The sequence below is a fragment of the Cryptomeria japonica genome, chromosome 10 (assembly GCF_030272615.1).
Source record: "Cryptomeria japonica chromosome 10, Sugi_1.0, whole genome shotgun sequence".
In the NCBI taxonomy this organism is placed as follows: domain Eukaryota; kingdom Viridiplantae; phylum Streptophyta; class Pinopsida; order Cupressales; family Cupressaceae; genus Cryptomeria; species Cryptomeria japonica.
In genome coordinates this window covers 284,164,936-284,237,024 of record NC_081414.1, presented here as the reverse complement: position 1 = coordinate 284,237,024, position 72,089 = coordinate 284,164,936, and the positions used below count along the sequence as shown (strand labels likewise).

Below are 72,089 nucleotides of genomic sequence, written 5' to 3'. Positions count from 1 at the left end.
GCTAGTATATTTTAATTTTTTCTAGGTTGATTTTCCTCTAATTCTGACACTATTGATATAATGCTTTCAGAAACTGACCAAAGAAACAGAAAACATTGAACTTAAAAAAAATAACTCCAACCTATTTTTGAATGATTAAGAGATTGGATTCGTTAATGGCTGTGTACTATTAAAAATACAAGTAAAGGGTATGATTTTGCACAATGATACGAATATAAATAATTAGTTCAATTTGTTCAACCAATGAATATAAATAATTCCACAAAAATTCAACAAAATTCTTATATTTTAAATAATTATCGGAGATCATTTTTCCTTATACTTATTGGATTGAGTAAGTGTAAAAATTTTTATTTATTTTTAAATATTACTCATTATTATTCACACATCATTCATTAATTCTATTTTTGGTACTAAACACATAATGAATTTGACATTCTCCATATCAGCATTGAACTGACTCTTCGTATCTTAACCACGTGTCTTTCCCTAAGGAAAAATCCATAGAAGGTGAATGATTTGCCGATAGGCAATTCCCTGTGGGGTTGCACCCCCACCAGAAATGTCTCACGCCGTTAAACTATGGTTGTTTTTTGGATATGGGGAAATTTCATCCGAACATGTTTCATTTTTAGTTTGGTGCTTTCCAGAAAGGTTTATAAAAAATAACATATTATTTTGGGGCTTTCCAAAGAGGCCTGCGGTGAGTAGTTGGCAAAGGCACCGGTCATGCAGATGGATATTGCTACTCCTTCCCATGTGTTTGTTGTGTTCCACGCGTTTATATCTACTCATCCAACAGCTCTTCTAGCTAACAATTGTCATGCATATGGTTCAGTATCGCCAGAAATGAGGGTTAATATTATTGTCAAAAGTGATGAAATTAAGACAGGAGAAAAACAAAAAACAATATCAAGCTTTTCCAAGTTTGTTTTTAGTTTATCTGGCTATTGTTTTTGAAACATTTTATGATTGGAATTATCAAGGAATTGTTTTTCAAGTTTGTATTGCATCCTTCACAGGCAGAGAGATTTGACAGTTTGTGCATTACAAACAAAATCAAATATGACACAGCACGGGGAAAAACAACAAAACCATGCTATTCCAGGTATTAGATCCCTCTGCATGGTCTTATCTTTTATTTATTTGGGTTGGAATTATTAACCTTTTGTTGATTCATCCATTAATATTAAGCGAGAGATTTCGCACCCACAAATGTGTTAATAACTTGTTTTCAACATAACCCATCGTATGTTTCTTATCTGAAATGAAATTTAATTATCTGGTCGTCTATACTGGAATGATATTTCATAAGACTTAATAATGTTTTTTTTATATATCCTTTAAATGGTTTATTTTAGAAATTATTTCATTTGACATTGGTATCACATTCTATATCAATTGCAATGGTTTCTATGTTTCTTTCCACGTTAGAAATATATTCATATTTTATTCTCACATTCTGTGCCTGTGGTTTACAAAATCTCCACTTAATCTCAATTTCCTGATCAATTGCAATTTTTGTATTTCCCTGTTCCTATCTGGGTTTTAATAGACAACTCTTCTAATTAAAAAAAATAGTTTCAATTGCAAATTTTTGTATTTCCTTGTTCCTTTCTAGATTTTAAAAAAAAAAAAACGTTTTTTGGTACCTAGTATATTTTAATTTTTTCTAGGTTGATTTTCCTCTAATTCTGACACTATTGATATAATGCTTTCAGAAACTGACCAATGAAATAGAAAACATTGAACTTAAAAAAAATAACTCCAACCTATTTTTGAATGATTAAGAGATTGGATTCGTTAATGGCTGATGGTCGCGCCCACAAAAGGATATCAAAATCACAGTAAAACATTTCCTAGGAATTGGGCATTCCAACAGGTGACCAATATCTCACTCTGTAGACGTTCATTTACTTGTCAAACTAGGAGACGTATACTTTAAATGGTGCAGCAAAATATATGCACTAGGAACTCATTTTGGTCAAATCTTAGCGGAAATACATATTGGAAAGAAATTCTACCTACGCTGCAGGAAAGTAATGCAAAGCTCTTTAAATCAACTATGATTTGATTAAAACAGAAATCATGATAACTACAATTGAAACACAAACTATGAACTAGCCTTATACTGCAGGAACAGGCACAGTGATGGATTCCTTATGCTGCAGGAGCAATGTAAAGTTGAGTTTGTATAAAAACTTTAAAGATGAAAGCAAACTAAAGCTTAATAGGAAAGAACAACTAACTAACTAGCTACAGATACCTACTAAGTGGGCCCCCTTAGCAAGCATCTCGTGATTACACAGATGCTAAACTCATAACTTCATTGAACTTTATTCATAAAAACATAATGATATACATTGTTTTGTTGATATGGAAACTAACAACAAACTCTTTCTTTGGTTAAACAGATTCTATCTTTCATTATCGTATTGATTCTTACATGACATCTACTACTCTGATTCTATCCTATTCTTTTCTTCTCACGCAGGAGGAGAAGCCTTATTTAAAAACAGGAGAGCAACTAACTAACTAACCCCATCAAAGAAAGACGTGGAAGTAAAACATATCCTCGAATCAAGGAACAAACTTTATAAATGAATTTATACGTTTAACCCGATCCAGAGAGAATCTAGCGCTCCACTCTTTGTCATTAAAATTCTTTCCCATGGTTTCGGTCAAAGAGTCTTCGACGGAGCTTCCTCGAAGTCATGCAGGAAATGGACTTTACTACAAGGCCGAGATCGGCTGCGCTTGACTTGATCATTCTTCAACAACCTACGAAACAAAAGGTAACAGGCAACAGAAAAGGCGCATGGCACATACACGATATCTATTTATTAATCACACATTTTAAATCTACTTCATCATTCAAAAACTGTATATGACATACCAGTCATTTTAGGGAGTCAACGGGGCAATAAATGCAATCAAGTCAACACAATGAGCTGTAGGAATATAAAAGTATCTTGCTACAGGATATCCCAAAAAGGTTTCAACAAAGTCTGAACATCCATGAAATAACAAAAGTAAAGGCATTTAAAAGTTTATCATAACATCCAAATTATGAGCATATTTTAAGCTCATCACTGCCCCCTACTTAGTCCAATGCTGGTCCTCTCGCATTAACTTTCCTGGTGGTTTTTCTGAAGTCGGTGGTTGCTACATGACTCTGAAATGGATTTTTAAACTTGTAATAAAACCCTCTGAAATCCTAGCATTTTTCATACCTTTGGTCTTCTAATTCATTGTTAAGATTTGTAGCCTGGTGAGGATAAAGTGGCCACATTAGCATAGGGGGTCTGAATGTCAACGGCAACCACAGTTCAAATCTTATTTGAAGTCCCAATTGAATATATCTGCTGGTTCGTTTGAGAGCTGCTGTGAAATTTAGGGGACCATGTGGTTCTAACTTTCTTAACCCAACAGTTAATCTCTCCCATGTTTTCTCACTTCTGGTGAATGTCAATTTCCAAAATGAATATTGTTGTGCCTGGAATTCATCATATACTTGTTTTCTGATATCAAATATTTTCTCTCTTGCTGAAACATTATTAATACAATATGTCAGAGTAAAGCAATCTTTCAACATTGCATGGGGGATTGAACTTTGAGAACGTAATGGAACAGGCTCTGTTTTCTCAGCTTCCTCATATGTTTCCCACTGCCTGCCATAATTCACCTCATTTGCTGCCCATGACATAAATGCTCTCAAATGAATATCACCAATATATAGAAGAGGATTCCATTCTGTTTCAAATGGTATTAAAAATCCATACAAATAGAATTCACAGAGAGAATTCCTTAACTAGTTAGGGGCTGTCTGGTATGCTTCATAGAATTTCTTGGCAGAATGAATTATATGATCTTGGTTTCTGAAAACTCTCATCAATTGGAACCATAAAAACTGTTCTTTAAGGCACAGAGCATAAACTTTGGGTGGTGGTCTACATTCCATAATCTAACCAGTTACTTTTAACATTTCGTCCATTTTTGCTTTCAACTCAACAATTTCCTGCTTCTGACTTTCAATTTTCTTTTTCAATTTCTTCTTTTCTATTTCCCATAGACTTTGTTGCATGTCAGTCTGGGCTATGTATCGGAAAGTCAGGGTTTGCAATGTAACTGTTTCCCAATTAGCTTTAACATATTCCCAAAACTCCATTAAAAACGTTCTCTTATACACAATAATGGCTTTACAAATTGCAGGATGAAATACAACTTCACTAGGCACATTCAATTGTTTAGTCTGTTCTTGCTCTTGCTGCAAAATAAATTCTTCTTGTTCCTGCAGTGGAGAAATCTGTGCTTCCTCTGAAAATTGCATAACAGCAGTAGCCAAATCATCAAGATTTGGTAACCCTTACTCATTATGCCCTGTTTCTTTTGTATCAACTTGTTCCTTTTCAGGAACGAACAAACTCTCGGCAGCATTTTCGGACACATTCTGGGAAACATTAAATTTGGACTCAACAGACCCTTCTGAAATTACAATCACCTCTGGTTGCGATGAAGTAGGGGAGGTCTTAAATTGTTTCCTTGCGGAAACCCTTCTTGGCACTGACGCGACTGCAGGAGGTGTTCCGGTAGCTTTCCTCTTCCTTGTTTGTTTAGAGGGCTTTTCCCTACCAAAGGATGATGGTGAACTAGTAATAGCAATAGGCATTGCTGAGAAGAAACAGCTACAGGGGAAGGTGCTGCAGGAGAAGGGCATTGCCTTTTTCGAGAACAAGGGTCAGATTCTAGGGACCCTTCTGCCTTTGTTTTTCCCTTCTCACTCCTAGTGGCAGACCTAGTTTGTACCCTAGTAGAGGATTTAGGTGCGAAAGCTGCAGGACCAGGTGCTACAGGAGTAGATGACCCTTGTCCTATTTTACTGGTAGATGCAATTTCTTTCTTCTTTTTCTGAGGCTGTGGGGTAAGTACCCTAGGGGGTTGTGGAATTTGCAAACTTTTTTGGGCAACAAATTGTTGCCAGGAGAGAGGTGAGACATCCCTCAAAGAGCACTCAATCAGTAATTTAATAAGGTCATGATGAGCGACAGAATTATCTTTCCCCTATTGAGTTTCGAGGGCATTGTGTTCGAAAAATTTTAACAAGAAATTCGAAACATTTATAACTAACCCATGCCTCATATGGCTCAATAATTTAAAATGATGAGAATGCAGATAGGAAAAATGGCCTTCACAGGTCAAATACCTGATTATGTAAGTAGCATACTCTAAATAAGGAGGAGGCAACGATACGCACTTGCATCCCTGCTTGGAGACTTCCAGGGGTCCATCAGTAGACATTGAAAACTCAGCCCTTGCAGCTGCAGTATCTGAAGAAAAATTGTCTCCAATGATTGGAAGCCCAGTTACTTCTGCAATTCTGTTTTCGGTTGCAACAACCGTTAGACCCCATACGGTGGCTTCCCCTTCAGAAAGGGTTCTCAAAAATTCTCCAGCAACCTCCTCATCAAAATCATTTAAGCTCAAGCAATAATTTAACCATCCATAGAGGCTGAATGTGTGGACTATTTGCGGATTTTGCAATAACATTTCATGAGCTATAGGCTCATGTCGCACCAACTGACCACCCATGTTTGTAGTTTTCCTTTAGCTGAACTCAATTCCTTGCTGAAGATTCAAATTCTCTACTTCCCTTTCTGCTCTGGTTTTTCCTCTTTCGTGCCATCACATTTCTTCGTTTCTTTTCCAAAAATAAACTTTTTGAACAAGCAGTCTTAATCGTGATTATGCAATAAAGAAAGACATGCGATCATAGTTGGAAAGTACTAGAAAAGTATTAAAGAAAGATTATTTTACAGTTATGGCAGCGGCAAAAAGACAGGTTTTAAAGAATGGATTACCCTGCCCCCTACTTAAAGTATGACATGTGTCCTCACATGTCGTAAAGAACAGGTAAAGATTCAAGTAATAATGACCGATACATGCATAGCAGTAAATAAATAGAATGAAATAAATCAAATATGCGATAAGAAAAGATATGGCGTACCTTTGATAATTGCACGTACGTGTGAAGAAAGATGACGACATTTGCATGGATTGACAAGTGGGAAAGATATCATAATTATGTCTGATGCGGATGGATGACGTAGATGGGTGAAATGGGTGGATGAAATGAACAGATGAAATGAATGGACGAAAGTTAAAGAAGTGAAATGGGGGTGATAAATGAGAATGGAGAAAAAGGGGTTTCTTTTTTTAAAAAAGAAAACCTTTATTATGGGCATGCTTTTTGAAAATTACGGTGATGCTGCAGGAGAAAGGCTAAAGTCTTCGGCTGCAGGAAGAGTAGCGGGAGGAACCTGAACGAACTGCTGCATGAATTCTTCCTTGAAGACTGGTTTGTGGTACAACTGGAGTCGGTGGCCATTCACTAGCAATTTGAAGCGGACTGGGTCTATTGTTACCAGCTGTACAGCTCCATTGTCGGACACATTTTCAACTTCATAGGGGCCAAGCCAGCGTGTTGTGATCTTACCTTGTTTTTCTTGATATCTGGAATCATATAACAGAGCCCAATCTCCAGTAGAAAATTTCCTGGTTTTGATGTGCTGATCATGCCATTTTTTCCTTTGCTATTGGATTGCTTCTGTATGCTGCAGTGCGGCTTTTTTCATTTTGTCCAAAGCATTTAGCTGCAGGAGACGGTTCTTCTGTGCTTCAGATATGTCTATATTGAGTTCAAGAGCTGTCCTCAAAGTTTTGTGTTTAAATTCTAAGGGTAACATGGTTGTTTTCCCATAAAGTGGCTCAAAAGGTGTAAACCCAGTTGTTGTTTTCCATGTAGTTCTGTAAACCCAAACTGCTTTAGGAAGTCTATTGCTCCAATCTTTTCTATGGATTTGCATTGTCTTTGTGAGGATCGCCTCAATTTCTCTGTTTGTTACCTCAGCTTGACCATTGGCTTGAGGGTGATAAGGGCTGGACTTCCTATGTTTGATTTTATAATCATTCATTAGTGCAGTGATCAAATTAGACGTAAACTGAGCTCCTTGATCGGTTACAAGCTCTCTAGGAACCCCAAATCTTGTGAAAAAAATTTCATACAGAAACTTAGCAACTTTGTTATCTCGAGCATGAGTCATAGCTGTCACCTCGACCCATTTTGTTACATAGTCTGTGAAAACTAAAATGTATGACTTTCCATTTGATGGTGGATCGATTGGCCCTACAAAATTCATCCCCCATTTATCAAAAGGGGTGACTATTATCTGCAGATATAGTGGCATTTCATCGGACTTAGTTGGTCTTCCCATACGCTGGCATTTGTCACATTTTCTTGTATAGGCCACAGCATCCTTATGTAATGTTGGTCAGTAGTACCCTATTGTAAGAACTTTCATTGATGTTCTTTTTGCTGCAAAATATCCTCCACATGGTTCATCATGGCAAGCATGCAATATGTCATAAGTTTCGTCTTCTCTTACACATCTTCGCATTACTTGATCAGGTCCAGTATAAAACAAACTATTTGCAATCCAGGATAAGTTAAAACTTTTCTCTATTAACAATTTCTTTTCTTTTGGATAAAAGTAGTCTGGTATTCTGTTTACTGCTACGTAATTGGCAATGTCTGCATACCAGGGTATATGTGTAGCGATGGAAAACAAGTGTTCATCTGGGAACCTATCATCAATGATCTCATTTTCAACAGGTGTAGCTAATTGAAGTCTTGATAAAAAGTCAGCTACAACATTAGCTCTCCCTAGTTTGTCAATTATGGAAATGTCAAATTCTTGTAACAACAGGAGCCAACGTGCCAACCTACCAAAAATGGCAGGTTTGTTCATCAGATACTTGATTGTTGCATGGTTAGTATGGATGAATATCTAATAACTTGTGACATAATGTCTAAATTTATTCAAAGCATATACTACTGCAAGCAACTCCTTTTCTGTGACAATATAGTTGAGCTCGGGACCTTGAAGGTTCTTGCTGATAAAGTAAATAGCATGTTCAACTGAATTTTCTTTTTGATTCAGAACTGCTCTTATGCCAAAGTCAGAAGCATCAGCATGTATATGAAATGGCAAATTCCATTTTGGACCTTGAAGAACAGGGGCTTTAGTAAGCAAGTCCTTTAATTGCAGGAAGGATTTTTCATAGGCCTCTGTCCACTCAAATTGGGAATCCTTTGTTAACAAAACATAAAGTGGACTGGCAATTTTACTGAAGTCTTTTATAAACCTTCTATAATACCCTGCATGACCAAGAAAACTTCTGACATCTTTCTGTTTTGCAGGAGTTTGTAAATTCTGAATTACTTCAATTTTAGCAGGGTCGACCTGAATTCCATTCTTTGAAACATGATGACCTAGAACAATACCTTCTTCCATCATTAGAAAACACTTCTCACTATTTAGAGACAAATTTTGCTCTCTACACCTTTTCAATACTTTTTCTAAATTTACCAGTGCTTCTTCAAATGTGACTCCATAGGCAGTGAAATCATCCATGTAAATCTTCATACATTCATGAGATATATCAGCAAAGATACTAATTACTGTTCTTTGAAATGTTGTTGGCGCATTGCATAGGCCAAAAGGCAAGACCGAATAAGAAAATGTTCCCCATGGACAGGTAAAAGTGATCTTATCTTGATCTTCAAGGGTGATTTTTATCTGATTGTACCCACTGTAACCATCCAAAAAAGAAAAATATCTTTTGTCAGATAGCGAGACTAGTACTTGATCTACAAAAGGTAGTGGAAAGTGATCTTTTTTAGTGGCACTATTTAATTCTCTGTAATCTACACATACTCTCTATTTTCCACCTTTCTTGGGAACAATGACTAAGGGAGAAACCCATTGACTGTCAGAGATTGGATAAATAAAACCAGCATCAAGCAACTTTTGAAACTCATTTTTAACTATTTCCCTAAGTGCTGGATTTACTCTTCTTTGAGGTTGTCTAATTGGTGAACAATCTTCTTTGATATATATCCTATGAGTACAAACTCGAAAATCTATTCCTTGCATGTCCCCATATTCCCATGCAAAATCTTTATGCTGTTCGTGTAGCATTTTTAATAGGTCAGCCTGTTGAGACTGTGACAGCTTGTTATTGATATTCAAACAATGACCTTGAGACAATTATATCCGCTCCGTGAGATTACTCATAGAGTCTACAGGTAATGTTTGTACCTCTTGTGGAAGCAAATTATGAAAAATTACTGGAAGTTTAGGCAGTGAACTTTCAAAATCTGGTTGCTGCAAGAAACATTGTAAATGAGTATCATTTGGACTAGATGAACTACCTTTATCAAAGTTGTTCTGTAGAATTTGAAACAGTACGGCATCTTCACTCTAAAGTTGTGAGAATGGGTCATTTTGAATCATCATTAATTGAGCCAAAGAATTGGCTTCGTCAATTTCCTCCCCCACATCTGGCCAAACAGGTTGTGACAAATCTAGCTGAGGTCTAGCAAGTGGATATAGAGCCAATTTTTTTGTGGACTGCCCATCAAAAATGGTCATATCTCCAGAACGGCATCCTATAAAAGCATCAGCAGTTGCTAACCATGGTCTACCAAGAATAACTAGATACCCTTCTAAAGTTGCCTTAACTGATAATATTGTGAAATCAGCAGGATACTCCCAAGATTCAAAAATGACAATTACATCTTCTACTATCCCATCAGGTTTAACTGTGGAGCTGTCTACAAGCTGCAGAACTGTGGGTGTAGACCTAATGTTTGAAATGTGCAGGGAGTCCATAGTATGCTTTGTCATGACATTAATGGCAGCACCTAAATCAATCAAAACATTTTTTACAACTTGGCCATTTACATTTATCTGCACTACAAAACTTCTAGGGTCAATATACTTTGGAATAACTACATTTCCTAACATTATATCAGCCAATTTCCCTAATACATGAATTGTTTGAGGGTCCTTTTTCTTTCGTCCAGGCTTCTTCAAACAAGCTTCTTTAATAGCTTTTCCAAAAATAGGAATATCTTTAATAGCCTGAAATAAAGGAATTTGAATCTGCACATTTTTGAGCTGATCCATAATGTCAAAAGTGGGTTGTTCCATGGGTTTATATGCAGTACTTTGCAACCTCTGAGGAAAAGGTAGGTTATCTTGATTTTGCAGAACAGGCTCTTTAGGAACAGTATCTGTTATGGGCATGTGCTCAGTAGGAACAACAGGTGCAATAGGTTCTTCATAGGGAGGATCTGATATTTCAGTAATCAGAGGCGGTTTTGGAGTAGGTAAAGTAGTTCCAGACCTCAAATGGATGTCATTAATTTTTAAGGCATAAGCTTGATATTGGTTGGCTTCGGCAAGATACGCAGGCTGTTGAGGCTTATTATTGGATTGGGCAATGGTTGGGCAGGCATAGGCGTTTGTTTTGGAGGTCCAAGATTTGTGGCAGTTACTGTAGGAGGCGGCATAAGGGCTTGTGGTTGTGGCTGTGGAAGCTGTAGGAATCTAAAGGACTAGTTTTGCCATTGCTGAGGGCCTCGCCATTGAGAATTTTGCTGCCAATTTCCTGAAGGTGGGGTCCATTGCCCCTGTGGCTACTGCCATCCTCCTTGAGGGGATTGCCATTGCTGGTTCTGATAATTAGGCCAATTTGGTTGAGGTGGATACCAAGATGGTGGTGGTCCATATGCATGTTGCCATTGATTATTATATCCAAAATAAGAATTACCAAAAGTTAAAGGGTCTTGAGGCATACCTTGTCTTTGGGCCCATGGTCTCCTTTGTGCAACAAAGAACACGTGATCATCATCTCTTTCTACTAGCTTAAAGTCAGTAGGTAGTTGTTTGGCTTCCAAATTAGCCACCATCTTGCATCTGCAGTCACGCTTTTTTTGTCTGCAGTATGGACAGAACTCGGCCAAAACTGCGTCAACTTCCTCATGTTTCTTTTGAACTTGCATAGTGTCCAGTTGCGTAGCCATATTATTAATAATGTCCTGCTTGAAGTCAGATAGCAAATTTTTTATCTCCATTCGGGAAACTCCACCAGAAGAAGACTTCCCTATTGTAGCATGATGACCTCGACCTTTCTTAACTATTGCTCGAGAGTAGTTAAGACATATCTTCTTTATATCATCCCAAGGCACCTGGGTTATATCACCTCCTCCTATCAGGTCCAAGGCGTCTGTATAAGCATCACTGATTCCCTTTAGAAATAGTAGTTTCTGAGAGTCCTCGTTGAGAGTATGGTTTGAGTTCCTCTATAGTGAAAACAAGAATCTGGAAATATAATCTTCCAGACTTTCATCGTCCTTCTGTTGAATTCGGAATATGTCATCACCTTTGTTGGCGCTCTTACAATATTCCTTATACTTTTCAAGGAATTTCGTCTGCATGACCTCCCAACTATCGACTACACCTCTTCCCAGACTCATGAACCATCAGAGAGATCCTTCCTTCAAGGTGGAAGGAAATAACTTCAGTTTATGAGCATCTGTGTTGTAGTCATAACTGCGACAGAGGACATCAAATTCAAACAAAAAGGTTTCTGGGTCTTCTGTGACCAGGCCATAAAAATTTGGAAGCAAAGAAGAGGGAATGTTTTTAAGATTGTTAGTATCTCCGTAGGGAAAAATGGGAAACTCAAATGTAGGAGGTGGATTATTAGGTGGATTGTTTGTCATGTTTGGTTGCTGGAATAACAGAGCGAATGGATTTTCCTCAGGTTCGTTGTCAGCTAGGTCAAATGGTAGTTCAATAAACAGATTTTCAGGGAGGAACCTTCCCAGGGCGTCTCTTCTTCTTCTATGCATGCAATATAATGAATAGTGGCTTGAAGGATCTAAAAAAATTTAGTAACAAGCTAAACTAATGCCAAAAATGACTTCTGATAAATTCCTAGCTAGACGTCATCCCCGGCAATGGCACCAAAAATGATGGTCGCGCCCACAAAAAGAAATGAAAATCATAGTAAAACCTTTCCTGGGAATTGGACATTCCAACAGGTGACTAATATCTCACTCTGTAGACGTTCATTTACTTGTCAAACCAGGAGATGTATACTTTAAATGGCGCAGCAAAATATATGCACTAGGAACTCATTTTGGTCAAATCTTAGCGGAAATACATACTGGAAAGAAATTCTACCTATGCTGCAGGAAGGTAATGCAAAGCTCTTTAACTCAACTATGACTTAATTAAAACAGAAATCATGATAACTACAACTGAAACACAAACTATGAACTAGCCTTATGCTGCAGGAAAAGGCACAGTGATGGATTCCTTGTGCTGCAGGAGCAATGTAAAGCTAAGTTTGTATAAAAACTTTAAAGATGAAAACAAACTAAAGCTTAACAACAAATAACAACTAACTAACTAGCTACAGATACTTACTAAGTGGGCCCCCTTAGCAAGCATCTCGTGATTACACAGATGCTAAACTCAGAACTTCATTGAACTTTATTCATAAAAACAGAATGATATACATTGTTTTGTTGATATGGAAACTAACAACAAACTCTGTCTTTGGTTAAACAGATTCTGTCTTTCATTATCATATTGATTCTTACATGACATCTACTACTCTGATTCTATCCTATTCTTTTCTTCTCGCGCAGGAGGAGAAGATTTATTTAAAAACAAGACAGTAACTAACTAACTAACCCCATCAAAGAAAGACGTAGAAGTAAAACATATCCTCGAATCAAGGAACAAACTTCATAAATGAATTTACGCGTTCAACCCGATCCAAAGAGAATCTAGCGCTTCACTCTTTGTCATTAAAATTCTTTCCCATGGTTTCGATCAAAGAGTCTTCGACGGAGCTTCCTCGAAGTCGTGCAGGAAATGGACTTTACTACAAGGCTGAGATCGGCTGCGCTTGACTTCATTGTTCTTCAACAACCTACGAAACAAAAGGTAACAAGCAATAGAAAAGGCGCATGGCACATACACGATATCTATTCATTAATCACACATTTTAAATCTACTTCATCATTCAAAAACTATATACGATATACCAGTCATTTTAGGGAGTCAACGGGGCAATAAATGCAATCAAGTCAGCACAATGAGCTGCAGGAATATAAAAGTATCTTGCTAAAGGATATCCCAAAAAGGTTTCAACAAAGACTGAACATCCATGAAATAACAAAAGTAAAGGCATTTAAAAGTTTATCATAACATCCAAATTATGAGCATATTTTAAGCTCATCAATGGCTGTGTAATATTAAAAATACAAGTAAAGGGCATGATTTTGCTCAATGATACGAATATAAATAATTAGTTCAATTAGATCAACCAATGAATATAAATAATTCCACAAAAATTCAACAAAATTCTTATATTTTAAATAATTATCAAAGATCATTTTTCCTTATTCTTATTGGATTGAGTAAGTGTAAAATTTTTTATTTATTTTTAAATATTACTCATTATTATTCACACATCATTCATTAATTCTATTTTTGGTACTAAACACATAATGAATTTGACATTCTCCATATCAGCATTGAACTAACTCTTCGTATCTTAACCACGTGTCTTTCCCTAAGGAAAAATCCATAGAAGGTGAATGATTTGTCGATAGGCAATACCTGTGGGGTTGCACCCCCACCAGAAATCTCTCACACCATTAAACTATGGTAGTTTTTTGGCTGTGGGGAAATTTTGTCCGAACATGTTTCATTTTTAGTTTTGGTGCTTTCAAGAAAGGTTTATAAAAAATAACATATTACTTTGGGGCATTCCAAAGAGGCCCGCGGTGAGTAGTTGGCAAAGGCACCGGTCATGCAGATGGATATTGCTACTCCTTCCCATGTGTTTGTTGTGTTCCACGCGTTTATATCTTGTCATCCAATAGCTCTACCAGCTAACAATTGTTGTGCATATGGTTCAGCATCGCCAGAAATCAGGGTTAATATTATTGTCAAAAGTGACGAAATTAAGATAGGAGAAAAACAAGAAACAATATCAAGCTTTTCCAGGTTTGTTTTTAGTTTATCTGGCTATTATTTTTGAAACATTTTATGATTGGAATTATCAAGGAATTGTTTTTTAAGTTTGTATTGCATCCTTCACAAGTAGAGAGATTTGATAGTTTGTGCATTACAGAAAAAATCAAATATGACACGGCACGGGGAAAAACAACAAAACCATGCTATTCCAGGTATTAGATCCCTCTGCATGGTCTTATCTTTTATTTATTTGGGTTCGAACTATTAACCTTTTGTTGATTCATCCATTAATATAAAGCGAGAGATTTCTCACCCACAAATGTGTTAATAACTTGTTTTCAACATAACCCATCGTATGTTTCTTATCTGAAATTAAATTAAATTATCTTGTCGTCTATACTGGAATGATATTTCATAAGACTTAATAATGTTTTTTTTATATATCCTTTAAATGGTTTATTTTAGAAATCCATTCATTTGACATTGGTATCACATTCTATATAAATTGCAATGGTTTCTATGTTTCTTTCCACGTTAGAAATATATTCATATTTTATTCTCACATTCTATGCCTGTGGTTTACAAAATCTCCACTTAATCTCAATTTCCTGATCAATTGCAATTTTTGTATTTCCCTGTTCCTCTCTGGATTTTAATAGACAACTCTTCTAATTAAAAAAAACAGTTTCAATTGCAAATTTTTGTATTTCCTTGTTCCTTTCTAGATTTTAAAAAAAAAATCCCGTTTTCTGGTAGCTAGTATATATTAATTTTTTCTAGGTTGATTTTCCTCTGATTCTGACACTATTGATATAATGCTTTCAGAAACTGACCAAAGAAATAGAAAACATTGAACTTAAAAAAAATAACTCCAACCTATTTTTGAATGATTAAGAGATTGGATTCGTTAATGGCTTTGTACTATTAAAAATACAAGTAAAGGGCATGATTTTGCTCAATGATATGAATATAAATAATTAGTTCAATTAGTTCAACCAATGAATATAAATAATTCCACAAAAATTCAACAAAATTCTTATATTTTAAATAATTATCAAAGATCATTTTTCCTTATTCTTATTGGATTGAGTAAGTGTAAAATTTTTTATTTATTTTTAAATATTACTCATGATTATTCACACATCATTCATTAATTCTATTTTTGGTACTAAACACATAATGAATTTGACATTCTCCATATCAGCATTGAACTGACTCTTCGTATCTTAACCACGTGTCTTTCCCTAAAGAAAAATCCATAGAAGGTGAATAATTTGCCGATAGGCAATTCCCTGTGGGGTTGCACCCCCACCAGAAATGTCTCACGCCATTAAACTATGGTTGTTTTTCGGCTGTGGGGAAATTTCATCCGAACATGTTTCATTTTTAGTTTGGTGCTTTCTAGAAAGGTTTATAAAAAATAACATATTACTTTGGGGCTTTCCAAAGAGGCCCGCAGTGAGTAGTTGGCAAAGGCACCGGTCATGCAGATGGATAATGCTACTCCTTCCCATGTGTTTGTTGTGTTCCATGCATTTATATCTTGTCATCCAATAGCTCTACCAGCTAACAATTGTCGTGCATATGGTTCAGCATCGCCAGAAATCAGGGTTAATATTATTGTCAAAAGTGACGAAATTAAGACAGGAGAAAAACGAAAAACAATATCAAGCTTTTCCAGGTTTGTTTTTAGTTTATCTGGCTATTATTTTTGAAACATTTTATGATTGGAATTATCAGGGAATTGTTTTTCAAGTTTGTATTGCATCCTTCACAGACAGAGAGATTTGATAGTTTGGGCATTACAGACAAAATCAAATATGACACGGCACGGGGAAAAACAACAAAACCATGCTATTCCAAGTATTAGATCCCTCTGCATGGTCTTATCTTTTATTTATTTGGGTTGGAACTATTAACCTTTTGTTGATTCATCCATTAATATTAAGCGAGAGATTTCTCACCCACAAATGTGTTAATAACTTGTTTTCAACATAACCCATCGTATGTTTCTTATCTGAAATGAAATTTAATTATCTTGTCCTCTATACTGGAATGATATTTCATAAGACTTAATAATGTTTTTTTTATATATACTTTAAATGGTTTATTTTAGAAATTCATTCATTTGACATTGGTATCACATTCTATATCAATTGCAATGGTTTCTATGTTTCTTTCCACATTAGAAATTTATTCATATTTTATTCTCACATTCTATGCCTGTGGTTTACAAAATCTCCACTTAATCTCAATTTCCTGATCAATTGCAATTTTTGTATTTCCCTGTTCCTATCTGGATTTTAATAGACAACTCTTCTAATTAAAAACAACAGTTTCAATTGCAATTTTTTGTATTTCCTTGTTCCTTTCTAGATTTTTTAAAAAAAAATGTTTTCTGGTAACTAGTATATTTTAATTTTTTCTAGGTTGATTTTCCTCTGATTCTGACACTATTGATATAATGCTTTCAGAAACTGACCAAAGAAATAGAAAACATTGAACTTAAAAAAAATAACTCCAACCTATTTTTGAATGATTAAGAGATTGGATTCGTTAATGGCTGTGTACTATTAAAAATATAGGTAAAGGGCATGATTTTGCTCAGTGATATGAATATAAATACTTAGTTCAATTAGTTCAACCAATGAATATAAATAATTCCACAAAAATTCAACAAAAATCTTATATTTTAAATAATTATTAAAGATCATTTTTCCTTATTCTTATTGGATTGAGTAAGTGTAAATTTTTTTATTTATTTTTAAATATTACTCATTATTATTCACACATCATTCATTAATTCTATTTTTGGTACTAAACACATAATGAATTTGACATTCTCCATATCAGCATTGAACTTACTCTTCACATATTAACCACGTGTCTTTCCCTAAGGAAAAATCCATAGAAGGTGAATAATTTGTCGATAGGCAATTCCCTGTGGGGTTGCACCCCCACAAGAAATGTCTCACGCCCTTAAACTATGGTTGTTTTTTGACTGTGGGGAAATTTTGTCCGAACATGTTTCATTTTTAGTTTGGTGCTTTCTAGAAAGGTTTATAAAAAATAACATATTACTTTGGGGCTTTCCAAAGAGGCCCGCGATGAGTAGTTGGCAAAGGAACTAGTCATGCAGATGGATATTGCTACTCCTTCCCATGTGTTTGTTGTGTTCCACGTGTTTCTATCTTGTCATCCAATAGCTCTACCAGCTAACAATTGTCGTGCATATGGTTCAGCATTGCCAGAAATCAGGGTTAATATTATTGTCAAAAGTGACGAAATTAAGACAGGAGAAAAACAAAAAACAATATCAAGCTTTTCCAGGTTTGTTTTTAGTTTATCTGGCTATTGTTTTTGAAACAATTTATGATTGGAATTATCAGGGAACCGTTTTTCAAGTTTGTATTGCATCCTTCACAGGCAGAGAGATTTGATAGTTTGTCCATTACAGACAAAATCAAATATGACATGGCACGGGGAAAAACAACAAAACCATGCTATTCCAGGTATTACATCCCTCGGCATGGTTTTATCTTTTATTTATTTGGGTTGGAACTATTAACCTTTTGTTAATTCATCCATTAATATTAAGCGAGAGATTTCTCACCCACAAATGTGTTAATAACTTATTTTCAACATAACCCATCGTATGTTTCTTATCTGAAATGAAATTTAATTATCTTGTCGTCTATACTGGACTGATATTTCATAAGACATAATCATGTTTTGTTTATATATCCTTTAAATGGTTTATTTTAGAAATTCATTCACTTGACATTGTTATCACATTCTACATCAATTGCAATGGTTTCTATGTTTCTTTCCACGTTAGAAATATATTCATATTTTATTCTCACATTCTATGCCTGTGGTTTACAAAATCTCCACTTAATCTCAATTTCCTCATTAATTGCAATTTTTGTATTTCCCTATTCCTATCTGGATTTTAATAAACAACTCTTCTAATTAAAAAAAACAGTTTCAATTGCAAATTTTTTTTATTTCCTTGTTCCTTTCTAGTATATTTTAATTTTTTCTAGGTTGATTTTCCTCTGATTCTGACACTATTGATATAATGCTTTCAGAAACTAACCAAAGAAATAGAAACCATTGAACTTAAAAAAAATAACTCCAACCTATTTTTGAATGATTAAGAGATTGGATTCATTAATCGCTGTGTACTATTAAAAATACAGGTAAAGGGCATGATTTTGCTCAACGATACGAATGTAAATAATTAGTTCAATTAGTTCAACCAATGAATATAAATAATTCCACAAAAATTCAACAAAAATCTTATATTTTAAGTAATTATTAAACATCATTTTTCCTTTTTCTTATTGGATTGAGTAAGTGTAAAATTTTTTATTTATTTTTAAATATTACTCATTATTATTCAAACATCATTCATTAATTCTATTTTTGGTACTAAACACATAATGAATTTGACATTCTCCATATAAGCATTGAATAGACTCTTCGTATCTTAAGCACGTGTCTTTCCCTAAGGAAAAATCCATAGAAGGTGATTAATTTGCCGATAAGCACTTTGCTATGGGGTTGCACCCCCACCAGAAATGTCTCACACCGTTAAACTATGGTTCGTTTTTGGTTGTCAAGAAATTTCATCCGAACATGTTTCATTTTTAGTTTGGTGCTTTCCTAAAAGTTTTATAAAAAATAACATATTACTTTGGGGCTTTCCAAAGAGGCCCGCAGTGAGTAGTTGGCAAAGGCACCGGTCATGCAAATGGATATTGCTACTCCTTCCCATGTGTTTGTTGTGTTCCACGCGTTTATATATTGTCATCCAATAGCTCTACCAGCTAACAATTGTCGTGCATATGGTTCAGCATCGCCAGAAATTAGGGTTAATATTATTGTCAAAAGTGACAAAATTAAGATAGGAGAAAAACAAAAAACAATATCAAGCTTTTCTAGGTTTTTTTTTAGTTTATCTGGCTATTGTTTTTGAAACATTTTATGATTGGAATTATCAGGGAATTATTTTTCAAGTTTGTATTGCATCCTTCACAGGCAGAGAGATTTGATAGTTTGTGCATTATAGACAAAATCAAATATGACACGGCATGGGGAAAAACAACAAAACCATGCTATTCTAGGTATTAGATCCCTCTGCATGGTCTTATCTTTTATTTATTTGGGTTGGAACTATTAACCTTTTGTTGATTCATCCATTAATATTAAGCGAGAGATTTCTCACCCACAAATGTGTTAATAACTTGTTTTCAACATAACCCATCGTATGTTTCTTATCTGAAATGAAATTTAATTATCTTGTCCTCTATACTGGAATGATATTTCATAAGACTTAATAATGTTTTTTTAATATATCCTTTAAATGGTTTATTTTAGAAATCCATTCATTTGACATTGGTATCACATTCTATGTCAATTGCAATGGTTTCTATGTTTCTTTCCACGTTAGAAATATATTCATATTTTATTCACACATTCTATGCGAGTTGTTTACAAAATCTCCACTTAATCTCAATTTCTTGATCAATTGCAATTTTTGTATTTCCCTGTTCCTCTCTGGATTTTAATAGACAACTCTTCTAATTAAAAAAAATAGTTTCAATTGCAATTTTTGTATTTCCTTGTTCCTTTCTAGATTTTTTAAAAAAAAACTGTTTTCTAGTAGCTAGTATATTTTAATTTTTTCTAGGTTGATTTTCCTCTGATTCTAACACTATTGATATAATGCTTTCAGAAACTGACCAAAGAAATAGAAAACATTGAACTTAAAAAAAATAACTCCAACCTATTTTTGAATGATTAAGAGATTGGATTCATTAATGGCTGTGTACTATTAAAAATACAGGTAAAGGGCATGATTTTGCTCAATGATACGAATATAAATAATTAGTTCAATTAGTTCAACCAATGAATATAAATAATTCCACAAAAATTCAACAAAAATCTTATATTTTAAGTAATTATTACTGATCATTTTTCCTTATTCTTATTGGATTGAGTAAGTGTAAAATTTTTTATTTATTTTTAAATATTACTCATTATTATTCACACATCATTCATTAATTCTATTTTTGGTACTAAACACATAATGAATTTAAAATTCTCCATATCAGCATTGAACTGACTCTTCGTATCTTAAGCATGTGTCTTTCCCTAAGGAAAAATCCATAGAAGGTGAATAATTTCCCGATACGCAATTCCCTGTGGGGTTGCAACCCCACCAGAAATGTCTCACGCCGTTAAACTATGTTTGTTTTTTGGCTATGGGGAAATTTCATCCGAACATGTTTCATTTTTAGTTTGGTGCTTTCCAGAAAGGTTTATAAAAAATAACATATTACTTTGGGGCTTTCCAAAGAGGCCCATGGTGAGTAGTTGGCAAAGGCACCGGTCATGCAAATGGATATTTCTACTCCTTGCCATGTGTTTGTTGTGTTCCACACGTTTATATCTTGTCATCCAATAGCTCTACCAGCTAACAATTGTCGTGCATATGGTTCAGCATCGCCAGAAATCAGGGTTAATATTATTGTCAAAAGTGACAAAATTAAGACAGGAGAAAAACAAAAAACAATATCAAGCTTTTCCAGGTTTGTTTTTAGTTTATCTGGCTATTGTTTTTGAAACATTTTATGATTGGAATTATCAGGGAATTGTTTTTCAAGTTTGTATTGCATCCTTCACAGGCAGAGAGATTTGATAGTTTGTGCATTACAGACAATATCAAATATGACACGGCACGGGGAAAAACAACAAAACCATGCTATTCCAGGTATTAGATCCCTCTGCATGGTCTTATCTTTTATTTATTTGGGTTGGAACTATTAACCATTTGTTGATTTATCCATTAATATTAAGCGAGAGATTTCTCACCCACAAATGTGTTAATAACTTGTTTTCAACATAACCCATCGTATGTTTCTTATCTGAAATGAAATTTAATTATCTTGTCGTCTATACTGGAATGATATTTCATAAGACTTAATAATGTTTTTTTTATATATCCTTTAAATGGTTTATTTTAGAAATTCATTCATTTGACATTGGTATCACATTCTATATCAGTTGCAATGGTTTCTATGTTTCTTTCCATGTTAGAAATATATTCATATTTTATTCTCACATTCTATGCCTGTGGTTTACAAAATGTCCACTTAATCTCAATTTCCTGATCAATTGCAATTTTTGTATTTCCCTGTTCCTATCTGGATTTTAATAGACAACTCTTCTAATTAAAAAAAACAGTTTCAATTGCAAATTTTTGTATTTCCTTCTTCCTTTCTAGATTTTTAAAAAAAAACCATTTTCTGGTAGCTAGTATATTTTAATTTTTTCTAGGTTGATTTTCCTCTGATTCTGACACTATTGATTTAATGCTTTCAGAAACTGACCAAAGAAATAGAAAGCATTGAACTTAAAAAAAATAACTCCAACCTATTTTTGAATGATTAAGAGATTGGATTCGTTAATGGCTGTGTACTATTAAAAATACAGGTAAAGGGCATGATTTTACATAATGATACGAATATAAATAATTAGTTCAATTAGTTCAACCAATGAATATAAATAATTCCACAAACATTCAACAAAAATCTTATATTTTAAATAATTATTAAAGATCATTTTTCCTTATTCTTATTGGATTGAGTACGTGTAAAAAAATTTATTTATTTTTATATATTACTCATTATTATTCACACATCATTCATTAATTCAATTTTTGGTACTAAACACATAATGAATTTGACATTCTCCATATTAGCATTGAACTAAGTCTTCATATCTTAACCACGTGTCTTTCCCTAAGGAAAAATCCATAAAAGGTGAATAATTTGCTGATAGGTAATTCCCTGTGGGGTTGCACCCCCACCAGAAATGTCTCACGCTATTAAACTATGTTTGTTTTTTGGCTATTGGGAAATTTCGTCCGAACATGTTTCATTTTTAGTTTGGTGCTTTCCAAAAAGTTTTATAAAAAATAACATATTACTTTGGGGCTTTCCAAAAAGGCCCGCGGTGAGTAGTTGGCAAAGGCACCGGTCATGCAGATGGATATTGCTACTCCTTCCCATGTGTTTGTTGTGTTCCACGCGTTTATATCTTTTCATCCAACAGCTCTACCAGCTAACAATTGTCATGCATATGGTTCAGCATTGCCAGAAATCAGGGTTAATATTATTGTCAAAAGTGACGAAATTAAGACAAGAGAAAAACGAAAAACAATATCAAGCTTTTCCAGGTTTGTTTTTAGTTTATCTGGCTATTGTTTTTGAAACATTTTATGATTGGAATTATCAGGGAATTGTTTTTCAAGTTTCTATTGCATCCTTCACAGGCAGAGAGATTTGATAGTTTGTGCATTACAGACAAAATCAAATATGACACGGCACAGGGAAAAACAACAAAACCATGCTATTCCAGGTATTAGATCCCTCTGCATGGTCTTATCTTTTATTTATTTGGGTTGGAACTATTAACCTTTTGTTGATTCATCCATTAATATTAAGCGAGAGATTTCTCACCCACAAATGTGTTAATAACTTGTTTTAAACATAACCCATTGTATGTTTCTTATTTGAAATTAAATTTATTTATCTTGTCATCTATACTGGAATGATATTTCATAAGACTTAATAATGTTTTTTTTATATATCCTTTAAATGGTTTATTTTATAAATTCATTCATTTGACATTGGTATCACATTCTATATCAATTGCAATGGTTTCTATGTTTCTTTCCATGTTAGAAATATATTCATATTTTATTCTCACATTCTATGCCTGTGGTTTACAAAATCTCCTCTGAATGTCAATTTCCTGATCAATTGCAATTTTTGTATTTCCCTATTCTTATCTGGATTTTAATAGACAACTCTTCTAATTAAAAAAAACAGTTTCAATTGCAAATTTTTGTATTTCCTTGTTCCTTTCTAGATTTTAAAAAAAAACCATTTTCTGGTAGCTAGTATATTTTATTTTTTTCTAGGTTGATTTTCCTCTGATTCTGACACTATTGATATAATGCTTTCAGAAACTGACCAAAGAAATAGAAAACATTGAATTTAAAAAAAATAACTCCAACCTATTTTTGAATGATTAAGAGATTGGATTCGTTAATGGCTATGTACTATTAAAAATACAGGTAAAGGGCATGATTTTGCTCAATGATACAAATATGTTGATATATTCATATCACATGTTGTGCCCGCCATTTACAAAATCTGTATCTCAATTTTCTGATGAATTGCAATTTTTTTATTTCCCAGTTCTTTTTAAGACATTTTTAGAAAAAAATTGATAGTTATCTAGGTCAAAAATCTGATTTCTTCGGCTTGTCTATTTTCTATTTTTCTATTTTTTTGATTGGTTTTCTTGGATCCTAAACCTTAGGCAAATCTATACCTAATAAAGCATGTGCAATAGAAATGGGAGGATTTGAACAAGTATACATCAATGGGGACTATGGAACATCCAGTAAAGGGCTTGTCCACCCAAAATTCCTAGGAATGCAATTATAGCAAGATCTCCTTATATGGTGTATATGCTTTGTTACTGACACAAATTTCAATTGGCAGCATTGAATAGCTAATGTGATTTGCTCCAGTCAGGATACTATGAAATTGGTGTCATTTCTAACTAAATGGAATTGCAACATTATCAAAGGAACATGACAAGGCTTTAAAATTTGTTGTATAAGATATTTGGACTGAGCAAATGATCCAAGAAATTTAGGGTTTAGAAAATTAAACAAAACAAAATTAAAAACATATTTTAACTTTCTGAAACTATTCCAATCTGGTTTACATCCATTAATAGTAAATGCCATAATTATGTTGCTCACATTAAAAACAAGTAACCTATGTCCCAATGCGACTGCTTATGATCAAAAAAAAATTTCAAAAAAAATTCAAAAAATGACTTTAAAACTGTCTTAACCTCAGAATTTTTGCCACAAAATATTTTATTTGATTGCTGCATTGAAATGCGTGGCAACTTGGCCTCGTCCTCATTTTAAATACATATTGGGTGAGATTTATCCAAACCCATTTTAAATACATATTTGGTGAGATTTATCCAAACTCTTGAATTTTAAAATTATGTTTCATATAAATTTTTTACCCATGTCAGAAATCCGTGCAAAACAAACACTTACAACAATGATTCAAGATTGTGTTCTTTTTAAATTCTTGTATTTCTATGCATATCATTTTTAAACCAGCTTAAGGTTAGCCTAATGAGATAATGGTGAGCACATAGTATTAAATATCTGGTGCCTCATAATTATGAACATAATTATAAAAACAAAGTTACATATAAACTAAATTATTTAGTTGTATATTTCATAGCTAAATTATTTTTTATGTCTCCAATATTATATTGTTAAATTAGTGGTTCAATGTATGGATTTTGTTTTTGTTTTATAAAATTTTAATAGATTGGATATTAATTCGGTGGAGATCAAAGACATCATTCCCTCATCGGGTGATATGATAAGAATTAGGGACATAAAATATTACAAAGTCTTTTTTTAATTATTTATAAAAAAATACAAAAAAGTATATAGTAGTCATATTCTTTTCTAATTCCCCCATCGGGTGATATGATAAGAATTAGGGAGATAAAATATTACAAAGTCTTTTTTTAATTATTTAGAAAACAAATACAGAAAAGTATACAGTAGTCATATTATTTTCTAATTGGACTTTTTATATTAAAAAATGCATGATCTAGCATAATCAAATTAAAATATTTAGAATTAAAAACAATAAATAAATAATCATTTCTAATAAATTAGAGTTCAGTGCAGTTAAATATTTTCTTGGCAGTTTACAATGGCAAACAAAATTGAAAACATGCTAACTATTATTACCATCCCTCGTGGCATCAGTACATATTCCATTTTTATGGTGGGGAAAGATTGTGTTGGTCGGAAAAGATGCAGCTCACGAAACAAAACTTGGCAAACATGTGGTAGGGTTTGTGTTCTTACGGGTGGCAGCAATCCCCCATCTAACACCTAGTGAAATATTTGCTGCTATGGTGGATATGGCTGTGGATACCCGTGTGCTCCCTATGTCCCATGCGTTCACAACATCACTTGCAACCTCGCTAGCAGTTCTGGAAAAGATGCAGATCGCAGAACAAAACTTGGGAAACACGTGGGTAGGGTTTGTGTTCTTACGGGTGGCAGCAGTCCCCCATCTAATGCCTAGTGAAATGTTTGCCGCTATGGTGGATATGGCTATGGATGCCTGCATTCTCCCTACGTCCCATGTGTTCACAACATCGCTTGCAACCTCGCTAGCAATTGGCTCCCTCCCCTACACACCTCCTGCATTCAATTTCAATTATACTTATGTTGAATTCTTATTTTTTGGGGGTATTTTGTTTATCCAATGGCTTGAATGCATGTCCTGATGTGGAATTAGGATGTGCATACCTATTTTGGTTAAAACTTGGCTTAATAGATTTATGATAGAGTTGGATTCATGGGGTTCTTTATTTCCCTTTTGCAGATTACTTTTTTGACGGTGAGAAAGAGTTGGACTTGGATAGATCTAATTTAAAAATCTGACTTTAGTTTATCTGGTGTTGTATTCAGTTTTTAAATTCTCTTCTACTCAGATCGGGCATACTTTAGCTTAATCTTTGTGATTTTGAAATAAATCCCTTTGCATCTATACATCTTTTGAGTATTACTATCATTCAATTTAACTGTACTAGTGGCAGATCAGATAGAAGAATGTATAGAGCTTTAGAGGATATAGGTGTAGTGACAAGCGCATGGCTTCACAGGAGTGAAATGAATCAGAAATATAATACGTAGACATTAAATACATAGATATGGTAATGACTCATGTTGTGCAAAAGTTAATTATATATTACATTTTAATTTTATATATATATATATATATATATATATATATATTATTGATATATACCCATTGTGCAGATAGATGGGTTTCCCTCCTTTGATGCAAACATGTCGGATAGAGAGAAATGCATTTGTGCCAAATATATACAACAAACTCAGTACATGAACATGTTATACAAGCCATATGCATTTTATAATGGAAGGTAAAATATCCTTGAAATAGTGGACTACCATACAATTAATTTTTTTTAATTGAATTTTGTGGGTTTTGATCCATTCTAGGTTTAATAACTCAAATGTGGATATTTTATGGGAAGAATTATCAGAGGAAGAGCAAAAACTTTTGGATTTGATCCATTAAGATGTCTACAACTAACCCCAAGTTTTATGGGATATGAATTTGCAATCTCTACTGATATATAGAGAAAAATAAAAATAAAAATTATGTCGATCTTACAGATACAATGTTGATATTTAAAATATATGTAAATTTTGAAGATGTAATTATCATCTTTAAAGTATTATTCTACTCTTAATACATATCTTGAGGAGTTGTAATGCATTCTTGGAATATTCTACTCTTAATAAAGAAAATATTCATATCATTTATATTTTCTTATACTAATTTAATTTTTTAATATAAGCTAAAAAATGAATTAATTGCACACAAATTTTTGGCTTACTCCGTATGAGCTTGGGTTGATTTTAAATTTGCATTACTTATTAACAAGTTTGATTGGAACATGATTTTTAAAAATGAACAATATCAAGAAACTGGTTAAGAAACTACAAAGAAATAACATGTTTTTCTTGCATGAGAAGCAATTATTAAGTACTAGAAGGAATAGTAAATGAAACGAAAGCTACGATCAAGTTATAGACATCCATCAAAGCATATAGTGAAAAGGGGATTTTTATCAGATTAATCATGAAGGGCACTCTGCCCGCCTCAACTATTCCATGGGCAGAAAAACTCAGTAGTTTTAGATTGGGCATACTATTTGAATGAGAAGAAAAAAAGGAGTACTGAAGGTGGAGGAGATTTATCAGATTGTTTGGAGCTGATCAAATATAAATTTTACATAAGGAATAGGTTTACATTGTTCTAATCTGATAAATTGCTATCGGCAGTACAAATTGGACTTTTATCAGGTCCAACTGCTAGTAATAGCATCTAAATAAAACACGACATGAAATGAGAATGCATACCATTTAATAATAATAGTACATTTTTACACCAACTCAAATATCCTCAAAAGGTGTGTTGTACTATGGTATGATGCCATGAACTTGAAAAATAACTAGTATGCATTTAAAATTTAAATAAAGTACAAATCAGCTGAGCCACATAGCATAGCGGCTCTCTTTATAAGTAATCAATTAATCTCATTAGTTGGTTATTCTCCAAAGATAAAATTTTGCTCTTTTCATAAACCAATTAGCCAAATTTGTCTTCGTTTGTTTAATGTGACTGTTATTATTTATTTTGCTCTAATTTGCTTTGAAAAGTAGAGAACAATATTTATAGAGTTTAATTGTTTAGATTAAAAAAAATAATGTAATTGATTTTTTATTTAAATTACCTAAAAAATGTAAATAAAATTTCATTTTTCATAATGTTTTTTTTTTTAAATTAGATTTTCATTAGATTATTCTAGATAAAGTAAATTATATAGCTCTATACAACATATTTGTAATTTAAAAATTATTATGGGTTTAAAATATACTTATACGTGTCCAAGGGGTTGAGCTTAACTAGTTAAAACATTGGGTTCTCACTGTGGAGACCCAAGTTCAATTCCCAATAGGGACATCTGAAGTGGAATTCTAATTTGTGACTCTTGGCCTTCCATAGGATGGGGAAGGTCTTGGGGTCAATCTAATCAAACATAATAATAATAATAATTCAAAGATATGTAATGGCGATGGGGCCCCCTACTGTGTCCCCACTGGTTCATAGCTCCAGTCAAAAGCTATTCAGGCTTCGGCCAATTACCGATCAAAAAAAAAAAATAGTAACTAATATTGACACTAAATGTGTTGGATTTTGAATTATAAAATATAAGTCAAATGTATTAAATTTTAGATTTTTTCTAATGAATATTTTTTATTAAACATATTGAGTTTTGAATTTTAATTAACTCATATTTATGGTCAAATGTATTGAATTTTGACTTTTAATTATTAAATATTAATAGTCTAATTTATCGGTTTCTCAAAAGATAGCATTGCATTCATTGAATACTATTCTTTAATTACTTTAACCAAAAAATACATAAAATTAAATATTTTCAACAAATATTTTTTTTATTCTTATTAATTTGTGTAAACATTAAATATAATTTTTTTAAAATACATATTATTGTACATACATATACATCATTTATTGCTTTATAGTACAACTACCTATCTCTATTTATCCTTATACCTCTCCCTCTATATTTATCTATCTCTTTCTCATATAACAAATACGTATAATGCACGATGCGATGAATCCAAGCCTTACAAGCAGTTTTGCTGTTGCCTCACTGCATTTAGTCATCAAGCGTCTGCACAACTATTTATTAACTTAAAATACTTCTCTTTTCTCCAAGTTGCATTGAATATTATAAAATACTTTACTTTTCTCCTAGTTGCATAGAATATTATAAAATATCTAGTTGCATTGAATAGTATTTCAAGCGCACTACAATGTGGACCAAGCTCTTCCTTAACGTCCATATTTGGGTTAAACTTTTGACCAAACAACACATTGTTGGGTTTCTATAATTTATTTTAGCTCTTAGAATTTTCTCGTTTACTTACCTTATAAAATAGTAGAAATATATTATATTCATTTATTATTTTATCTAAAAAAATTTAATATTATTATAGTATAATTGATATGAAATAATTATTATATAATAATATTTTAATTAATATTAAATTATTATTAAAATATAATTATATTGTTATGTTTTAATATATTCTTGTTATTATATTTGTATATTTTTATTAAATTTTTTATAAAAGCAAAAATAAATCTATTATAATTGTGTTTACTAATATTATTTCTAATCTATTATTAAACTATTATTTAAGTATATTATATGTTTAAAACAACATAAAATATTTTATTGTTTCTATATATTTATCTAAGCTATTTTGTTATAGAATTTTTTATGCTACTTTAATATAAAAGTCAAATAATCTTGCAATAAAAAAAATTAAAATTAAAATATTTATGCTAACATATCAATATCATCATATCTTCGCAGGGTACAGTGTTCATATTTAATCTAATGGAGGAGCGGGTTTTCATGTAGTTGGCATACCGTTGGTGGGTAGAAAGATTATTATTTGTTTATACATTTCTAAAAATAAAGTCGTACACGACCGAGTCATTTCTTATTAATTAATGGTGAAATTTCTGGTTTATACATCGATTTTCAGAAATATTTGGATTGTTGAAAAGCGGAAATAAGAACCTGAAAAGACTGGAAAGGAAAAATCATGGGTGGAGAGAGGAGACCTCATGCTGTTCTGGTTCCTTTCCCCGCCCAAGGCCATATCAATCCCATGATGCGGCTGGCGAACAAATTGATTGAACAAGGATTTGTAATCAGTTTCGTCAATACCGATTACAACTATTTTCGTATTGCACATGCCAACAAATACATCGCCAATGACTTTGATTCTCGGGAAGGTAAAAGTCATGGCGCTATTCGTTGGGTAGTCGTCCCAGATGGGCTTCCTCCCACCGATACTCGCACAGACATAGCCAGTTTGTGCCATGTGACAGAAAACATCATCGTTTCCTTCATCGACAATCTGATTGGGGAGATGAAAAAGCAGAACCCTCAGGAGAACATCTGTTTGATAACGGACTGCATGGCGTCCACCGCGTTAGATGCACCCAAACGCCACCGAATTCCAATGGCTGCTCTCTGGACCTCACTTACTGCCACCTATGCCATGCTCTATAATTTGCCCAATCTCATCTCCTCCTCTCTTCTTCCTTCAAATGGTAAGCCCCTCAATTCTCTTTTATTTTATGAAGGCATGGAATTCTAAGATAATGGAGTAGTTTTATGTTTGAATGCTTTATAGGAGTCCCCAAGGATTGTACGATGGTGAAATACCTTCCCTCCATGCCGCCTCTCTGCTCTGCACAGCTTCCTTGGGCTGTTGGATTCAACGAAACCCAGCAAGAGTTTATCTTCCGCTTCATTGAGCGTTACATGGAAAGAACGAGAGAGCTCAAGTGGGTGTTATTCAATTCTTTCATTCATCTGGAAGCCCCTATAATCGATGCCCTAATCGCCCAAGGAGCATCGGTCTGTTCAATTGGTCCCTGTATCCCTTCTCCCTGTCTGAATGGGGAAGTTCATTCAGATATCACGGCGAACTTCTGGTCAGAGGAAGCAGAATGTTTGGATTGGCTAGACAAGCAGTCTCATAATAGTGTGGTGTACGTGTCCTTCGGAAGCTTGGCAATAGTGAACCAGAGACAGTTAGAAGAATTTGCGCTGGGTTTGGAGGCTACCCAGAAACCGGTTCTGTGGGTTCTGCGAAGTGATCTCATGGACGGGTCAAGCGCTGTACTTCCTCCAGGATTCATGGAAGCCACCAAAGATCGGGCATATTTTGTGCCATGGTGTCCACAGATGCAGGTTCTTTCTCATCCTTCTATTTCTTGTTTTATCACTCACTGTGGATGGAATTCCATAGTGGAGAGCATCGCCATGGGAGTGCCCATGCTCTCCTGGCCTTACTTTGCAGATCAGTTTTTGAACTGTGTTTATGTGGTAGACATGTGGAAGATTGGGCTGGCTTTTACTGCAGACAGCGATGGAACGGTAAGAAAGGGGGAGATCGAGAAGGCGGTGCGGATAGTGTTTGAAGATGAGACAATGAAGACAAGAGTGATGAAATTAAGGCAGAAAGCAAAAGATGCAGTGAAGGGCGAAACAGTATCCTCTTCTGCAAATTTTCAAAACTTTGTGAAGGCGATGAGGGAGGAAATCTGTGACAAATAACTGTTGTTTGAGGAGGCGTTGTTCTGTCCTGTTCATCGTCCTGTATGGCGCTACTTCCTCAATTATTTTCCCTCCCCTGCCTCCAGCTTAGTCTCTTCATAATTTAGTGTAGAGAATACTGTTCTAATAAAGGCATAGTCCAACTTCTGCAGGGCGATCTTTATACAGAGATCAGAAAGTTGTATTCAGATTTTCAATTACATAATACAATCAAAAGTGCATTCATACCTATAGGCAATGCGCTTCTCCAACAAATGGATGGAAACAGCGTTTTGTCTGAAATCTCAATGGTAAGGAATATTTTGTATATTGGTTTTCATTAGCTCTTCTAAAATTTGAGTCATTTTTCGGTGCACTCTGATATGCATATTTAAAGAGACAGTTTATATTTAAGAACATAAATTGGAGCACATGGATTGGAGCAATGTCCTCTGGCCTGTGGGGTTAGCTAATATTTATCTTACTTCTCCTGAATGTTCAATTTAGGAAGGAATTCACACTACTTTTGGTTAATCTATGGGGAAAAAAATGTTTTCTAAGATTTGCTAGTAGAATTAGTTGGGTTTATAGGTTTTTTTTACAGAAATTATTAAATGTGTTATTGTGTGAATGTTTAATTGACAGTTCACTTTAATTAACAAGTGGTATAGTGCAAAGGAAAAAGGAAAAAGTTGTACTAGTAATTTGTATGTTAATTTAGAGTTTTACAAACATGAATTGTCTATTGGATGTTTAATCTTATTTTCCTTTCTTGTAGACTTTGTAAGTTTTTTTCTTAATTTATAAGCAATTATGATGAATTTTAAATTTCTTAGATTTATCAATTCTTAATTCTAACATTTTTTACAAGATAGCTTTAGTGGATATTACAAGGAATTGTCATAGGTACAAGGATTCTACTATTTTTACCCTTTTAATGCATTTATGTAGTTTTACTTTTTGTGCTAATCATGTAGTTTTGTCCCACCAAAGAATATGTTACACTATATAGGATATCTAAATTAGAGTAATGATTGAGTGTGGACATTGGATAGGATACACATATTTTTATTTTTATTTTTATTGATATTTGTCAAGCATTGTATGCCTTAGATTTCACATTGTAAGCTTCGGCTATGAAGGTAACCACCCATGATCTAGAGACCTAATGAAAAGCACAAGAACAAGAGAGAATCAATGTGACAAGAATAAAATATATTCCTATCAATGATGCAATAGAATCAATCAATGGAATTGAATGAGAGGACAAAGCAGGCCCCTTAGTTGAGTATGCCAATATAAGACAGAGGGCTGGATAAGATTATGACAAGTGTCTTAATCTTATGACATGATACATATTGTGATAACTTATCACCCACCTCCGGTGGAAAGGAGGTGTGATACATACACTAAAGGTAGATCACCAACCTATGGTGGAACAGTGATAACATGATAAAACCATTAAAGGTAGAAGTTCTACATGAGGTAGAAAGTGCTAATGTGATAACTACACTAAAGTGGTAGCTCCTAAAATCTCCTCTTTGGTCCCTATATAAGCCTAAGTGGCATGTAATTAGGACCTAGGTGAAGAAATAACAAGGTACAACACCTTAATTACACTAGTACCCCCCCTTAAATGCAACTTAGGGAGAATGTAAGAAAATGCAAATAATGCAAGATGGGTCCTGACAACTAGGCCCTATTAGGTACAAGTGGGAAAAATGTCCTCCCCAAAAGAGATGAAAATATAAAATAATCTCAAAGAAGAATGAGAAGGACAAAACCCTGGATGATGAAAATGTGCCCCCATATTAGAGAAGAAGAGAAACCATGCAACACACACTCAATGTAGAATCTCATGCAAAGCTATGAAATGTATCAATAAAGAACTACTAATTTATCTCTCACATCAACATAATAAAGATTGAAATCAAGGAGACACCTGCATGAACATCAACTAGATACTCACAAATTATAAATTGGTACAAACTAATATCAATTGAAGACATGTACCAACTCTCACAATATAGACCTTGAATTACTAAATACAAGAGGATTACATCTAATGAAGAACCAATGACAAAGTATACTGAAGATATGTCACTTTATTTTAATGCATATACAGCATGGCCCATACAATAGATTACAACAATGACATGATGACAAGGAAGCAAATCTAGAAACATGAAGATGTCACCAAAGAATTGCCCTAAACTAGACTGCTAATGATGCCCTCTGATTGGGATGATGTAAAAAAAAGGAGCAATGGCCCCTCCTCTAGCTTCCAGGTAGAGAAACAGTCGCATAATAATGGCAACAAAGGGCCATTTTTTCTCTAGCTTTAGGTTCCCTACTTTGATTTGGATGAATTGATAGTTGATCTTGGGGTTTTGGGGCCTTATGAGAGAATTGGTAAGGTAAATTTATCCCCAAAATTCTCAAAAATTGTAGGTACCTCCCAGATCAAGTAACAACCTCTAAACTTCAAACACTTATAGATTTGGTGTGTAGGGTCAAATTTAGATAAAACAAAAGGAAATCTTGAATTTATCAAACCTTCGAAATGCAATTATGACCTTTGATTTGACCCAACAAGCTCTAATTTTTACTTTTAATACAAAGCCATGGAAACAAAAAAGCCCAAAATGCACTAAAAATATCTCAAAATGACTAACCAAAGACACTATAAAACCACAAGAATAAGAGACACACGACATGACAAGAATAAACTATATTCCTATCAATGTTGCAATAGAATCAATCAATGAAATTGAATGAGAGTACAAAGGAGACCGCTTGACTAAGTAGGCCAAAGTGATACATAGAATTTCATTGAATTATGATAAGTATCTTAATCTTATTGCATGATACATAATGTTGATAACTTATCATCCTCCTAAGGTAGAAAAGTGATAGCATGATAAAACTACTAAAGGTAAATTTTCCACATGATTTCAAAAAGCCATTGGTTAAAAGATTAAGAGACATGCATCAGTTGGATAAAGCAAAATTAATTGGTTGCTGAAAGAAGAAGGATGATGAAGAGATGTTGAAGGAAAGATGAAAGCAAGCAATGAATGATATAAAATAATGAAACCCATACATCCTCGATGATCATCGACAATCACGTCCTAAGACAAGTCATCATATTACTAAGGAAACTTGTGTCAAGAATGAAAACCATTAATCCTGAAATGAAACACCTTGCTTCCAACCCACAAAAACACCACAACTCTATATTTTTTATTCCATTGGAAAATGAAATACCAAACACAAAATTAAAATACCATTAACACACTGCACAACACACTTGACCTGTCCTTTCCATTTGAAATGGTTGCAGTGAGTGCTCTGATGCCACAATAAGCCTAGTGCTAATAAATCTCACTCCACCTCAACGGCTTCCAAGCAACATTGCACCCAAAGATATAATTTTTAAATAACCTCGCCAATAAATTCAGAGAAGTTTTTGGCCATTGGCAAGCAAATTTCTCCGACTGACTGACACTTTTCTGACCTTAAGAGCCCACACTAAAGCCTATCAGCAAATTACATAAATAGACATAAATAAATATAAATAGACTAGCTTATATATATTTAATTTTATAATATATATAAAATAAACTGAGAGATATCATTCTCGAGACCCCTATTAGAGTTTAGGGTGATAAATATTAAAATTAGGTGCCTAGGGAAGGAGTGTATTTCATATATATTATAAAATTAAATACACATAAGTTAGTAGCTGTAGACACCTAAAATTGTCATGTCTAATTAAATAAATATTTTTATTTATTTAATTATCTAAGCCTAATTCTTCTATTAATTAAATAAATCTTTATTTATTTAATTAATTCATTTATTCTCTTCTAGCCTTATTTCTCATTTAAATAATACATTTATTTATTTAAATTATCCCTTTTCCCTAAATTAAATAAATATTTTATTTATTTAATTGAACCTACTTCTTCTATTAATTAAATAAATCTTTATTTATTTAATTAATTAATTAGCCTTTTCTACCCATGACACATGTCATTCATCTCTTAATTCATACACTACCTACCCCTTTCATTATTTTATTATTTCTTTTACCTACCCTCTAATCATAGTCGACCTCCTTTTACACCTCTCAATCTTATCCCTCCATTTCATATAGTGTCTTCTATATAAGGAGATACTTCCTTCATTATCAAACCCTAACTACCCGACTACTTGACTACACTATGCTTTTCATATGCGATCCTACTGGCAACCACATTCCGTTCTTTATTGAGCTCTTGTGCACATAAAATCTGAGAGCAAATATATCAAACAAGATCAATGAAGATAGGAAGAATGGAGATTCAAACCCTATTGGACATGTGATGGTATAATCTTTGTGATTTCATCTGATTTGCATTGTCTTAGGTAATCTTCATATGTTATGGTGGATCCTTGTTGTTGTTAGGCTAGGGTTTTGTGGTTGAATTCATTTAGCCTTTCAATATCGTTATTATTGTTTTATCCATTTTCACCATAAACATTTTGGCATGCCCGGTGGGACTCTTGTCCCTTTTGCATTTAACATTTTTGTTGTAGATTTTGTGTTTGAAGTTGCAGATCTAACATTTTCGACAACATTTTGACATTTTTGCGCCTACGCACTTTTGGGTCGTGTTTTTGATTTTCTGCCACATCTATGACATCTGGAACTGCGCCTGCATCATCGACAGTATTTTATTTTATTTTATTTTTATTCTTTTTGCAGATTCCAAAAACCGCGTCTGTGTTCCTCAGTCGCGTCTACGGTATTTTCAGATGCGTCTGTGTCCAAAAGTCATGTTTGGGTTCTGGAACTGCGTCTATGTCTCACAAAAGTGCATCTGCGTCAGAGAGTCGCTTCTACGTTTGGGGTAACCACGTCTATGTGCGTTGATTTCTTTTTTTTTGAAGTTTTATTGATTCAGTTTTTGGTCATTTAATATTTCAGATCCGGTTTATTTTGAGCTAACATCTTCAGATCTAGCTAACGAAATTGGTGTAGCTTGTCTTGAAAGCAAAATTTACCTAACTTGTGTGCTTGCAGGAAGGGGTGATTATTTCAAACAATCCAAACTACTAATAAATCTTTGTTGCAGGTCCTTGGCAAGGGTTTTTGAATTTTTATTTATTTTTTATTGTGTGCTTTGTTTTCAATAGACTAGCAAACACTTCAATTGGTGCACTAAAATTGAACCATTGCCTTTTGTGTCTTGAGCAATAAGCTCTTTTTGTTTCATCTTTAGAGGGCCTATCTTCCCATGTGGTCATTAGGACTACTAGTGAGAAGAGAACGACCCAAGTGGTAGCAAAAGAAAAGCCATCTTCTTCCAAACCACTATAAATAACTGTATTCATAGTGAAAACTATGAATAACATGTGTTGATTAGTTCATACCGACACTGTGTCTCCCCATAAACCCGTTTGATCAAATTTATTTGATCAGTTGTAGGGCGTAACCCCTACCGGCTGGGAGCCTTCTATATTTATAGAGCTGAAAGTGTCGCATGTATGGCCACATGAGCGGATGCCCTTACTAGCACCTTTTTGTTTTAGAAGCCCAAATCCTTCTAGTTGTTGGGGCAGGAGGTCGGACCTCTAATAGCGGCCCACACACATACGGTTCTTAGTAGAGATACAAAGTTTGCCACAGGGAGTTTTCGTGGGGACTGATGCTTGGCTGACCCGAGAAGTGAGTGTCGAGGGTGGAGCCAGTGCAGTCAAGCATCTAAGTATCTGCTCTAAATAGCGTAGCCTTGGGGGTAAAACCCCATGTGGGATCAACAACTATTGTCTTGGCTAGCCATAAGAATTGTGCTTGACTTATTTTAAACATTCAAGCATTCAAGACCAAACAACAAAACATTGTGTCTTTTGTGTCTTTAAGTGTATGCAAAACAATTTTACATCAAACAACACACTTTTCTTGGAGTCATTTTGAGTCTAAACACTTGCAAACATTGAGTCTTCATCAACACTGTGTCCTCTTGTCACGAAAAATGGTCAAACAGTCAGATTTGGTCACAACAAAACAACTTCATAGATTGGAAAAAATTGCACAAATTTTGTAGAAACGCATTTTTGTCTGACATAATAGCGTCTGTGTTGTATAACTGCACTTGTGAAGGGCAAAAACGTGTCTGTGTTTCCAGAATCAACATTGCAATTTACAAAAAATCTCAAAAACGCATCTGTGTTAAACAGAACCACGTCTATGTTAGGAAATCGCATCTGTGCAGTATACAGGCATGTCTGTGTTCAAAATTGAAAAACTTTTATAGTCCAGCAAACAAACACAGTCAGTTTCAGAATTATTGAGCTTCCTAGGTTATTTCTCCAGGTTTTCATCTAGCATTCAACCTGTCTTTGGGTCTCACACAGTCCATCATTGCTTTACATCTTACATTAAATTTACATTTGTCTAAACTTGAGTCAAAAGGTCACTTGCTTGTCCTCATCATACTTTGTCAACACACTACATACAACAACATTTTGCTAAGTGGTCCCTCATCAAGGTCTATCACCTTTGGGTCTCATTTGGTCTTACTTAGAGTCAAGGTCAACTTACCTCATCAAGAGAAACTATCCTCTCTTTGGAAGTCACGCCTACTCTACTACATACATACTTGGTCTTACACTTTGGACATTGCAAGTACACCTCAGATTCATTTACATTCCATCCAACCCTTGGTCTTCCATACTTTTTCCATTTTCATCTAGTCTCACACATCTCGGTCAATACCTAGTTCATGGTTAAAACCCGTCTTCAAAAATCTAGGAGAGAAACTAAAGAGGCTCGAGAGTCTGCAAACATGAGTTCTTATGAGTATGACAATGATATCTTTTTCAATTCTGATCATACTACATTACCTGACATGGATGCCTATAGAAACATTCCAAATGTTGAGAACATGGACACTACAAACAACAATGATACACACAATGATGATATGGACAAATTTTCATTACATTCAGCAGATGTGGAAGAATCCATTATGGATCCCCGTTTCAATCGATTGGTTGAGGAAATAATGAGGAGGGATAGACAATACTTCTTACAAAGGATGGCACAAAGTGGAGCCAAGATACCTCATGATTTTGACATGTCTCAAATAATGGAAAATTGACCTTTGCAACAAACCCACTCCAACATGGATCAAAGGAGGCCTAATAGTGGAGGCAATAGAGGACCACATATGGTGCTTGAATCACCATCATCTTTGTTTCAAAAACTAGAGGTTCCATACACACATGGTCAAGCATATGAGACTCACCTTCGCAGACCATTATGGAAGTCTTAGGCATAGAAATATGCTCAATCACATATCAATGCTAAGGATCAACCACCAAAGCAATTGGATATTCAAAGGCATGCTCAAAATTTGGACACAAGGAAACCCTGTGTCAAATTTGGGGGCAACACATTAGAACATGACATGCCTGTAGAGTATGGTATGCATGGACAAAACAAATATTTTGTTCCTCAACATGAATCTATACCAAGTGGTCCATATATGCAGCATCATTATAGACCTCCTCCATATGAACATGTGTATGATCAATATCATCCCTATATGCAACATGCTTCTCCTCCAATTGATGCCTCAAGCATGGGGTATGGTCCAAGAAGTCAATCTCCACCTAAGAACAATTTGGAGCAACAAATCAAGGACTTACAAAAGAAAATGGAGGACATAAATACATCGAAGCCAACATACACAATGAGAGACATATGTCCTCATCCATTTGACAAGAGCATTCCAATGCCTCCTTTTCCTACACACTTTGTGATGCCTAAATTTGATAAGTATAGAGGAAAAGGGGATCCTAAGGCACACATAAGACAATTTTTCATAGCTTGCATTGAGATAGCAGCAGAAGAGACCTATTTGATGAGATTATTCCCACAAAGCCTAGGTGATCAAGCTATGGAATGGTTCTCCCAACTTCCACCTGGAATTAAGTCATGGGGTGACTTAGCAAAGGCATTTATTCAACATTTCTCCTACAACATAGAGACAGACATGTCAGTCACTACTTTGTGCGACACCAAGCAAAAAGAGGGAGAGTCTTTTGCATCATTTTTACAAAGATGGAGGAATCTAGCCAGCAGATGCTCTTGCGAAATTCCACAAAAACAAATGGTGGAGATGTTCACCCAGAATGTTAACAAAGACATTGGTTGTGATCTAAGGAAAGCTTGTTTGTCCACCTTCAAGGATGTCATTGAAAAAGGCTTAGCGACAAAAAAGGTCCGAATTGGACAAGGAGTCATTAAGATATTCAAGGAAAACAAAGATGACTTTAAAGGAAAAGACAAGCCAAGATTTTGGAATAAAAACAAGAACACAGTCAATGATGGTGTTGTTGACACCAATACAGTGCAACCCAAATTCATTTTTTCAGGATCAAACTCTACAAACAATTAGGTGAATACTCAAACAACTTCTAAATCATGAAGGAAGTATACTCTATTGGGAGAACCACTTGAGTCAGTCTTCAAGTAGCTAGTGGCAAACAAGGTAAACACAATTCCAGATTTTCCTCCATATGAACCAAAGGTTAAACCAAATTGGTGGAATGATGATGAATATTGTGAATTTCATAAGAGCAAGGGTCATAAGACAAGAAATTGTCATCGACTGAAGAATATCATACAAGATCTCATTGATAGGGGTGACATTGAGATTGAAGGGCACTCATCCAATCAAGAACATGAGATGTTTAAGGAACCATTCCCAAAACATGACAAAGGAAAAGCTAAAGTCACAGATGATCAAACCAACTATACTAGAGCATCCTACAACTATGATTCAACTATCAATCACATTTCGATGGACAATTACGTCTCTACCATTATCATCAAGGACAAAAACCCTGAGAATTCTACCTAGAGACCCAAGATTGTCCTAAAAGGTGTTGGATCTTCTTCTGAACCTACCTCTGAATGTCATGTCACAACTCATCAAGGTAAAATCACTTGGCAAGGTGCTACAGCTAAAAACACCACTTCCTCATCAACCAAGCCTGAGTATGACCTTGTAGAACAGTTAGGGAAGACACCCGCACTCATATCCATCCTTGAGCTTTTACGCATATCCCCTGCACATAAAGTCGTTCTTGACAAAACTTTGAGAGACACTGTCATTCCTACTGATCTGAACGTGGACCAATTTCAAGCCATGGTGGGATACCTTTCCATTCCACACTACCTTACATTCATAGAAGCTGATGACGCATCCGTAACCCAGCCACATAATGCATCTTTACACATTAAAGCCTTCATACACAAACATAGAATCAAATGAGTCCTAATTGATGGAGGAGCAGGTCTAAACATTTATACATTGAGCACTATTAAACAATTGGGATATTCTGACAAAGCTGTGAATTCTACAAACAAAATTACTATCAAAGCATATGATGATGAAGAGCATTCATCCAAGGGTACAGTCATTTTACCTCTCAGAGTTGGGCAAGTTACAAAGGATGTGGTTTTTCAGGTCCTTGATCTAGATCTCACATACAACATACTTTTGGGACGTCCTTGGATTCATGAGATGTGCGCAGTACCATCTACATATTATCAATGTATCAAGTTTCCACACAATGGAGTTGAAGTGACCATCAAAGTTGACCAAAATCCATTCATATATTGCAATAATCTGCGACCTAGATCAGAAATAACAATACCAATCAATTAAGAAGTTGTTCTATCTTCAGCATATGTGGATCCTGAATCCTTGAAAGCTTCTACATCAAAACAAGCAGAGCTAAAAGAAATGTTCAAGTTTAAAGACATGGGATGTGGTGAGTATATCTTTCATGTTGATCAACTCCCACTATCTCCTAAGGTATTCAGTCAACAGGAACAATCTATAAACAATTTACAAGGAATTGGGTGTGAACCACCTAGTGTTGTGGCTACTGAGTCTGAATGCAAATCTCCTCCAGTGGTGCAAGCAACTCTTGATATCAGTAGTCCTAAGAGTGGTTCCAACAAAGAATCTATTGAGCATATTGCCAGCCCTCTTGAAAAATCACATAGCCTTACCATATCATCCATTCATTCCATTTCCTCTCCGCTCCTAGACTTGGATCAACAACAATTACAAAATCCCTTACTCATTGGGGATCAAAAATCAAGCTTTGAAAAGAAAAATCTAAAAGTCAAAAATAAAGAAAAGTCCTTTAGTCCATATCAAAATCAAAAGTTATTGGACTTTGCAAAGATCAAAGTCAAGGATAAAAATCCTATGAAGCAAAAAGAGCAAGAGATGATCTCCCCTAATATCAAAATAACTGGGGGCAAAAGTTCTAAAATTTCAAGTAAAAAAGCATACTTGTTGATCCTAAGTCTCCATCATGCTATCCTACTTTCACTTCTTTTCACAATCATAAGCCTTCATTCCTCATCCACTTGTTCCGCACATCCTTTTCCTTCCGACGATACATCATGGACCTTTAATGGAGCTTCCTCAAGGGACTTTGTTGTCAGTGATGCCCAAACTTCTTTAGGTGACATGCATATGGGCCTACGTAGTCCACATGCTAGTAATTCTATCTCAATTCCTTTATCAAGGAAGACAGTCACTCAAGCTACACATCATTCAGTCAAGAAACAATGCAGCTACAATCATAAGGTCAAGCTTGGCACATTTGAAGTAGGTGATTTGGTTCTCAGAGAAAACCTCAAAAATCAGCAAGACAGAGAGAAGAAGGGCAAGTTCGAACCAAACTGGCTTGGTCCTTACATCATTATAGCAGCATATGGATCTAGTGCATATCAGCTCTCAACTACAGAAGGTGAACCTTTGGAGGATCCTATCAACAACATACACCTTCGCAGGTTTTACACATAGCTCTTCAGAGTGTCCTAATTCAAAAAATACAAAAAATATCAAAAAATTCAAAAATACAAAAAAAAAATTATAAAACAAAAAAATCGTTACTTGGTGAAAACCTGGCAAACAGGCGCCTTGTGACACAAAAAAAAAGAAAAAAGAAAAAAAGAAAAACATTTTCGTCCAACGGTGAAAACCACTTCGGTGGCGCCCTGGGCAAGTACCATGGTGAAAACTGGGTCACCAGCGCCATGTGTAGAGACATTGCTCCTCCCTCCTTTAGGATTCTCTTGCATCCTTTCACTCTACACACACTCACAACCTATTCGTTCATAATAAACTTGCACATTCTCATCATGGCTTGTTATTGATCTACCCAAGAATGGTTCGCCATTCATAATAAACCTCCCTTTTCACTCCTTTCCATCCATAATAAATTAGATCCTATCTGTGGCTAAGGCAAATCCTGTGTCTAGTAATGGTTGTGGAACTAAGAACATCACATGTTTTGAGGAGTACAGTTTCTTCCAGCTTTCTTCAGTCTATCCGCACATAATTCGCAATAAAGCAGCATCTGCATCGCCAATCCGCAATAAAGTTTCATCTTCTTCACAATAAAGTATCAGTTTCATGGATTCAGTCAATTTCAGATGAGACACAGCAACAACAATGGGCTTCAACAAATCAAATCTTTCAATAGACTCTGACAACATTATGGTTTAGTGCTATCTATCCTTTTTGTGAAAGTAAACATTGTGACCACAATCAAATAAGAGTTATACAAGTGACAAGAGACACTAAACTTGAGGACTACAGTGGATATTGGTGTCGAGTCTTGGTTTTCTTTTGATTTTATCTTTGTGGTGACATGTCTTTTAGCTTTTCCAGGATGTCTCTGACTAGAGATTCTATCTCCAGGATGTCTTTGACTAGAAAGGCGAGGATGGGGTATCGTCACCTATTTTTCTTTTGTTGTCTGTGGATTGTCTCTTAGTAATGCTATGACTTGTCCAAGGATATGAGGACACTGTGAGTCTAGTATGAACTGGGGCATTCCTTGTTTGGGACTGTCTTATCTCCATGCAAATAGGTACAATAACTTTCTGGGTCGAACATATGCCTCGATTGTCATAACCTACTTGCCATAATAAAGCTCAATGATGATAATGCACAAGAAGCTCTTTCACTTTCATATCTTCTATCTTCTATCCCCCTTTCTTGATTGACTTCCATCATCCTTCTTGAGTCCGTGTAGCCTGCTATCACATGACTTAGTATAATGACACACCAAAAACATTTGCATTTCATGTAGTTGCACCTGCATTACCACATATAAGCATTTCATACATATAGATATCACAATTACGTCACATCCTGCACACAACATATGTTAGCACAATTTACATTTGCATTATCATATTCATCTGCATTACATACATTCACATTTGCATCATGCATACACATATAAAACATAAAAGAACAAATATATTGCATTGCATCATATACATATTTGCATCTATATCATAAGCAACACATAAGAACATCTCATCACATAAGTACACATGCATATAGCTGCCCCAAAGATGAATCATCTCATATATATAAATCAAAAGTGTCATGATACAATGATGTCAAAATCATATTGCTACAATCACCCATAGGTGTCTACATCATCATACAAAATGGTACAATACTGATACATAGGGAGCCCTCTACGGCTATGATGAACTCCCTCCCTTGGAGCCACCTGACCTCGATGGAATCTAAGCCCTCAAAGGACCTACCCCAGGATCATCCCTCCTGTCCCCTCTATCTGGTGGTGGTGGAGGACCCATAACCCCACCGCTGGATGCTTGTCTCCTCTGGCTCCCTCCCATAGCTATCGCTGTCCATGATCGTCTATGGAAGCTCCTCACCCACTGATCAGCTAGCACTGCACCATAATAGAAATCCCACCAGTAGGCGATCTCCTCCCCTGCCCATAGGACATAGGCATATCCAGCCCCTGTGTCCTCTGTCGCCTACCTCCCAGCCCTCAGTGTTGTCTCAGCCTCTGTGTAGCACTGAATAGCCTAGTCTCGCTCCCGCTCAGTATCTCTAAGCCGCCTCCTGAGTCTATCCCTCTCCCTCTCTAGGTCCTGAATCTCATCTGCCTATCCTTGGCAAATCTCCCTCAGCTCAACCAGCTCATCCTCCTCTGCCTCGACCCCCTGTGCCTCTACCTGTGGCTCCCCCTGTATGGGTGCCTGTCCCTGTGCCTGTTCCTATACCTGTGGTTGTACCTATACCTGCCTCTGTCCCTATCCCTACACCTGTCTGGGACCCTGTGTTGTTGGCACCTGTAGCGGTAATCCACCGTGACCCCTCACAATCTGAACCTGTTTGTCCTCTCCACCCTCCCTCTGCGGTGCCACCTTCCTCTCTCCAACTGCACCCCACCTCCTCCATCGGCCTCTACCCCCATCATCCCCATCATCATCACCATCCCCACCACCATCTCCATCTAGCGGCTCTCCTGGATCTATCAAGCATGGGAATGGATGCTCGGCCCAATACGTTGTGTACTCTGCATCCATGCTGGCATCCTCGATCTCTGGCCATATATCCCAGGGTAGGGGCATCATCTCCACTAGCTCTGTAATAGCCTAATCATATGATAGCAACGGCCCGAACTGCACCTGATCCCTGACCGTGTGCGCATACATGCCTGAACCCCATGGCATCCACTGGATCCTGCCAAACTGCCTGCCCACCCTGTCAACTAGCTGCCTCTCCAGTACATAGGGCGTCCGCCCAATCAGATACCTACTCCAAAAGGTGTAGGGTAGCTCTACTACATCATCCTCCCACTGCTCTCACCCCAGGTACAGCCTCCATATAACCATATCAATCTCATCTATAGCCCACTACCAGTACTCCAACTTGTCAATCCATGGCTGTGAGGTGATCATATCATACAAATGCACGAAACTACATCCGTGACCTCTGCCCCTAAAATGTATAGGTCGTGTCACCAGTAGATTCTCATAGGCCCACACCTGTAACAATGTGACCCCACAGCCCAATCCCACTAATCCATGGTACACAAACTAATGAAGCTCATAATATAGGTGTGCCAGCACGCACGGTCCCCAGGCATATCTAGTGTCTTGTGTCACTATTGTCTCCAATGTGCTCCCCTAGCCCACAACCAACCCTCATGTCGCTCTATCTGGACACAAGAACCCACTGATCGCTCTTCCTACCACTACCGATAGTTCCAATCCTGTCTGTGTCATGGTATCCCATGCCACATGCCCTACCCTCATCTCCAATCCTAGGTCCCAAAACACTCATCTAAGGGCATCCCTGTCTCCATCTCAATCGTAGGGTATCAGCTCCCCATCGATCGGTATCCTCAGAATCCGGTATACATCCTCCAGGGTGACTGTCATCTCCTCCATCGGCAAATGAAACGTGCAAGTCTCAGAGTGCCATCTCTCTGCTAGTGCAGTTAGCAAACCCATGTTTGCCCGAAACTCAGGCACATACAGAATATGTCTCAATCCCATAGCCTCAATAGCAGCGCTGTCCTCGAATGTCAACTCAGGTCGCAACCTCTGAGTCGATGGGAATCTCTCCCGTGACTCTAGCATAGGCAAATACTCCTGCAATCAAGCAAATCAATCATGTCAATCATAGTGGCATTCACTATTCATCACAAAATGCTAATTTTTTTATCTAAGTGCATATGGTACTCTATCCTAGTAACACTCACTACTCATCACAAAGTGTTGCTTCTATCCTAGTGACACTCACTATTCATCACAAAGTGTTGCTTCTATCTTAGTGGTACTCCTTGTTTATCACAAAGTACTACATGTTTGGCACTCCCTATTCTTCACAAAGTGCTGCTCACATTTGCACTCATTGTTCATCACAAAGTGCTGCTCATATTTTAGTACTCCCTATTCATCACAAAGTACTATATCTTGGTACTCACTATTCATCACAAAGTGCCTTGATTTATCTTATCCTAGGGCCTATGCTTGAGTGAATCTTATTCAGTAGTTTCCTAATTGGTAACATATGTTCTATCATAGAATTGTCAATCCTAGCCCTATTTGCTATCCTAGTTTTCCCTAGAGGACCTGCTTGAGTGTATCATCTTAGCAGCTTATCCAATCGACAACGTATGTTCATCACAGAACTGTCGATTTGACCTAGAAGACACAAATTCACATTTTTGGACACAAACGCATTTTCCTAACATAAACGCGCATTTATTAAACTACCTAGCATGCATTAATGACAACAATAAATGCATCAAAGTACAAGGAGGTTTTGTGGTACTTACTAGCTCTCCTGCCTCTGCTGGCCTCTGGAATCAGTGAACATGGTCGAATCTATGAACCAAAGCCATTGTTGCTGACTGCTACTGCTCTTTTCTCTCTCTGAACTCTAATCTCTTGGAGGTGTAGATGACAATGAGGATGTATTTCCCTCATGGTCTATTTTATAGACTACCCTAGCCCTAGCCCTCGTCTCCCGAGTCACTCTTCTTTATCCTATGACTTTGTCACTTTATTCGGTCAGTCCATTCTATCTCGTCTTTCTTATCGAGAGATTGTCTGTGATCTTTTCAAACATTTTCATCCAATCTCTCGAGGGGGCATATCATTCCCATCTTGGGGCAACTTTGTATCAGTTCATATTATCTTCTTTGAAACAACGCGACAAGCCGCATTGTCTCAAAGAGGGCAAAATGTAGACACCTAAAATTGTCATGTCTAGTTAAATAAATATTTTTATTTATTTAATTATCTAAGCCTAATTCTTCTATTAATTAAATAAATCTTTATTTATTTAATTAATTCATTTATCCTCTTCTAGCCTTATTTCTCATTTAAATAAATACATTTATTTATTTAAATTATCCCTTTTCCCTAAATTAAATAAATATTTTATTTATTTAATTGATCCCACTTCTTCTATTAATTAAATAAATCTTTATTTATTTAATTAATTCATTAGCCTTTTCTACCCATGACACATGTCATTCATCTCTTAATTCATACACTACCTACCCCTTTCATTATTTTATTATTTCTTTTACCTACCCTCTAATCATAGTCGACCTCCTTTTACACCTCTCAATCTTATCCCTCCATTTCATATAGTGTCTTCTATATAAAGAGATACTTCCTTCATTAACAAACCCTAACTACCCGACTACTTGACTACATTACGCTTTTCATATGCAATCCTACTAGCAACCACATTCCGTTCTTTATTGAGCTCTTGTGCACATAAAATCTGAGAGCAAATATATCAAACAAGATCAATGGAGATAGGAAGAATGGAGATTCAAACCCTATTGGACATGTGATGGTATAATCTTTGTGATTTCATTTGATTTGCATTGTCTTGGGTAATCTTCATATGTTATGGTGGATCTTTGTTGTTGTTAGGCTAGGGTTTTGTGGTTGAATTCATTTAGCCTTTCAATATCATTATTATTGTTTTATCCATTTTCACCATAAACAGTAGCAATCATGATTTAACAAAGAAGACAATAAAGAAGTCAATAAATAATTATATTGTATTGTCTTATTAAATAGAAGTATACTAATATTATTATATTATAATTATTTTCAATACCTATAAGTGTATTAATATAATATTAATATAGTAATCTATTATTAGTATAATATTAATATACATTATATTTAGAGTTTTATAATTTTATAATTTTATAATTGTATTAGCTATGTTAGATTTAGATAAAAATATTATTTTATATTAGAATAATAAAGCATTAATAATAGAATTATAACCCTAACTCTATCTCAACCTTAATTGTCTGATTTATAGATAGGGTAAAATAATAACTAGGGTTCAAATATGGTTCATGTTATAGTTTAATTAGCATTATAGCTCAAGCACAATTATGGTTAGGGTTAATGTTAGGTTAGGGTTGGGGTTCAATTAGAGGGTTCAATTTTGCATAGGGTTTTATTATAGGTAGATTAGGTTCAACTAGAAAGTAGGGCTTAATTATATTGTTTAATTATGGCTAAATTTTGTTTTGATTAGGGTTATGGTTTGATTATTGTTAGGGTTGGTATTTTATTTTAATTAGGATTAAGCTTTGGTACAGTTATGGTTTGATTATAATTAGGCTTTGTTATGATTATGGTTTGATTATTGGTAGGGTTAGGGTTTGATTATGTTTAGGATTTGGTACAGTTAGGGTTTAATTACGGTTAGATTGGGGTTCAGATGGAGGTAGGTTTAATTCTAAGGTTAGAGTTAATTTTATGGTTAGGTTATGGCTAGTTTTCAATTATGATAAGATTAGGTTTAGGGTTAAGCTTAGGCTACAATTAGGGTTATAATTTTGGGATAATGCTTCGAGTAAGGGTTGAGCTTCAATGAGAATCAGTGTTAGGGTCAAGACTAGGGTTCAATAAGGATTAGGGTTAGTATTACAATTAAATTAGGGTAGAGTTAGTGTTAGGATTCAACAAGGGTTAGTGTTTAAGAATAAAGCATTGTGTTAGGGTTAGGTTTGAACAATAAAGCTTGGCTCAAGGTTATGGTTAAGGTTTAATTAGGTTTAACTATTAAGTTAGCATAAAGATTTAATTAGGGTTGGGGTTCAATTAGGTTTAGATTAGGGATAAGGTCAAGGTTAGGTTGGGTTTAGGGTTAGGACTACTTTAGGGTTAGGGTTCAAGTTCAAGATAGGGATTAATTATGGTTAGGGTTAATTTTAGGGTGAAGTTATCACAAGGGTTCAATTATAGTTAGGGATAGAGTTAAAGTGGGGTTAGAATTAAGGTTATAATTCAATTACATTAGGGCTGGGGTTAAATTAGTATTAGTGTTCAATTAGGATTAGGGTTTTGGCTAGATTAGGGTTAGGATTATCTATTAAAATTAGAGTTTAATTAGGATTACAATTTAATTACATTTAGGTTTAAGTTTAGGGCTAGGGTTCAATTAGGATTACAACTTAACTAGGGTTAGGGCTAAGTTGAAGTTTAGGGTTCATTATGGTTATATTAGGGTTCAAGTTGTAGTTAGGGTTTAATTCTAGGGTTAGAGTTTAGGGTTAGGTTATGGTTAGGTTTCAATTATGGTAAGATAAGGTTTAGGGTTAAGGTTATGTTACAATTATGGTTACTATTTTAGGATAATGATCGATGTAAGGGTTGTGGTTCAATCAGAATCATTTTTATGGTTAGGGATTGGATTCAATCAGGAAAAGGGTTAGTATTACAATTTATTTAGGGATTAATTAGGGGTAAAGTTAGTGTTAGGATTCAAAAAAGGTTATGGTTTAAGGATAAAGCATGGTGCGAGGGTTAGGATTATATAATAAAGCTCGATTTTAGGATTAGAGTTATGCTTCAATAAGGGTTATGGTTATGTTACAATAAAGGTTTTATTAGGTTTAGGGTTCAAATAGGTCTAGAATAGAGATATTGTCAAGGTTAGCATTTGATTATGGTTAGGTTTTAATTATAGTTAGGGTTTTGTATTAGATCTTAATTAGGGTCAAGAATCAATTACATTAGAGTTAGTGTTAAAATAGGACTGAATTTCAATTGGGGTAAGGGTTTGGGCTAGATTTCAATTAGGATTAGTATTTAATAATGGTTAGAGTTCTATTTAGGGTTAGGGTTCAATTAGCATTAGATTAAGTTTCAAGTTGTAGGTAGGGTTTAATTCTATGGATAGAGTTATGTTTAGGATTATGTTAGGGTTGACATTCAATTAGATTGATTAGGGTTAATGGTTAAGCTTCTAGTTTTTTATTAGGATAAACAGGTTTTGAGGGGACCTGAAACCCTCAAATTTTTACGGATCCAGAACCAACAATGGGACATTGCAGATAGAAAGATCAAGCATACCTAGCAGCCAACACTAAACCAATCACCAACCAGAAAAAAAGGATCAAACACTACAAACCACACTAGCCAAATTAACAGATCTAAAAACAACTAGATCTCGGAGATAGAGAATAAGGATTTGACTAGCACCCTCAGCCAACCAGCAGGGTTTTCCCAGGCACCCTTAACCTGTAGTAGAAACATCAGGAGAACATCAACAAAACCTTCACCTAACCAAAAACAAAGACTGGCCAAACTACGCCCTTGAAAATTGTCAGCATCCAGCCTGGCCCTGAAAAGAGAAAAATACATAGGGTTTTTCCATGCTCCCTCAACCTTTAGAGTGGGTTTTATAGGGCTCCCACAACCAAATAGCACTTCAAAAAAGCACCAAAAACCTTCAGCACCAAAATACTCGAACATGTGAATCCTCCAGGCATAACCAGCAACATCTAACTCCACCTCAATAGAAGATAAAGCACCTCCAGCCACATCCATCTCCCCCTCTATAGAAGACAAATCCACCTCAATAGGAAATGTTGGAGAAGCCCCAAGATGCAAACAATAAATCATAAAGCACCAAGCCATGGAGACATGAAGAAGGTTAGAATAACCCTCAAGAAAACAAGGTCCAAGATAAGCATGAGGCACACGAGGAAGAACAAAACCCAAAACAAGAGACAAAAAGGATTTTATATAGACTCCCTTAACTTTAATTTGAACCAAAGAAACATGGGCTACAATATATCTCCCAAAATTACTAAAATTCACCCCATGGGGGTTTAACCGGCTCCCCGAACCAAAAAATCTAGGTTTTAGCATGGCTCCCAAAACCATAACAATAAAAGATGAAAGAGAATGCCAAAGGGAAGCAGCCAACCAAAAACTTTCCCTGCAACTAGTCACGAGAAAACAACCAAGTCCAACTCCACCTCAATAGAAGTTGCAGTCACCTCAATAGACCGCTTAGCAAACAACCCATGAGAAAACAAACAAGAAAAGAAACCCAAAAAGGCCACCAACCTCAAACCACCCTCCAACAAGGCGCAGAACCAAAGCCCCCGCAAACCTCTCACTGAAAAAAATAACCCAAGAAGAAGAAAGGGGTTCCTGAAGACCAACCTAAGTGGAAAGCCCGAACAGGGGACAACACCCACAAAAAACCCCAGAAGAGGGACAGAGTCGTCCACCCAAAACCCGACCCGCATGAACCCAAGAGGAATCCATCACCCTTCAAGAGTGAGAAACAGCACAGCCGCACCTCCACAAAGTGCGCCATTAGCGAAGACAGACGAGAGGTGCCATGCCACCGTCTCCACATACCAAACCAACAAGTCCTCTCAGTCCTTAGCGAAGAACCCTCGTTCCACAATGGGGAGAAAAGGCTAGAACACAGGAAAGAGGACGGGGAAAAAGAGATCGTCTCCCCCATCACCATCGTCATCCTCATCAGCAACGCCAGAATCATCTGTCGACAAAACCCTCCCCTACTTGCTTCCTCCTATGCTCCCTTTCTTGCCCATCGTTGGAATACCAATGAAGTGGGGTTTTATGGTTAAGGTTATAGTTAATAAGAGTTAGGGTTCAACTATGATTAGGATTTCATTATAGTATGGATTTAGTTATAGTTAGGGTAAGGATTAGAGTTCAACTATTATTATGACTTAATTACATTATGGTTTGGTTTGAATTAGGAGTAGAGTTCAATTAGGTTCAGAGTTTGGGATATATTAGGGTAAGGGTAAGGATTAAAGTTCAATTTGGATTACAATTGGATTATGGTTATGGTTATGTTTAGGGCTAAGGTTTAATTATGGTCAAATTAGGGTTCAAGATATAGTAAGGGCTTAATTGTAGGGTTGTATTTATGTTTAGAGGTTAGGTTATGGTAAAGTTTTAATTATGGTAAGATTATTTTATGGTTAGGATTTAATTAGGTCTAGATTAGGGATACTATCAAGGTTAGGGTTTGATCATGATAAGGGTTTAATTATACTTAAGGTTAGTATTAGATTTCAATTAGGGTTATGATTCAATTACATTAAGGTTAGAGTTAAAATAGGATAAGCGTTCGATTAGGGTTAGAGTTTGGGCTAGAAAAGGGGCAAGGAAACAAAATAAATATGTATGTAACCACACAAACATATAAATATTGACAAAAAATTAAGTTACATAAATAGGCATAAAAAGAATAGAAGGACAAAAAGAAACTAAAAACATGTGTATATAATAAAAAAATGTAACCACATGAACCTATGAAAATTCACAAAAAGTAAAGATACATAAATAGACTCAAATAAATATAAATAGAATGGAAGGACACAAATAAAATAAAAACCTATCTATTTAATAAAAAATAATCACTTCAAAAAACTAAAGAAATGATAACAACTTGGAATATGAAATAATATCAATTATCAAAAGGTACTACACCTATAACATATGTATGCAAACCTATATAAATATTGTGAATTCTAATGAAATGTCAATCAATTCATATATAAACATAATTGAAGAAATAACAAATATGTTGCAAATTAGATAGAAATTATATATACAAATGTATATGCATTTATGTAATGACACAACTGATAATCTATAAAATTCATGAAAGAAAAATTATTAAACATAAAGACATAAAAAAATAAATATAAATAGAAAGCAAAGACAAAAGTAAATAAAAAGCTAACTAAAAACTAATCACTTTTGAATATTTTAAAAAAATAAATAAATAATGTCAATCAAATAAAGATTAATAGGCATGCAAACATATGCATTCAAACCTATATTTAAAAACAAGCAACCTATACATACTTTAAACGGTAAAAAAGAAAAGTTGCAAATTAAATAAGAACAAATAGAAAAAGAAACAAGAATGTGAAAATTAATATGCATAAAAATATATAAAAACGGTATATGTATATGTATATAAACATATACATAATGAAGGGCGAGGAGAAAACGGGAGTTGGAGAGAGATAATGAATGAAGAGGATAGAGTTTAGGCTTATCCTTGAACGGACAGTTATAATCTTTAATAATAATTTAATCTTTGGAGTATTTTAGCAAGCACGTTTTATCACCAGAGTTAAGATCCCGAGAATTTAGCCACGTTTCATTTCAAACAGATGTCAAATTAGCCGTGTTCATCTTCAATCGATATTCCCAATTGTGAATACATTTATTGTAAGAATTTATTCTTTCACCGTAGAGTTGAATTAGAACAACGGTCAAGCGGCGACATCACTAAATTTCTATGTCTGGACAAACTAAAACTAATAGACATTCTTTGGCAGTCAGCGATTAAAGAAGCTAGAAATTAGTTGGTTCAATTTTTCATATACTCGTGGCTTTGACCAATTTTCTCTAGGTGTGGGACACTCTGCCATTGGCTTACATATCAAGATGAACAACAATTCAATATAATCAAGTCTACACACGGTACACAAAATTTGTGGATTTTTCAGAGATATTTGGATTGAAGAGCGGAAATAAGCACCTGAATTGACTAGAAAGGAAAAATCATGGTTGGACTCAGGAGATCTCATGCTGTTCTGGTTCCTTTCCCCGCCCAAGGCCATATCAATCCCATGATGCGGTTGGCAAACAAATTGGTTGAACAAGGATTTGTAATCAGTTTCATCAATACCGATTACAACTATTTTCGTATTGCACAGGCCAACAAATCCATCGCCAATGGTTCTGATTTTTGGGAAGGTAAAAGTCATGGTGATATTCGCTGGTTAGTCGTCTTAGACAGGCCTTCCTCCCACCGACACTCGCACAGATATCGCCAAGTTGTGTCATGTGACGGAAAACATCATCATCTCCTTCGTCAACAATCTGATTGGGGAGATGAAAATGCAGAACCCTCAGGAGAACATCTGTTTGATAACGGACTGCATGGCGTCCACCGCGTTAGATGCAGCCAACCGCCACCGAATTCCAATGGCTTCTCTCTGGACCTCACTTACTGCCACTTATGCCCTGCTCTATAATTTGCCCAATCTCGTCTCCTCCTCTCTTCTCCCTTCAAAAGGTAAGCCACATAATTCCTTTCAATTTCACAAAGGCGTAGAATTCTCTAACAATAGAGTAGTTTTAACATAATTGAATGCTTGACAGGAGTCCCCAAGGATTGTACGATGGTGAAATACCTTCCTTCCATGCCGCCTCTCTGCTCTGCACAGCTTCCTTGGGCTGTTGGATTCAATGAAACCCAGCAAGAGTTTATCTTCCGCTTCATTGAGCGTTACATGGAAAGAATGAGAAAGCTCAAATGGGTATTATTCAATTCTTTCTATCATCTGGAAGCCCCTGTAATCGATACCCTAATCGCCCAAGGAGCTTCCCTATGTTCAATTGGTCCTTGTATACCTTCTTCCCGTCTTAATGGGGAAGTTCATTCAGAAATCACCGCGAACTTTTGGACAGAGGAAGCAGAATGTTTGGATTGGCTAGACAAGCAGTCTCAACAGAGTGTGGTGTACGTGTCATTCGGAAGCTTGGCAATAGTGAACCAGAGACAGTTGGAAGAATTTGCGCTGGGTTTGGAGGCCACCCAGAAACCATTTCTGTGGGATCTGCGAAGCGATCTCATGGACGGGTCAAGCGCTATACTTCCTCCAGGATTCATGGAAGCCACCAAAGATCGGGTATATTTTGTGCCATGGTGTCCACAGATGCAGGTTCTTTCTCATCCTTCTATTGCGTGTTTCATCACTCACTGTGGATAGAATTCCATAGTGAAGAGCATCGCCATGGGAGAGCCTGTGCTCTGTTGGCCTTACTTTGCAGATCAGTTTTTGAACTGTGTTTATGTGATAGACGTGTGGAAGATTGGGTTGGCTTTTGTTGGAGACAGTGATGGAATTGTAAGTGTTGGGGTGTGAAACCTAACAGTCACAACCATTCATTTTCTAGAGACTTTTTGCTTGAAGGTTCTATATGATTATAAATATTGAGTACAGTCCATGCTTGTAGAGTTGTATTTTGCAGTATTCATTAATAGAAGAACTCCTTACATTTCTTGTGGACGTAGCCACTTAGTGGTGAACCATGTTACACTTGTGTTTTGTGTTTATGCTATTAGCTTTCTGCTGCTTTGTATTAATCTTTCTTTGCTCGTTTATAACTAATAATCGGTATCAGAGCCATGGTGAAATGTTGAGCAGAGATGGGATCCGATTGGGTAGTTGATCCTAGATATGGGTGCCCTTACTTTGTGTTTGATCCCGGAGTTGGGTGTTTTTATGTTATCGACAAACAGACTGAAGATTCAGATGATGAAGTCGAATTAGTCATCAAAAAAAAATTTTGGCAGTCTAGACTCAATAGAGAGTGATGTCCAAGTGGAGGTTGAAACCAAACAACATTGGTGGGATGGCTGGGAAAAGGAGGAGACTTTGTCTGAAGAAGAAGACGGTTTGTTGTATTTGTTGTTTGAAGAAGAAGAGATTGGTTTGTTTGCCTTCCAAGATGAAGAAGATGCCTCCCGGGGTGAGGAGGATGCAGTCTCAGAACTAGCGAATGAAGATGACCTTGAAGAAGGTGAGGCCTATAGCTCGAAAGATTACCTATACGAACGAATTGAGAAACTACGGGAGGAAAATTTTATTCTCGCAGAGCGAATATGTCGTATGGAAGATGAAATGACAAAATTGAAAGAGAAATTTACTAGAGAGTGGGAGTTTTCTATAGAAAAAGAAATGAACAGCTGAAAAAGGAATTGGCTACCCTCAATACAATTTTACCACATTAGACAAAGGTCCTGTGGACGTGCCAGTAAAAATGAATCCATCACGGACAGGCTTAAGTTTTGATGAGGATGCAATGTCAGACGCTTCTGTGGATGAAAGAGGAGTTTATTTTGAACCTGATGGTTTGATGGGAAAGTTTCTGCTTGAGTTTATAGTAGGAAAAGATATTTTCATTATTCTTAGTGTCTATGAGCAAAATTTAGTGAAATTAAAGTCTTTGATGAGCCTGATTGCGAGGTGAAGAAATGGAAGTGTAGGGAATGTTGAGAGCATGGTTGTGTCGGTTGAGCTTCAAGTGGCAGATTGTTGGGATGTGAAGCCCAACAGTCATGACCATTCGTCTTCTAGAGACTCTTCGCTTGAAGGCTCTATATGATTATAAATACTGAGTATAGTCCATGCTTGTAGAGTTATATTTTGCATTATTCATTAATAGAAGAACTCCCTACATTTCTGGTGGACATAGCCACTTAGTGGTGAACTGCGTTAAACTTGTGTTTTATGTTTATGTTATTAGCTATAGACACTTAAAAATAATTATTTTAATTATTTTTAAATTCCTTACATAATTAGTTTATTAATTATGCCAATTTTTTATTCTCCTCAATATTAATTAATTATAATTAATATTGTCACTATAGTCTGTGATTGATTTATAAATCAATCCCCTTTTATTCTTGTAAAAAACCTCAATATTAAATCTTCCCAAATTCCTCCTCTTAACTAATTAATTAATTAACCTAAGTGATTCCTACAAATCACCTTTTCCTAATCCATCATTAACCTAATTAATTCTTCTAGAAACTCCCTAAGCTCACTTAACATTATTTTATAATTTTTAATTCCCTCCACTCATTCTCTCTCTTAGTCAAATCCTCCTACAAATCTTATCTACCTTAATCCCACCTAATCTTTCCTCTAATCCCTCTCCTAATGAGTTGCTAGTGGCTAATCATCATGATTAGCCACAAAGTCAACTCCTTTCCCCTTCCATCCAACCACTCTCCTTGAATGCCCTTTTCCTAGGTGAATGTGAGATTTTCAAAATCTCACATTCCTCTAGGCATCTCATCTTCCAAGGAATTTTTAATTCCTCCTTATTCCTCAAATCCCCATGAGCATCCTTTTTGAAGAATTTTTAATTCTTCCTTTCCATTGCTCAAGAAATGTCTCATCCCTTGCTATTCTCAAGGCACATTGGGAAGTCTTCCCAATCTACCTTGACAAGTGTGGAGACAAGAAATGCCTTAAAGACATATCTCTTGTTCTCCACACCTTCTCTCGGGCCTTGTGTGGGCTCACAAGGAATCCTGGCCCTCCATCTTGGGTCAATCCTAGCCCTTTATTTCTCCTCCTCCCTCCCTATAAATTGAGGACTCCATCCACTCACATTTCATCTCCAATTTTAGCAAGTTCATGATGCTAGTTTGTGCCTAGGAAACCATCTTTGCACCCTCATCATGCCAAAGTTATCCTTCATCCACACTTAGCCATACTATCCACCTCATCCTTCAAATTCATCACATCCATTTGTGCACAATGTTGAAGAGCCAACCACATCAAGCAACCTAGGAGAAAATCGACATCATGTTGGAGGCAATTGGGGGCACTTCGACTTCATCCAAGCTCCATCTGAGGGAGAAGGTAAAAGTTTTGCAAGGTAAAAGCATTTGTCTTCATGTTTTCTATGTGATTTGATTTATGCTTCATGTTCTTATGTTTTAGTGTTTTGATTTGTATGCTAACCATTGAAATCCACCTTGCTTGCTTTTCTCGTCTTCATTCTAGTACACCCGGTGGGACCCATGTCCCTAAAATCTAATGTTTTTTAAGTTTTTGTGAGTTTGCAAGTCGCAGGTATCGGAACAGCGCGAGCGATTTGGGTTTGGCGCAATAGACATATCTCTTTGGCACATGCGCAGGCACATCAGCACACCAGCGCAACTGTTCTCAAAATTCAAAAATTATCCTATTTTCGGTTTTGTTTAAAAAAAATTACTCTCTGTTTGTCTATTCGATGCATGCGCAGGCGCGTTAGCGCAGGCGGACGCGTTTCGGCGCGAGGGAAAATTAACTAGCGTGACCATTTTCAAGAATTCCCACCCTCAACAAAAATTTTGTTTTTGAAATTTGAATTTCAAAATTTAAACTGCTAACCCTTTTTCTTTGTTTTCAGGATTTCAACGCAGGTGCAGGCGTTTCAGCACGGGCACAAGCATTTCAACGCAGGCATAGGCGTTTCAGCACGACAGATAGGTATAAAATCACAATTCTGTTTGTTTTAATTTTATTTTTTATTATTATTATTTTTGGTTTCCGTCATCTGCAGCACGTACGCAGGCGTTTTGGCGCCTGCACAGGCGCTTCAGCGTGGCTGATTGCATTTCAGCACGTGCACTATATGTGCAGGCCAGTGACTACTAATTTTCCTTTTTTTGAGTGTCACAACTTTTCTCGATCGTCCAAGACCTAAGAAACACAAAAAAATGCTAATCCGAACTGTTTTGCAGGTTTTCTAGGAGTTCCAACCAAATATTATGTCTTTTTTTTTAACTAGGCACCTAGATTTAATTAAAGGATAAATGAACCATTGTCTTGTGTGTTTCTGAAAAGCATAAAGGTAGGAGAGTATGCTCTCATATAGCTAAACGATCAGAAATCCAAACCCTCCAATTTTTTCATGTTTGTTGCATGCTTACCTTTAGTGGGTGTGCCCTCCCAACTTGTTCTTTGAGAAGGTAAGAGGGGAACGACCCAAGTGAGTACACCCAGACCTGGGGTTCCCAACTCACTATAATAAATAGGCCATTGATGATGAAAGGGTCAATGGTTGGAGCTATATGAGAGTTCACTCTCACATTAGGTGGTTAGTAGGATCCTAGAGATCTCAATCACACTTGCGTGACTACTAAGGTCTTGGTGCTTTGTTGGGATATAGGCCTCAATTGTGCTTGCACAACTAGAAAGGGTAGCTCCTAATGGGAAGACATATTAAACACCTTGCATATAGTGGCCAAAAACCTTTTAGTCATTGGTGTAGGAGGTCAAACCTCTGAAGCCGCCCATATTTTTACAGCCCTTAGTAGAGACACAAAGTTCGCCATGAGGAGTTTTCATGGTAATTGATGCTTGGCTGCCTCAGAGAAGTGAGTGTTGTGGAGGGGAGTTAGTGGGGTCAAGCATCTAAGTATCCTCTCTAGGTAAGCGTAGCTGGGAATCCGGCTGGGATCCAATGATTATTGTCCTTGCTAGCCTTAAGAATGTTGTACATGAGCATGAGTGTCTTTGACCTAAAATTCATTTGATCATTGTGTTTTCTTTGCTTGATACTTGTTTGCCAAGAGTAGACTAAAAACACATCATTATCCTCAAACACTTTGCAAAAACATTTGTTTAAAAGCAAACAATCATCTAAATCACTATCCACACAAAGTCCTAATTGCGTCAAAACTCCATTTGTTTCATGTTTCATAAACCTAAGTTTTATAAGCATCCTAAGAAGTCAATCCACTAACCTATCGAGAAGAAGAAGCTCACACAAGCACAACTCATTAGACGTCAGAAATTTTGGTATACAAACTGCAAACTCTTCCTTAAACATAGCACATTCTTGCATCATTACCATGATTACATCCATGGTCATAACAATGAGTTTGATGCTATTGATGAACTAAGAGTCTGTGCCCTCCATCAAGGTTCAAGTTTGTCTTTCAACACCAATTATCGTCAAAATCAGGGTGATCCCGTCCCTTCATACAACTTGCCATCCGAACCAATCATCTATTGAGTCATGTTCATGCCAAGGATAGCCTAGTCACCAAACTTCGTCTAATCATCACTATCATCCCTCTTCAATAAATCATCCTCAATATTTTCCTAAGGACTTAGCACATCAATCAATCACGAAATCAATCACCTTCAATTATCAAATCAATTCTCAAAATCCAAATCAAATCATCCTTTAATCCAATTTAACCTCACATTAAGGTTGCATGCCTTGTGAAGTTCCATTTAGACCTCATCTCTAATCACTTGGCTTTTGTTCTTGAAGAAGAATCCTCTCCAAGTACCTTTTCCTTATCCTTTGAGTCAATCAAGACTCTTAACTTGTGCCTTTACTTTGCTTAGGGTCATTAGTCAACCCTTAGTGGAAGAAAGGCTTTTTAATCATCATTCCAAGGTCTAAATTCTACCCAACTTGGTCATTACCTTGCTTCTGGTTTCATCTACCACCTAAGATCCTCATCCAAGGACTAAGGTGTCAATCCTAATCAAATCCAGGTTCTAATCCAAGGACCCTACCAATCAGCAAAATCCCTTTTCATCAAAGACAAATCCAAAAATCCAAAAGTCTCGCTAAGTCCTCTCATCAAAGATTTCCTCCTCCAATCTTTTCTAAGGTTATTCTTGTATGGTCACAACTTGATCTCAAAAGAAAAAGATGGCTGAACAACAATATGGTATGCCATACATTAGTATCCTATATGAAGATCCTACATAAGATCCTACACAAAGTGTGCAACCTAGCACTCAAGATCAAACACAAAATCCTAATATGGTTAACCAAGATGAACTCTCTGTGAAAGTGAAAACTTTCCTAGCAGACTCTTATAACCAAGAGATGATTGAGAAATTTATCCAACACAATCCTACTGCACTTCTAAAGACCCTCCTTGAAAATGGAGCTCAAATCTCACCTGATTTTGATAAATCCACCCTTGGTCAACAACCACAAGGAGAGCTTGCTCCCATGCAGAATGCTACACTTGTTATTCAAACTCAATCAATTATGGCCCCGCCAATCATTCAAACTAAATCAATAACACCCGCAACACCTCCCCCCATGGTCTCCATTCCACCTTCTTCCTCCTTACCATCTATACCACTATTAAATCTGATCTCATCTATTCTCCAACATGCCTCTATACCATCTTCTTCTACTGAACCATATATTTCTATTCCACAAACTTCATTTCCTGTCAACAATGTCGCTAACCTCATTCGGGCCGCACTTAATCCCGTCACAATAGTTTGTGGGCCACAACCAACCGTCACTCAAGCCCCTGCAACATCAGTCATCACATCTCACATTCCTGCTTCCTCATCATATCAATACATTAGTGGTGGTGCACCTTCCATGAGTCATCCGATTCTAGGGGCAAATACAATCCATTATTTCCAAAATCCACAACAAGACCTCATTAAAGAAATTCAGGACATGAAAAACATCATCAACGACATGAAAGAAGGGACTAATAAGAGGAAACCTTACTCATTTGAGGAATTTTGTCCTTGTCCTTATGACTCATCCATATCAGTTGCAACCTACCCCCCAGGGTTTGAGATCCCTAAATTCACCAAGTATGAAGGCAAAGGGGACCCCCACGACCATGTCCGAGAATTTCACATCCTATGCCAAGAAGTCTCCTATAGTGACCTATACCTTCGAAGGCACTTCCCCAAGAGTCTCACAGGAGATGCTCTAGCATGGTTCTCGTCCTTACCATGAGGCTCCATTATCTCCTTTCCAGACTTGGCAGAAAATTTTGTGGCTCACTATTCCTATAACATGGCTAATAATGTTTCCATGATGGACTTGTGTAACACAAAACAAAGGCCCAGAGAGACTTTTGCCAACTTCTTGCAAAGATGGTGACACCTCATCAAGAAATTCCAATGGGACATGCCAAAACGACACCAAATTGAATTATTTCAAAAGAACCTGGTGCCCGAACTTTCAAGACCTCTGACATCTCAATGTATTAAATCTTTCCAAAAATTGACTAATTGTAGCGTCCTAAAATTGCGACACTTGCAATTTCGACCGCATTTCGGTCTTCACGATGGCGACGCAACACGCAACCTGAATGGAGACCCCGAAACTTGCTCACGACACCAAAAACTACATTTTTCAAGTACCCTGGCCTGAACCTCCTTGCACCCTGCTGTCCCGGGAGGTGGGACCAGAGCGCCCAGCGCCCTGGTCCCTGGGTCCTATTTTGGGCCCGGTCTCCTAAGGAGATTGCGGGTCTTTTTGTTTGCAATTTGGAAATTACATTTCCTGGTCGGCCTAAGGTCGGGAAAATCAGTCTATCAGCCCTAATTGACAAGTATATAAACTACATTTTCTCTCTCATTTTGGGGAGAGAATGAACATATGTAAAAACGATATTCAAGCATTCAAGCATTCAAGCATTCAAGCATTCAAGCATTCCTTCTAAGTCTCCATTCAAGGCTAAGTGTTGCATTCAAGACAAGGATTCAACCATTGAAGAGGAGATCACATGCTACATACTACATACAACAACATACAACATCTATACCTTCGCACATAAGGATACAAACATCCTTAGAACAAGGTATTAGTACTTGTTTTACATTACAATCATTTACATTTATAGCACTTGCTCATTTCTTGGTTAATTCCAAAACTGGGGTTTGACCTAAAGGCAAACCCCTAATCCCTAACCCCCCAATCATCTTCGCTTTTCTGTGTGTAGGTTCCAGGTATGCGGCTGAAATTGAAGATCTGGAATCCTTGTGCAGAGACGAACAGATCCCCCTTCGTTTCGTGGATTTTTCGGAGGACCGTGACGCCGGGCGCCATCGTCCCGACAACTTTTGCTCAAATTTGCAGGACAGCGCCGTATCGACATTTTACTGCTAATTCCAGGTCCGCAGCTTCATCCTATAATCCGAACTCAGTTTATAAGAAAATCTTTGTCACTTTCTATGCATTCCTAGCTTAATTCCTTTATCAATATTCTTTACAAAAGAGGGTAGCCTTGCTATCTTGACCCTTGAAATTCATTTAGCATCCAATCTTGCATTATGTGGGATTGGATCTTATGAGTTTCAACCCCTCTTTTGAATGTAAAGTCTTTCCCCTAAGTGAAAACCATCGAATCCTAGCGAACCTCCCTTCTCTCTCCTCGGAGTTGGAAGAGGGGAGAACAACTAGGGTTCGATTGCGATTTTCCGCTTTACATTTTGGTGAACCCGACGTGAACATCCTTTCTGATTTTTCATGCTTAGATCTAAAAATTGATTCCTTGATTACATTTCCATGTTTGATCTTTTGCAAAATTTTAGAGGTTGATTGCATAAAAACCCTAAATTTTCTTTTTGAAAATTGAACTTGTGAAATATTTAATTGTTAATGCTTATTTCAGATCTGCTCTTCTATTACAAATTATCAATTCATATCTGTGCTTTAATTTTGAAAATTAAGTGGTTAAGTGTCAAAACCCTAATTTTTGAAACCCTCTTGATTCAACCTTTGTCCGACAATTTCACTGATCAAAACATCTCCAAATCAGCTGTAACTTTGGATTCCGCAATAAAATCACAATATCTTTCATCCCTGAAAATTTGGAAAAAAGTTGCGAGGACCGTGTGCACTCCGAGCACCATCGTCCCCGACATTTTTTCCGAAATTTCGGGAGCAAGATCTTACTGTATTTTCCTGCTAAAATCCAGAATTTTGGCTGATTTTATCAAATCTAACACTTTCAAAATTACAGTCAAAGTTGGTCTGGTGATTGCTTGGTTTAGGGTTCCTAATCATTCAAAAATTGTTGAAATTGAAATTTTGTGTCAAAATTGTGTTCTTACTGTCCTAAATCTGAAAAGTGTGTTTGCATTTACTCGAAATTTCAGTGCTTTATTCAAATTCTTGCAATTTGTGACTTTTGAAATTAAGTGCTTAATTACAACAACTTGGATTTCCGCTTTCAAAATTGAATTTTGCGTGAAATTGAGTCAATTTTTAAATTTCAAAACTTGCATTGCTTTTGGCATTCCCTCTAAAATCATAAAATTCAAAATTTCAGTTTCCCTCTCTTTTTCAAAATTCAAATTTTGCATTTTTCGACAATCTTGATAGGGTTCAATTTTGAGATTGCAACTTTAATTTGGCCTATCTACAGATCGTAAAATCACTCAATTTTTTCAGATTAGCTCTAAAATCATCATACCTTTCATCCCCGCAAATTTCGAAAAAAGTTGCAAGGACCGTGTTGCACTCCGAGTGCCACGGTCCCGGACATTTTTTCCGAAATTTCGGGAGATTGTTGTGATTGCATTTAACAGCTTAAATCTAGAAGATTGGCTGATTTTACTGAAAATTGCTACCTCTAAATTCAAAATTTCCTCTTCCTTTCTAGTGCATGAGTTTTACAACAACAAGCCCTACTTACACTATTCCCGTTAGATGAAGCCGTAGAATTAAGTCTTTCCGAGGTTTAACAACCGAGGAGATGGAACCTAATTTGAGTAGCCTTTTTAACGAGGACATGGGAAATTCCTCTAATCCTCCTAATGATGAAGAAGCTCTCCATGAGGTTTCTGTTGAACAACTTTCAAAATTGGATAACCAATTTGATGATTTTCACCAATGGATGTCTCATGAGTATCCCGATAGTCAAGCTCTTCCTTTAATTGAGGGTCTAAAATGTATGCTTCAAAGTGATAAGAATGGAATTGATATTTTGCGTGGTATTTCACACATTGTGAATTCGAACGTGATGCCTATAAAGAGTTGTGCCGAATATTTAGGTTATACACAACCTCCTACTCAAGACAATCATTCTATTCCTTTGACAACTCCTATTGCTAGCATACCTACCTTTACATCAAACATCATGGCTACTTCTATACAAGATATTCCTCCTGTGGTTACCAGTCATGGGGGCAATCCCTCTTCTTCAATTAACCCTCTTCCTTCATTCAATCTGACTTCTTCATACATTCCTTCAATGAGTGTTCCTATTACATCTTCACAAATGAACATGACGCAAGGCGGCAATTCATTTAACCATTCCATTCCTCCTTGTAGTGTTCCTCTTGTCCAATCATCTCCTATGACTAATTATCACAGAGTCCCACCACCTTACTCTTTACCTTCTTTCAATAGCATCACACCTCCATCTCAATCTAACACATCTAATATGAACTCTTCGACTGAAGCGACCATTAACAATCTTGCACAAACTGTCTCTTCTTTACAGCAACAAATTGCCTCTATGAATCAATCTAAGTTTAGTGTGCCCACATTTGATGTTGCGAGCCCACTTTCTCTTGACATTGTTCGAGCTATCCCTCCTAAACATGTTGAAATCCCGCATTTGGAACTTTATAATGGTAAAGGTGATCCTCTAACACATGTTAAGACTTTTCAAACAATTTGTACTGATTTTGCTTATGACCCAAGGTTGCTTGCAAAATTGTTTACTAGAACATTAAGAGACAAAGCCCTACAATGGTATTGCTCGTTGCCTTCTTATTCTATTACTTCTTTCGAACAACTTGCAAATGCTTTCATTCAACAATTTCAAAACAATATAAGTCCTAAGGTTACTTTGATTGATTTAATGCATTGTAAACAAGGTGTTAAAGAAAAAGTGACTGATTTCATTGGTAGATATAAGCATTTGTATGCTCAAATTTCTTTTCCAGTGCCTGACAATGATATTCAAAGAATCTTTATTTCTAATTTACAAAAAGATATTCGAGACAAACTTCTGTTTTCTGAGTTGTGTGCCACTCTTCACAATTATCAACTGACTGTGAGTCAAATGGAACAATCACATCCTATGGCTCCGAGTGATAAGGGTGATAGCAGTCAACAACCATTTGGGAATTTTAAACCGAACAGAGATTCCATCAACAACAATGTGAATGCAGCATCAGGTGTGCCTCCTATTTCTAAGTTTTTCAAGAAAGAAAGAAAGTATACTCCTTTGAATGAATCATTGCATAGTATTATGAATAAGTTATTGGAACAAAATGTGCTTACTCTTCCTCCTATAAGGCAAATTGATCCTGCAAAGATTACTTCACCTTATTTTGATCACAAAGCCTTTTGTCACTTTCATCGTCAACCTGGTCATGATACTGAAAAATGTTTTTCTTTAAAGGGTAAAATTCAAGATTTGATTGATAATAATACTATTTCTGTTTCTGGAGTGAATGATAAAGGCAACACATCTGTAGCTCCTCCTAACCAAAATCTTCATATTTTTACTGATCCATTACCTTCTCATACCTCTAATGCGATTGAGGCTAATGATTCCTCTCTCTCATCTGATGGTCTTGTGTCTATGACTCCGAATGTGATTAACTTTGTAGAGCAGCAAGAAATCCCTAAAGAACCTTCCATCACATTTGATTCTAGTGAAACCATTAGAGCACCTGATGGTCCTTTATACATAGTTGCAAAAGTCAAGAATGCACCTTGCCGTGGAGTGCTTATTGATCCTTCGTGCATGGTTAATGTTATTACTGAAGAATTTCTTTTTACTTTGCAATTGAATCAAGTGATCTATGACAAAACAGATGTGGTTGTGAAATTATTTGATGCATTTTCTTCTCCTGCAATTAGTTCTATTACATTACCTATTGAGGTCCATAACAAATCCCTTGATGTAAACTTTGCTATTATTCCTTCATCCGAACAAATTCGTGTGAAGCTTGGCTATCCTTGGCTATCTTCCATGAAAGCTATTGCTTCTCCTATTCACAAGTGTTTGAAATTTCCCCATAATGGTGAAGTTGTTACTGTCAATCATAGTCTCTTTAAACCAGCTGAAAGAACTTCTAGTGTTCCTATTGATTACTTTTGGCCTAAACAATTCCAATCTCTTCCTCCGCAAAGTGATCATCTTTTCAAATCTTATCAAAAGTGGAAAACGGATATGATCCTATCTCTAAGTGAACCTAGAACACCCAAACTTGATATTCCTATCATTCTTGAGAAGGAAGTTCTTCCTTTGAAAGATAAAACTAATGTCTTTCCTCAAGAAGATTCCCAACCCATTCCTATGGATGTGACTATGTCTATGCCTAATAAACCTTCTAAAAGTAGACCTATACCTCCTCGTCATGATGGACTTGGTCTCCTTCCTAAACCAAATATTCCTCCTTTATATGGAGCAGTTCCTCCTCCTTCTTTTTATAGAGAGAAGAGACCTTCTTCTTCTCCTATTATCCAGCCTAAGAGACCACAACCTAAACACCCAAGTGATAAGGATGAGAACATTCCTCCTCCTCAATCTTCTCCACTTCCTACTAAGACTAGACGTAATCGTTCTGCACGTGAATGCCGACGAAAGTGTCATCTTAGGGATCAAGTAGCTGCTTCTCAAACTTTACAATCTCCAAAACCACCTTCAACAAGCATTATTCCATTTTCTCCTCAGCCGGAAATTGAGCCTAAATCTCCTAAACATAAGATGCATGATGGTCTTGATCCTGTGTGAGTTAAAGATCCTATTTTTATAAATCTTGATGATGCTATAGATGAAAATTTTATTCATGATGAACATGTTACTCCTCTTGCTTCTGATAGTGAATATGAACTTGTTGATGTTGATAACTATTTATCTAATGAATTTTCTAAAGCACTTATCCTAGCTCCTAGACAAAAACACTGTGGCTTGGAACATGAACATAGCCCTTGTTTGGATCTTGTGATAGCTCCATCTGCTGTGTTGGATGTTCCTCCTCTAGCGTGTTCCCTGCCTTCCCGAAACATTGATCAGCAAGATCGGGGGGTAGATGACGTGCTAGACTAGTTACATTAGCATAGCAGATTCTCTCCTCCTCTCTGTTGTTACTTCTTCTATATGTTATTCTCATTCTTCTATTTGTTGTCCTTAGTGTTGTCTACTTGAGGACGATGCAAAGCATTGAGATCTCTTTTGGTCTCTCTCATGTTGACTCAAAAGACACATGTGTTCCCTTCTTCTAGGTGACCTTCCTTGATTGGGGAATGAAGAACAATTATGCATACATACATATGATATATATACATGACTTATCATACAGCATACTGACCCCGAGGAAAGCGAAGTCACCTCGTGCTTTGTGTTTTGTGTCTATTATCCTTGGGTTTATCTCACACGTGGGGGCTAAATCTTTGTGATAACGTGCTCCTTTCCTTTCTCATCTCTTATGTGTATCACTACGTTAAAACAATCACCCTCGTTGAGGCGTGTGCGATCGCTTTAACGTAGGGGGGCATACACCCTGTCTATCCTTTCATGATACTTGAAAATTTCTTGGTGAACTTAGCTTTGCCTTGAAAATTTTTGGTATTTCTCTTGCATGACTCATAGTGAGGGAACCTTACTACTGACAGTCATGGTTCTCCCTCGTGATCTTCCCTTTTACTTTGTCAATTGAAGTCGTAAGATCCTTAGTCCACTGGGGGCTTGGTGTGTCTTGCCTCCTTGACGTGGTGAAAGTCTTTCAATGTTGTTTCCTTGTACTTTACCAGAAGTATGAGCATACATACTCCCGCTAAAGTGGGGGCTAAATGTAGCGTCCTAAAATTGCGACACTTGCAATTTCGACTGCATTTCGGTCTTCACGATGGCGACGCAACACACAACCTGAATGGAGACCCCGAAACTTGCTCACGACACCAAAAACTGCATTTTTCAAGTACCCTGGCCTGAACCTCCTTGCACCCTGCTGTCCCGGGAGGTGGGACCAGAGTGCCCAACGCCCTGGTCCCTCAGGACTAGGGCACCCAGCGCCCTGGTCCCCAGGACCATGGCGCCCAGCGCCCTGGTCCCTGGGTCCTATTTTGGGCCCGGTCTCCTAAGGAGATTGCGGGTCTTTTTGTTTGCAATTTGGAAATTACATTTCCTGGTCGGCCTAAGGTCGGGAAAATCAGTCTATCAGCCCTAATTGACAAGTATATAAACTACATTTTCTCTCTCATTTTGGGGAGAGAATGAACATATGTAAAAACGATATTCAAGCATTCAAGCATTCAAGCATTCAAGCATTCCTTCTAAGTCTCCATTCAAGGCTAAGTGTTGCATTCAAGACAAGGATTCAACCATTGAAGAGGAGATCACATGCTACATACTACATATAACAACATACAACATCTATACCTTCGCACATAAGGATACAAACATCCTTAGAACAAGGTATTAGTACTTGTTTTACATTACAATCATTTACATTTACAGCACTTGCTCATTTCTTGGTTAATTCCAAAACCGGGGTTTGACCTAAAGGCAAACCCCTAATCCCTAACCCCCCAATCATCTTCGCTTTTCTGTGTGTAGGTTGCAGGTACGCGACTGAAATTGAAGATCTGGAATCCTTGTGCAGAGACGAACAGATCCCCCTTCGTTTCACGGATTTTTTGGAGGACCATGGCGCCGGGCGCCATCGTCCCGACAACTTTTGCTCAAATTTGCAGGACGGCGCTGTATCGACATTTTACTGCTAATTCCAGGTCCGCAACTTCATCCTATAATCCGAACTCAGTTTATAAGCAAATCTTTGTCACTTTCTATGCATTCCTAGCTTAATTCCTTTATCAATATTCTTTACAAAAGAGGGTAGCCTTGCTGTCTTGACCCTTGAAATTCATTTAGCATCCAATCTTGCATTATGTGGGATTGGATCTTATGAGTTTCAACCCCTCTTTTGAATGTAAAGTCTTTCCCCTAAGTGAAAACCATCGAATCCTAGCGAACCTCCCTTCTCTCTCCTCGGAGTTGGAAGAGGGGAGAACAACTAGGGTTCGATTGCGATTTTCCGCTTTACACTAATAAAGGCCTAGCCCTCGAACGTGTCTTGTTAGAAGAAGGAACCTTGAAACACTACCAAAGATCAACTCAAAATTCTTCCTCTTATCATAATGATAAACCAAAATTTTGGTCCAAGAACAAGAACATAGTCAATGATGGTGTAACAAATGCAAAACGGGTCCAGACCGTGGTCGCTCCTCCAAAACCCACCACTACTAATCATCAATTCAACAATCAAAACAATCAAAATTAATCCCAAAAGCCTCACAACAATGTCTCAGTCCAGGGGCGACCACCCCCATCCAATAACAGGACTCTAAGAGACTTCACTCCTCTTGTTGAGCCTATTGAAGTGGTGTTTCAAAAGCTTGTTCAAGAAGGCATAGTGCTTTTCCCAATCACTCACCCATTTGATCCCAATCAACCCATACCTAGGTGGTATAGTGAGACTGAATATTGTGAGTATCATCGTATCAAGAGACATGATACACGAAAATGCATGAAGCTTAAAATCTACATACAAGATCTTATTGATAGGGGTGAAATTGAAGTAGAAAATGCAAAACCTAATAATTACAATGACAAACTCAAAATGTACCAGGAACCCTTCCCGAAACATGATAATGGAAAAGGCTCATCATCTAACGTAGTGAACTATGACTACACTAATCACATAACTGGCTTTGACTCTTTAGTAGGTTGCATTGAGCCCACATACAATCATGTAAATGTCATAACTATCCAAGGAGTTAATCCTTCCCCTTCCCAAAGCAGACCTAATCCTACTAGGATAGTCATTCAAGGCACTACACCTTCCACCCCCTACTCTCAGAATGACTGCAATGTAACCACGCGCTGAGGTAAAGTCACCGTCCAAGGAGCTCCTCCCCCACCAAACCCTCTGCCCATGTCTTCCACCTACCGATATGACCTCCTTGACCAACTTGGGAAGACCCCGGTATAGATCTCCATTCTAGAACTTCTCAAGACTTCCCCTGTCCATAAAGAAATTTTGGAACAAGCCCTCCTTGAGTCTCGCATTCCTGATAATATCAATGCTACCGAATTCCAATCTCTCATTGGAAACCTTGTTGCCCAGCAACACTTCGTTTTCACTTCCAATGATGCTCCTACAGATGAAGACCACAATAAACCTTTGCACATCGAAGCCCTTATCCAGAAGCACAAGGTCAAACATATCCTGATAGACAGTGGATCCAGACTCAATTTGTGTACATACAAGTTAATAAAACAATTGGGACTTTTTGAGGACTTGGTAGACACATCAAGAAGGATCACAATAAAATCATATGATGATGTGAAAAGAGTTTCAAAGGGCATGATCACCTTACCTCTTCAAGAGGGCCCTATCACAATTGAAACCCCTTGCCAAGTACTAGATCTTGATCTCCCCTACAAAATCCTCCTTAGTTGACCATGGATTTACTCCTTGCAAGCCATACCCTCCACCTATCACCAATGCATCAAATTCCCCTTTAATGGAAGAGAGATCACTATCAAAGGTGATCCACAACCTTTTCAATATTGCAAGCTCTTAGAGGGGAAACATCCATATCATTGCCCACTAAATAGACCCTCGCCAACTCCTCCATCTAACACATCAAATGTTGACTCCACCTCATCCCAACCAGACACACAAATCAAGATCTTGGATAATGGCTGTGGAGAATACAAATTGGAGGATGTCTTATTAATAGGCAACCTCCCCTTGTCTCCTAAGTCATTTGGAAAACCAAAAGATACCACCTTCCAACAATGGGGCCCACTTGATAAGGAGAGCCTCGACACAAATGTCTCTTCATGGTTGTACCAGGAAGAAGATGAAGATCCAGCAAAAATATCTAAAAAAATGTATCCAAAAGCATCAGCTATAGTTGAAAAAATGGGTTACAAAGGACACGCCTTGGGACCAGAGGAGAAAGGAAGAAAAGCACCCATAAATCCTATCTCCTACAAGTACAACAGAGGCTTGGGGTACACCTCAGTGCCTAATATTACTATCGTTGGTGCCCCTTCAAGTCCTTCCTTGGATATCGAAAGCTCTGACGAAGAGGAGTTCCATGAAATGCCTTATGAATACAAAAACGATATCTTCTTTGACACTCATGTCAATTCGATCACCCACATAACCTCTCCCATTTCACATGAGCTACATCTTGTCCATCCTAAACTCATAGACTGGAGCCAATGAGACAAACCCACTTTAGATATCTGCGCTGATGATAATGCTCTCATTACTCTCCTGACTATGCGAAATTTGGAAGATTGCAACCGAGCAGACGGTATTCAACTACATGAAAAGGGATACTTTGGTAGTGAGGTCAATTCCCTTAGCCTCAAAAAATATAATCAAAGCAAAAATATGATTCCCTAGGTGAAAACCTCTCCAAGGCACCTTTGGATGAGCAAAAATTAAAAACAAAGGGCATATCCGAAAGTGAAAACCTGGAAAAGGCACTTGACGATGAGGGACTTGACCTCCCTACCATTGGTTACCTTCCTCAAGCAGGTCAAATTTGCTGATAGAAGAAACAAACAGTATCAACATGGGCACTGAAGACATTCCAAAAAATGTGCTCATTGCCAAGTCCCTCACAGAAAAAGAGAAACAAGACTTCATCAATTTTCTTACAGAGGTAAAAATCAATTTTGCATGGTCCTATGTCGATATGCTAGGTTTAGATCCTGACTTGGTGGTTCATAATCTCCCTGCCCGCCCAGACGCAAAACCTGTAAAATAGAAGTTGCACAAAATGCATCTGCATATTGCACTCCTGGTCAAGGAAGAACTCCAAAACATGTTGGATGCAAAATTCATCAAACCAATAGACTACGTTGAATGGGTCTCCAACATTGTACCTATCGACAAACCCGCTGGGGGCATCTGCATCTGTACTAATTTTTGAGATCTAAATAAGGCTTGTCCTAAAGATGATTTCCCACTCCCCAACATAGATATGATTGTGGACCTTACAACAAGGCACAAGATGCTATCACTTATGGATGGATTCTCTGGATATAATCAAATCTGGATTGTAGACGAAGATCAATGTAAAACTGCATTCACAACACCATGGGGGACTTTATGTTACTAGGTCATGCCTTTTGGCCTCAAAAATGCTGGAGCCACATATCAGCATGCCATGACGACAATTTTTCAGGGCCTCTTGCATAAAATTATGGATGACTATGTGGATGATCTGCTAGGCAAATCAAAGACAAGACGGGAACACAT

General features: G+C 36.3%; 2 protein-coding genes across 2 annotated transcripts; both read left to right on the top strand.

The window, feature by feature from the left end:
* Positions 1-29,254: 29,254 nt before the first annotated feature.
* LOC131055569 (7-deoxyloganetin glucosyltransferase-like) lies at positions 29,255-31,104 on the top strand. The gene is made up of 2 exons (XM_057990034.2): positions 29,255-29,788; positions 29,872-31,104. The coding sequence occupies exons 1-2, from the start codon at positions 29,275-29,277 to the stop codon at positions 30,798-30,800; spliced, it is 1,443 nt and encodes a 480-aa protein (XP_057846017.1). The 5' UTR covers positions 29,255-29,274; the 3' UTR covers positions 30,801-31,104.
* A 22,264-nt stretch (positions 31,105-53,368) lies between these two features.
* On the top strand, positions 53,369-54,257 carry LOC131055570 (UDP-glycosyltransferase 85A2-like). Its single transcript, XM_057990035.2, has 2 exons — positions 53,369-53,560; positions 53,647-54,257. The coding sequence occupies exons 1-2, from the start codon at positions 53,377-53,379 to the stop codon at positions 54,255-54,257; spliced, it is 795 nt and encodes a 264-aa protein (XP_057846018.2). The 5' UTR covers positions 53,369-53,376.
* The last annotated feature ends 17,832 nt before the right edge of the window (positions 54,258-72,089 follow it).

What these genes read in the sequence shown, in the direction of transcription:
- LOC131055569 (XM_057990034.2), top strand. Translation starts at nt 29,275, where the DNA reads ATGGGTGGAGAGAGGAGACCTCATGCTGTTCTGGTTCCTTTCCCCGCC. An exon ending in CTCTCTTCTTCCTTCAAATG is followed by an intron (nt 29,789 to 29,871) that starts GTAAGCCCCTCA and finishes AATGCTTTATAG; the next exon opens with GAGTCCCCAAGGATTGTACG.
- LOC131055570 (XM_057990035.2), top strand. Translation starts at nt 53,377, where the DNA reads ATGAAAATGCAGAACCCTCAGGAGAACATCTGTTTGATAACGGACTGC. An exon ending in CTCTCTTCTCCCTTCAAAAG is followed by an intron (nt 53,561 to 53,646) that starts GTAAGCCACATA and finishes AATGCTTGACAG; the next exon opens with GAGTCCCCAAGGATTGTACG.